The sequence below is a fragment of the Spinacia oleracea genome, chromosome 3 (genome assembly GCF_020520425.1).
Source record: "Spinacia oleracea cultivar Varoflay chromosome 3, BTI_SOV_V1, whole genome shotgun sequence".
Lineage (NCBI taxonomy): Eukaryota > Viridiplantae > Streptophyta > Magnoliopsida > Caryophyllales > Amaranthaceae > Spinacia > Spinacia oleracea.
Window position 1 is genome coordinate 94,328,973 of NC_079489.1, and position 72,089 is coordinate 94,401,061.

General features: G+C 36.7%; 2 protein-coding genes, 2 long non-coding RNA genes and 1 pseudogene across 5 annotated transcripts; 3 read left to right on the forward strand and 2 right to left on the reverse strand.

Moving 5' to 3' along the window:
- The first annotated feature begins 10,822 nt into the window (after nt 1-10,822).
- On the forward strand, nt 10,823-19,013 carry LOC110776192 (acyl-acyl carrier protein thioesterase TE3, chloroplastic). Of its 2 annotated transcripts, XM_021980747.2 has the most exons (5): nt 10,824-11,169; nt 11,823-11,923; nt 17,746-17,855; nt 18,333-18,428; nt 18,584-19,013. In XM_021980747.2, the coding sequence occupies exons 1-5, from the start codon at nt 10,952-10,954 to the stop codon at nt 18,701-18,703; spliced, it is 645 nt and encodes a 214-aa protein (XP_021836439.2). In that variant the 5' UTR covers nt 10,824-10,951; the 3' UTR covers nt 18,704-19,013. The 2 variants fall into 2 exon arrangements, with proteins under 2 accessions (XP_021836440.2, XP_021836439.2); XM_021980748.2 differs by lacking the exon at nt 18,333-18,428 and having other exon boundaries at nt 10,823-11,169.
- Nucleotides 19,014-33,045: 14,032 nt separating this feature from the next.
- Nucleotides 33,046-38,423, forward strand: LOC110776194 (uncharacterized). Its single transcript, XR_008930744.1, has 5 exons — nt 33,046-33,717; nt 33,804-33,932; nt 36,049-38,047; nt 38,126-38,256; nt 38,378-38,423. It is a non-coding gene; the product is annotated as an uncharacterized lncRNA (long non-coding RNA).
- A 534-nt stretch (nt 38,424-38,957) lies between these two features.
- Nucleotides 38,958-54,330, reverse strand: LOC110776191 (uncharacterized; annotated as a pseudogene).
- Nucleotides 54,331-59,989: 5,659 nt separating this feature from the next.
- On the reverse strand, nt 59,990-62,246 carry LOC130469884 (uncharacterized). Its single transcript, XM_056839401.1, has 6 exons — nt 61,944-62,246; nt 61,615-61,845; nt 61,193-61,489; nt 60,675-61,115; nt 60,282-60,557; nt 59,990-60,194 (listed from the first exon to the last, which is right to left on the reverse strand). The coding sequence occupies exons 1-6, from the start codon at nt 62,244-62,246 to the stop codon at nt 60,042-60,044; spliced, it is 1,701 nt and encodes a 566-aa protein (XP_056695379.1). The 3' UTR covers nt 59,990-60,041.
- Nucleotides 62,247-62,912: 666 nt separating this feature from the next.
- On the forward strand, nt 62,913-64,555 carry LOC130470441 (uncharacterized). The gene is made up of 2 exons (XR_008930745.1): nt 62,913-63,172; nt 64,220-64,555. It is a non-coding gene; the product is annotated as an uncharacterized lncRNA (long non-coding RNA).
- The last annotated feature ends 7,534 nt before the right edge of the window (nt 64,556-72,089 follow it).

The window sequence follows — 72,089 nt, forward strand, 5'->3', positions numbered from 1 at the left end:
ATAGGAATGTCATTTCCGATAAGCAATATGTCGTCGACATATAATACTAGGAAAGCAATTTTGCTCCCACTGACCTTCTTGTATACACAAGATTCGTCTGCGTTCTTGATGAAACCAAAGTCACTGACTGCTTCATCAAAACGTATATTCCAGCTCCTGGATGCCTGCTTCAATCCGTAGATTGACTTCTTTAGCTTGCATACCTTTTTAGCATTCTTTGGATCCTCAAAACCTTCAGGCTGTGTCATAAACACAGTTTCTGTTAAAACGCCGTTTAAGAAAGCAGTTTTGACATCCATCTGCCATATTTCGTAATCGTAATATGCAGCGATTGCTAACATTATCCGAATAGACTTTAGCATTGCAACTGGTGAAAAGGTTTCATCGTAATCCACACCGTGGACTTGCCTGTAACCTTTTGCAACCAATCTAGCTTTGAAAACTTCAAGTTTCCCATCCTTGTCCTTTTTCAGTTTGAAAACCCATTTGCTTCCAATGGCTTGGTAGCCATCTGGCAAATCGACCAAATCCCATACTTGGTTTTCAGACATGGAGTCTAATTCAGATTGCATGGCTTCTTGCCACTGCTTGGAGCTAGGGCTCGTCATAGCTTGCTTGTAAGTCGCAGGTTCATCACTTTCAAGTAATAGAACGTCATAGCTCTCGTTCGTCAAAATACCTAAGTACCTTTCCGGTTGAGATCTATATCTTTGCGATCTACGCGGGGTAACATTTCTAGATTGACCATGATTCTCACCAGATTCTTCTAAAGATCTCTGAGTTTCATCCTGAATGTCATCTTGAGCATTCTCTAGAGTTTGTTGTTCGACTCGAATTTCTTCGAGGTCTACTTTTCTCCCACTTGTCATTTTGGAAATGTGATCCTTCTCCAAAAAGACACCATCTCGAGCAACAAATACTTTGTTCTCAGATGTATTGTAGAAGTAATACCCCTTTGTTTCCTTTGGATAGCCCACAAGGATACATTTGTCAGATTTTGGATGAAGTTTGTCTGAAATTAATCGTTTGACGTATACTTCACATCCCCAAATCTTAAGAAAAGACACATTTGGAGGCTTTCCAAACCATAATTCGTATGGAGTCTTTTCGACAGCTTTAGACGGAGCTCTATTTATAGTGAGTGCAGCTGTATTTAGTGCATGTCCCCAAAATTCTAATGGAAGTTCGGCCTGACCCATCATTGACCTGACCATGTCTAGCAAGGTTCTGTTCCTCCGTTCTGACACACCGTTCCATTGTGGTGTTCCAGGAGGAGTCAATTCTGATAGAATTCCACATTCTTTCAGATGGTCATCAAATTCATAGCTCAGATATTCACCGCCTCTATCAGACCGCAGTGCCTTAATCTTCTTGCCTAATTGATTCTCTACTTCACTCTGAAATTCCTTGAATTTGTCAAAGGATTCAGACTTATGCTTCATTAGGTAGACATAACCATACCTACTGAAGTCATCAGTGAAAGTGATAAAGTAGCTGAAACCACCTCTAGCATTTGTACTCATTGGTCCACATACATCTGTATGGATTAAACCCAATAGTTCATTTGCTCTTTCTCCGACTTTAGAGAAAGGTTGCTTTGTCATTTTGCCAAGTAAACATGATTCGCATTTACCATAATCCTCTAAGTCAAATGGTTCTAGAATTCCTTCTCTTTGAAGTCTTTCTAAGCGTTTCAAGTTTATATGGCCTAATCGACAATGCCACAGATAGGTGAGATCTGAATCATCCTTTTTGGCCTTTTTGGTATTTATGTTATATACTTGTTTGTCGTGATCTAATAAATAAAGTCCATTGACTAATCTAGCAGATCCATAAAACATCTCTTTAAAATAAAACGAACAACTGTTGTCTTTTATTATAAAGGAAAATCCCTTAGCATCTAAGCAAGAAACTGAAATGATGTTTTTAGTAAGACTTGGAACATGGAAACATTCTTCCAGTTCCAAAACTAGCCCGGAGGGCAACGACAAATAGTAAGTTCCTACAGCTAATGCAGCAATCCGTGCTCCATTTCCCACTCGTAGGTCGACTTCACCCTTGCTTAACTTTCTACTTCTTCTTAGTCCCTGTGGATTGGAACATAAGTGTGAGCCACAACCAGTATCTAATACCCAAGAAGTTGAATTAGCAAGTATACAGTCTATAACGAAAATACCTGAAGATGGAACGACTGTTCCGTTCTTCTGATCTTCCTTTAGCTTTGGACATTCTCTTTTGTAATGGCCTATTCCATCACAATAAAGACAGCTTGATGTGGACTTGTCCTGCTTTGATTTAGCATTGCCCTTGGACTTTCCACTTTTCTTGAATGGTCTCTTTCTAGCCTTGAGTAAATCTTTGGCTTCACAGTCCAGTACTATTTCAGCCTTTCTGACAAGGTGAATAAATTCTGCAACTGTTTCTTCTCTTGGTTCACTTAGGTATTGTTGCTTGAAGCGACCAAACCCACTGTGTAGTGAATTGAGCAAGACAGAGACTGCCATCCTTTCGCTTATTGGTGTTCCTAGTAGACTTAGGCGATCAAAATATGAACACATAAGATCCACATGGAACCTCAGTGGGACGCCTACCCTCTGTTTAGTGCGAAGGAGCTGAACATGTGTTTCTTGGACCTCCATCCTATAACACCTGTTGGGAGAACTAACCTTTAGCCCAGACATTGATTCAATCAACTCATGGACGTTCAGGTCCCTGTCCTCCGTACTTCCACGACAGATATCCCTCAGATTCTTGATGAGCGTAAAAGGTTCATAAGCTACAAACCTTCTAGCCCAATCATCAGGGATATTGTTCAGCATGAGACTCATAACCTTTTTGAGATCCGCATCCCAGGCGTAAAATCTCTCAGGGGTCATGTCTCTGGCATAGTAGCTTGGCATGGGATGTGATAGTACATACTCAAGTCCATTGAGTTTGACTATTTCAACTAGCTTAGCTTCCCATTCAAGAAAATTTGTCAGGTTCAGCTTTACCATAAGCTCAGAACCCATGATGATGTTTTGATTGTTGTTTGCCATATTAAAAACTACAATTGAAAAGAATAAACAAATAAATAACCATTCACAGTTTCTCTTAATAAACTTAAATTCTAGCATACATGCATAATTCAATGTTTATTAAGCATTTTATTCAAGTTATGTGTTCCGGCAGGTGTGAATAAAATGATTCCAAGATCCTAAAATCATTGAAGAACTAAGCACAGTTTGTCGACTTAATCCTAGAACATCTTAGGTAAGCAAAAGCCTTTTGCTAATAGTCTAGAAACTATTCTTGGTTGATAGGTACGTCTAAGAACTTATTAGGTAAACCTATCGAATTTGCCACGACATAAAAGGACTCCTTACTTATATCGTTGAGTTTCACCAAAACTAACATGTACTCACAATTATTTGTGTACCTTGCCCCTTTAGGACCAATAAGTAACACCTCGCTGAGCGAAAACTATTACTAGATTGATGTAAAGGATATCCAAGCAAGTGTATATTTTGGCATGGCACCTTTTAACTCAATTTTTAAGTTTGGAACTTAAGGCTCTTACTATGTTGGTTAGATTTTAAGTGAACTAAAATCCTTAATCATGCAACATAATCAAGCTTTTGATCTCATGCATTTTAAGACATATTTAAAACAATAAATAACTTAAAAACATGCATAAGATATTTGTGATCTAGTATGGCCCGACTTCATCTTGAAGCTTTGACTTCAAAGTCCGTCTTGAAAATCTCCGTGGGAGGCACCATTTTCTTCAAATAGGATAAGCTATAACTAATTACAACTATTTGATGGTACGCAGACCATTTTGAATTGAAAAATAACTTTGGTGCTTTAGACCAATTACATTCAAATTAATGGTACGCAGACCATATTTTCTATCCTATTTGGGCCATACTAGTCACTTCATAACCTGCAAAACAGTACATATACAATATATACCATTCACCCATTCATTATCATGAATGGCCCACATAGCTGGTTAGTAAAACACATTATGCATCACGTAAACATTTGCAGCAATTAATCAAGGGCACCAATAATCTACCAATTATTCAGTCCTTATTAATTCTAATCGAGTTGTTTTAACCTTAAGGATTTGTAGACCTAATCAAGAGTTTATGACTAAAAAGCGCTCCCACTCAAACCAATAAATTCATATGCTTTACTAATTTTAAACATAAAATTGTATTTCTAGTCTAACCGGAAACATACAAATTTAATTAAAATTTAAAGCTCATATAAATTTATAATTGAATCCAAGAATTTAATTTAATTTCAGTCGCATTTAAATTAATTCATGATTTTAATTTTAGTAAAATAATTAGAATAAATTCCATTTATTATAATTATAATATTCAAAATTAAAATCCAAGAAATTAATTCAAATTATTAATTTTAAAATTAATTAAAATTACGTGAACTGAAATTTTCAAATTAAACATTCAAAACGATCTAATCGTAACGCAAACACCCTATGCGTTGCACGCCCATGGGCCGCACGCACACAGCCATTGCTGGCCATGTGCGCGCAGCCCATGCGCTCGTCGCATAGCTGCTGCTGTCCTATCGCAAGCCTCCGCACAGCGCCCCATCGCACGCGAGCTATCGCTCGCAGTGCGCGCGCGAGATCGCTCGCTGGGCGCGCTGGCTCGCTCGCTGTGCGCGCGAGTCATCGCTCGCTGGGGCGCGACATCGCTCGCTGGGCGAGCGACATCGCGCGCTGCGCGCACGAGCAGTGCTGGGCGCAGCGCTCGTGGCACGCGAGCTTGCGCTCGCTGCGCGCGAGGCTGCGCGCACTTGTGCGAGGCAGCGCGCGTTGTGGCGCAGCTCGCTTGCTGCCCACACGCGACTGCCTTGGCTCGCCCTTCGCCCATGCCCATTCGTTCATTGCTCGTGGCACACGACACAAGGCAGGGCAACTGCCTTGTGCTCGTGCACTACGCCCTTGCTCATTGCATTCGTGCCGCACGGGCGACGAGCTCCCTTGCTCGTCGTCGCATGCCCGCATTATACAACACCCCTTAAGGGTAACACGAAGCGTCCATTGCTTCGTGCGTGCAAGTTATTTGAACGAATCGCATAAAATTTAAAATTTATATTTAAAATTAATGACAAATTAATAAATATTATTAATTTCATAATTTTAGGGCGAAAAAATCGAAAATTTATTATCCAATTGATTTCCGATTGATATGGATTCAAGTCTAGGTCATAAAAATTTAAAATTTATCGTAAATTTACAATTTTTATGGTGGTTTTTAATCATAGGTTTCTAATTAAATTACAATTAATTATGAAAATCAAATTAATTCTAAATTATTCTAATTTTCAACAAATTAATCATAATTACAAATTAGATTGCATAATTAACAAGACTAGGCATTCAAACTTGTTAAACATATGCAGTAGGTCAATCAAAAATTCAAGATTTATCAACAGGAATCGCAAATATTTAATTTAACATCTTAAATTTACGAAATTTTGCATTCGAAAAACTAAAACCTTCGAAAAGTCATAGTTAGGCTTCGAATTTGAGAATTCTGGGTTCGGCAGAAAAATACTATTTTTGTCAAAATTTTAGAATGCCTTTTACATGCGGAATTGACACAAAAATCACTCAATTCGGATGAGTAATGAAGAAACTGCCGAAAAACTGCGTACATATAATTAAATAAACGCAATTTGCAATTAATTAACAATTACGAAAATTAATCACCCCTTTTAATTCTTGCAAATTTGTAATATTTAACCATGTTCATGCAATTTAGATTATGAAAATAATAAGGGGCTCGTGATACCACTGTTAGGTTATGATACATATGACACTACATAGATCATGCGGAAACAACCATTAACCCAGGACAACATATTATTTACACATAATCATATAGCATAATTTAGATGCATACTCTTTGTTGCGTGCCCTCCCTAGCTGCGCCCGAACCGAACAAGAACAAGTCTTTTAGGACTCCAAGTGTCGTCCCTCCGTAGATAGTCCACAGCACGTCCGGATCCGCCTTAAGATTGACCAACTAGAATCGCCCTTAAGGTACTAGAAAATTTCGGCACTTTTGAGCAAGATGTGTGTTTTAATTTTCTCTCAAAAAAAACTCACTTTTGAATACTTTGAAACTTGTATATAAATTATGACCCCTAGGCCTTTATTTATAGAGTTATGGAAAAGGAATCGTAATCCTAGTAGGATACGAATTAATTGAAATTAGAATCCTACATGAATTCTATTTAATTAATTTATCCAATTAGGAATAGAAATTTAATCATACACTGACTCTTGTAGATTCAGGAATCACGCATGAGCACAAACTCACACACACACGGCAGCCACAAGGGCTGCCCATGCGCGTGCGAGCAGCAGCCCGCGCAGCACGGCCCACGCAGCCGTGGCCCTTGGCGCGCGCTGGGCCTGCCTTGCGGTAGGCCTGGGCGCTGCCTTGGCTGGGCTTGTGGCGCGCATGCTTGCTGGGCGATGGCCCCGGCTTCGTGCTGGGCCTTCGTCCGGCAAGCCTCGTCCGATGCTAATTCGTACGATACGCTTCCGATTAAATTTCCATTTCCGGAATCTATTTCCGATACGAACAATATTTAACATTTCCGATTCCGGAATTAATTTCCGTTTCGAACAAATATTTAATATTTCCGTTTCCGGAATTATTTTCCGATTCCGGCAATATTTCCGATTCTGACAATATTTCCGTTTCCGGTAATATTTCCGATTCTGGTAATATTTCCATTTCCAATAGTATTTTCCGATACGTACCATGTTTCCGTTTCCGGCAACATCTACGACTTGGATAATATTCATATTTCCGATACGATCCATATTTCCGTTTCCGGCAATATCATCGTTTCCGGAGTATTCATTTCTTGCCCGTGACGATCTTAGCTCCCACTGAAACCAAGATCCGTCGGTTCCGAATATTCATAGATGGAGTATTTAATGCCATTAAATACTTGATCCGTTTACGTACTATTTGTGTGACCCTACGGGTTCAGTCAAGAGTAAGCTGTGGATTAATATCATTAATTCCACTTGAACTGAAGCGGCCTCTAGCTAGGCATTCAGCTCACTTGATCTCACTGAATTATTAACTTGTTAATTAATACTGAACCGCATTTATTAGACTTAACATAGAATGCATACTTGGACCAAGGGCATTATTTCCTTCACTATTAACATGAGGGTTGTGCCCTTGCACGACAAATCTTAATTCATTTCAAATAAAATATTCCCAACTGAACCCTACATGTGCGGTGGCATACGTGAGTTAACCCTTCACATGTGGTAAAATAAATAGTACAACGTGGTACGAATAATTGGCTCAAAAGTATGCTAGACATCCCGTACAATAGCATAACAATAAATAATTCATCCCTTGCATGTGAAACAAACCATCCACGCATAGATATTCAACAACATGATTGACAATGAAATCCATACTCATAATAATCCCAACATGCTTGTTCAACCAATAAATCAAATAATAATCCACATGATCGTTCACCAAAACAAATATGAATCCACCAAGTTCACATAAATATAATTCACATCAATAAAAATCATGTAATGTCCCTTGACAAATAAGTGTGGTCGCCCTAGACTTGTACGTACCTTGAATACCTAAGCGTAGGGGCCACTTTGCAAAACGATCACTTACTTAGAAATCACCTCCTATCATCAAAATAATAAAACTTTAATTATTTCCATGTTCATTAAATTTCCAGCAACTTTATAAAATATAAAACCTTGCTAAATAATTAGAATTCAATCTTTCTTTAATAAAATAATCGTCTCAATTCGTAAAACTAATCCCTAGTATGAAAACATACTTTTTCCACCCTTAAAATCAATAAAAATTGACACTTTAGACCTTTTTATAAATCTGAAAATATAATTGATTATCATAATTAAATTAATCACCTAATTATGCTAATCAATTGACCCATTAGGTCTAGGCTAAAACCCTAACTTGAATTCCCAATAAAACCAATTTAACATCACAAAAATCAATCCTTTATTAACTAAACAAATCTGAAAATTCATACTTTAGTAATTAAAATACGCCTCATGAATCAAAACATATAAATCCTTAAAATACGGTGTTCACAACCGATTCCCAACATTCTAATTATTCAAAAAAATAATAATAAAATAATTTAAAATACGGAATTGAAATAGAATAGGTAAGGAAGAAGAGAATTATACCAATCCGGCCTATAGCACGGAACAACCACGAAAATTGTACTATACAAATATATTTATAATTATTATAAAAATACGAGGTATTACAGCGAGTCCTTACATAATGTGAAAATTCCATCTGGATATTCGTCGAACATTCGAAACCTTGTGTCATTGAAATATTTGAAATTAGTTGGATTGAAGTCTCATAATTGTCATACTTTAATGCAAGAGATATTGTCGATTGCAATTAGGTCAATTTTACCATAACAAGTATGGAAAGCTATAATCAGACTTTGTTTATTTTTCAAAGCTATATGTTCGCGGGTACTTGATCCTGGTAAATTAGACTCTTTGGAATCACAACTCATTGTCACATTGTGTCAACTTGAGATGTATTTTCCACCCTCCTATTTCGACATCATGGTGCATATTCTTGTTCATTTGGTACATGTATCCGTTTGAGCGCAATATGGGTGATTTGAAAGGTTATGTGAGGAATCGATCTTGTCCAGAAGGCAACATAGTTGAGGGATATCTAACTGATGAGGTCCTTAGATATTGCATCGAGCATTTGGAAGAGTTAGAAACACTTGGACTTCCAAAGCCTTGTCACAATGAGGACAGAGTACAAGGTTTTGGTACAGTTGGTCGTAAAGTGTTGAACTTAAGTCGTGAAACAGTTGATCAAGCTTACCTCTATATCTTACAACAAATTGATGAGGTGCAACCATATTTGGCATGGAAGAGGTGAAATAATTTTGAGAGACGAACACAATCAATCTTTCATCAGATGGTTCAAACAGAAAGTGGCTCGTGATTTAAAACAAACACCAAATAATGTAAGTGAAGACATTGAATGGTTAGTGTTTGGACCAGATGCAAATGTTGTATCCTATGAAGGTTATGATATAAATGGATATTGTTTTAACACTAAGAGGAGGGATGCTAGTAGTACTACGCAGAATAGTGTTGTTTCTTTAGTGGCATAAGCTCTACATTTTTCTAGTACCAAGGACAATTGTCCACAACATGCAAAGATGAAATATTATGGCATGATTGAGGATATATTTGAACTTGATTTCGTTCAGTTTAGGGTGCCTGTATTTAAGTGTAACTGGGAGGATATAGGCAAAGGTGTGAACATAGATGACATGGGATACACGGTCGTTAACTAGTAGTAGCAGTAGCAGCAGCAGTAACAACAGCAGCAACAGTAGCAGTAGCAGTAGCAGTAGCAGCAGCAGCAGCAGCAGCAGCAGCAGCAGGAGCAGTAGTAGTAGCAGCAGTAGCAGTAGCAGTAGCAGTAGCAGTAGCAGCAGCAGCAGCAGCAGCAGCAGCAGTAGCAGTAGCAGTAGCAGTAGCAGTAGCAGCAACAACAGTAGTAGCATAGCAGTAGCAGCAGCAGTAGCACCATCACAGTAGCGGTAGAAGCAGTAGCATTAGTAGTAGCAGTAGCAGTAGTAGCAGCATTAGTAGTAGTAGTACTAGTAGTAGTAGTAGTAGTAGTAGTAGTAGTAGTAGTAGTTGTTGTTGTACATATGAACATGCTGATCAGAAAACTGAACCCAGTATGAAACCAATACCAAAACCGATTATAGGCCGAGTCAAGTTGGGAGTGACCGAGTGAGACACGTGCAATGGCATAAGAGAGTGTTAGAGATCATGGTATTGGCATGTGGATTATTCTTGCGTGGAACTGGTCCACAATAATATTAGGGTGGACACAAAATCAATAGTTTTTTTGTAGCATCCTTTTTACAATAATAGTGACCTTTATTGTATACTTTGAAAGTTGCTTAATTTGTACTTTAAAAATATCAACAAACAATATCTCTATTCCCCGTTCAAATAGACTGGAGTTTTATGAAAAACCTCAAAAGCCCCTCATATAATAACTATAATAAATTAAAAACAAAAATTTTTAGACATAGTAACACTAAAGCGAATTGTGACTTAAAACTTACATTATTCAAACACAATAAGTATCAATAAACATTGATTTGATAGTTTTTTCATTATAATAAAATAAATTGGGAATAAGTTGTTGACTTTATTTTAACACATCGTACATAATAAATTTAGTGGGTACCAAATCCATTATTAAGAACTAGATTAGATCCCGTGCACGCACGGATATTTAAAAATTATTATTGACCATCTTTTTTATAAAAATTTAAATTGAATTATTTATCCCTTAAATCTATTGCGTAATTAATAATCTCGAATGTACTCATTTTATCATATTTTAACATACTATGTATTATATATTTTATATGTTTAATATGATGATTGACTAAAATATTTGATTTATTTAATATGCTAATTTGACCAAAATATCGAGTAAGAATATTTTCTATTATTGACATGACAATTTGACTAAAATTTTATCAAACTTTTAATAATGGCATATTCCATAATACTATATTTTTTTCCATATACAAACATTTATACAAAAGGAGAGAAAATAAAAAAAGAATAAAATAAATATGTCTTTTTAGGAAAGAGTTTTTGACGGGAAATTTTTCACCATGAAATGACACGTGTCATTCCTGATGTCTCTTTTAGTATATAGTAATAGATATACTAATAGATAGATAGATTGGTGTTGGCATGTATGCTTCATGGAATCATGGTAGTTGAATTCCTCGACAGGTAGCAGCGCCCAACGGTCTAGCAATAAAGCTTGAAGCTACCATATATAATCACGAAAATTAAGCAACAATCAATTCAATAATGCTGCCGGCACCTACTACCTTCACGGCCGTGAATGTGACGCCGACATACTTCTCACCGGTGAAGGCTACTCACCTCCGTAATCTCCGCCCACTTCCATCGATACTTCAGCAGTTGGACTTGAACCGACGACGATGGCCCCTCTTCCATAATCGGAGGTCAATTCTTCCTGCCTGCGCTACTAATGCGCCTTTATTTGATCTCAAAACTGGCAAAGGGTAATTTAATTCCTTATTTTCAAGTTTTTTTTCATAGTTTCTCGCAAGTTAAGCTTCTTAGTTGAGTAATTACGAGTCTGGAATTTCAATTCTGTTGTGGGGAATTGTTTTTTATCTCTTTTATTTATAATTCATATGATTTTTCTGCATACTTGGGCAAATTTTGTAGAAAATTAGAAGTAAGCAAGTCTAATTTGGGGTTATGCCATTGTAACAATTTTGTAGAAAATGATGGGCAATATGAGTTTTATACTCTAACCATTTCGCTCTGGTTGTTAACTTGTTATACTTGAATAACACACTGTTAAAGAAGTGATTCATACAACCTCAGATCGTATTTGAGACTGATTCATAAGAAGATAAAAAGCTTGATCATGTGGCATCTTGTTAGAACTGTCTCAATATGTACTTGATAAATGGAAACTATATCTGAAATAAGTAATAAGTTCCCGATAATGAAATAAGGTGAAGAGTACAAAGCCTTAGAAGCATATTATAGTGGAGTTGTGCATATATTGCGGTCGAGTAAAGATTGGCATTTAGGACTTTCAATTTGAAGCATCCTGAAAATGAAATATACACAATCCAGATGAAATGGATCACAAAAGCTTATTATTAATCTAATTGTTGAGATTATCCTGTTTTATTTTCAGAATGGATGGGTTTTTCGAGATTGAATTGAAAGTACGTGACTATGAACTGGATCAATTTGGCGTTGTGAACAATGCCATCTATGCAAGTTATTGTGAACATGGTAGGTACTGAATCCACTTCACACTTTAAATAATCAGACTATATGATTTGCCTTAAATATTCTCTTTGCAAGACTCAACATCATTTTTATTGTTATTTTATCCCTTGCGATGATGCTCCGTTTCTTAAGTGTCTATGGTCCTTTACCTATTGCTTTTCTTTGTAATTGCTCTAAATGTGTGACCATTGTCTGCTATACATCAATACGAACAATTTTTCTTCAAGTTGGTGATTATTTATGCTCTAAAACAGCTAACATAAAACTTTGAAAAAGAAACTAAAGGAAGAAGACAAAAAATCATGCGGTTGTCTTCACCCAAAACACAAAGCAAGGAAGGGAATAAGAGACAATTTTTTTTTTAGGGAATAAGAGACATTACCACCCACGATTATCTGTAACACACAGAAGATATTGGTTGATGACCTTACCATTCATTATCATCATATTCTCTTGGAGACATTTATTCATGCAGTCAATATATATTTAAAAAATACTTAATTATATGCCATTTTCATAGGCAAGTAACTATATTAGGAAAAAATCTAGGAACAATGTGTAATAGTCTTATATAATACGTTGCACATCTAAATGTACAAAAGAATAAACTATCTCTGAAGTTGGAATTTCTTTACTTTAACTAAAATTTAAGATGTTTAATTTGGAGTATCATGCAACAATCCTTCCCTTGATCAAGAGGCCGAGCTTTAGTTTATTTTGAAGCTTTGTAAGGAAGTAAACTTAGGAGGGTTAGTTAACACATCATCAAGTCGTTTCACTTCTACAAAAAATTTGTGCTTCATATAATTGTTTTACATGGACTTGGCTCTACCTCCCACATGGATATGAGTGCGTAGAGGAACATGTTCAGGGTTTTGTTGTGACTGGTGGAAGAGGTCCAATAGGTGTAATAATTTTACCTCTTTTCTCCTCTATTTGCCATATCTAGCCTATAAGGATAGTGTGAAAGGGTTCTCGTATTGGAAACTACCAAATTGCACCCAATAAGTATTGAGATTCTAGGAATTTGTGTCTCGGTATGGGTGCTCTGGTAACATTTTTCCCAGTGTTTTTCCTGCTTACATTGGTGTCAGTTTATGGGCAAGCAATCATGTGTCCTTGTGTCCTACCCTTGCAATTCTGCGATTCTTACAATTCATGAGTAAATGGACTCTAGCATGAATGTCCACATGTCACACTCTATTTTCTCCAAAAAATAAATTAAATGTTTTTAGGGAATGTTATGTTCGGCATTCTATCAGTGATCGCGAAAGATGATCATAAAAAATAGAAAAGTATTTGATTGATCCGTCCCTGGTATATAAAAGAGCAAACTAAAGCCCAAAATCACTTACTATATGTTGCTTCCCAAGGTAAATTCAATTTGATGAACAGACCTCGGGATCAAATCTTAAGATCCTGTTGTATTTGCAGAATTATAAATTAAGAGATTACTCACATTTGAAATAACACAACACTAAGATCATAAATGTTTATATTACCGTAGTAGCTAACTACTAAAAGATACAACTATACAAGTCTATAGCTCTTTGATTTTGGAGAAAAGAGAAATTAAAAATTTGTCAGAGCAATTGGAGATTATTGGAGTAATTAGGGAAGAACAAATTGGAACAATTAAGAAAATTGAATGCAAGATGACTCAAAATTTGGGAGGTGGGAAAGTCCGGCAGTGTGCATGAAAAATTTAAAACCCACAGTAAACTAGGAGATTATGTTGTATTGATTTAGAATTAGAGTTTACAAGAGTATTGAGCAAAGCCTCTATCTAATTCTCACTCACAAGCACAAGGGTATAAAATGAAGAACTTCTCATAAACCCTAGATTTTTCTTTCTAATTTGTAGATACGTCAATAAATGCTACGAATAGAGTTGAGGATTGAACATGTTGAAGCTCACAATAAAATAGTAGCAGCCCGCCCGACAGTTCGGGCGAACATAAACCAGGTTCGGTCAGACCACCCTCTTTGCAGTAGCTATTGACTCTTTTTCCTTTATTTAGGTTCAGTCGAATCACCAATAGGTTCGACCAAACTTCTGACAGGTTCCGCCGAACCTCCATCAGGGCAGGTTCGACAGAACTTCTCTGCTTCTGGACAGCTCGTCGTCAAAACGACCTTATGATCAGGCGTTGAGAAGCTATTGAGACAAGATTTCACCTCCAACTAATGAGTAGATCACGAGGTATGTCTATTTTAAGTTGACCCTTTACTTGGAACCTCTCCTTAATTAATAGAGTCACCAATTCAAACAAAATAAACCATAAGCCATCGTTATTGATGGACCAACATACAACACAAAGAACACAAAGAAACTAGACTAGGCAATATAAAAGGTACAAGGTTCCTACGATGTCCATACAAATAGAATCAATGTGAAATCACCAATCATCAATACCAAGGTTCCCATCATTTTCATTTCCTGTTTCTTCTTTGGTTTAGTTTCCCTTTTCTGGTCCATTGTCATTCAGTTCTAGATTTTATTTATGTGAAGTAATAGGAAAACGAGAAGGGAAGAAAATAACAAACTTTCAATTTTATCTAATTGTGCGTAAGTGTTTTTCTCCATTTCGTATGCTTGTGGCAAAATAACTTCCTTCTCTATTTAGAAAATTTAATCATGTTCTATCAAGTGGGAGAACAGGTTCGTTTTACCCATATCATATCCTTTATCATTTTTGGTGGTAGGTTCTTAGCTTGTCATTTATCCACCATAGGAAGAGCTTTCGCACGTTCCTGGCTACTTTAGACATGTTTAGTTGTTTACCCTGCCAAATTCTGAATATCCAAGAAAATCATCTGAAATTCTTCCCTCTTACGTGCTAAAACAAAGTTGCCAAATGTCCATTTATTAGATGCAAACATGGAAAATAGTTGACCTTTCTGCTCTTTTAATTAATTTGATGTTATGTAAGAAGTTTGAAATTGTGTGACACCTGGTCCACAAGCTCCCTTCCATTTTCAATTCTTACGTCAAACAGTGGGGAATCATTTTAGGGTTTCTATCAGTTGTTATCTTGCCTTTGCAATCATCACACTATTTTTTATCTTTACATCTAAATCCTCTTACATAATTACATTGATACTTTGTCCTCCAATGATACTGTTTTGGAAGATTGGACATTCGAGTAAATTCTATTTCTTATCAAAAGAAGTAATACGAAGTAAAGTAATTCTAGCATTTGGTGTTTGGTCAATGTGGTGAGAAGCATATGGTGTAAAACATAACCTTTTCCTTTTCTCTACTGCTTTGTAGTTTGCAGCACTACTGTTGACAACTTCCATTACATAGCTTCTCCAAACTTTTTTCTAGATCAGCGTCTAGTGTCCCAAGCCCTTTTCCTGCTGTTTAGTCATATGTATCGATAGCTAAAAAAGAAGTCTCTCACCTATTTTTGTCACCTCGATTGAGCGTCTTTGTCTATTACTATGTACATCCAATAAACTGGTACAACCCTTTCTCTCCGTAGCCTCTTAACTCCTAAAGCATGGCACTATTTTAGTCACTTCTTTGTTTTAAAAAGTTTACCCTGATGTCTTTGAAACTTGGTGGTCTAAGTGACTAAATCTAACGTGGAAGTTGCAAATTTTTCAACCATGATCGCAAGAAAAGGAGTAACATTTGCCAGTTTTAAACAGAATACGACTCATGTTAAAAGAAAAGGCAATCTGTTGGCAAACTTCCTATCTTTTTTCTGAATAAATTTCTGGTAGTGTTTACACTCATTGCCTCAATTTGGTTACAGAAGAATCCACGTTGGCCCTCCTCCGCTCCTCCTCCGGTTGTTATTATTTCACACTTCCTCCGTTTTTTATCACTTCCTCCGTTCTTTATTATTTGCAGTGTTTGAGCTATTACACTTTTCGTACATTCTCCTTCACCATATTTTGTGGATTGTATATAAGAAAAAATAGACTTGTGGGATCTTGTTAGATTCGTCTCAATATATAATGTCAATATATCAACTTTTAATAATTTTTAATTAAAAACGATTTAAGATATTAAATTGTCAAAGTTATGCGTTGGTAAGCCTGAAACACCAGATGGTGGCAACCGTGAAAGTAGTAAAGAACAAAAGAAGAATTTTGGTATCATCTTCCTCACCAATATCATTAAGGGTTCTCCTTCTCCTTCCAGATCAAGCTGTGTTGGCATGCAAAAGTGATTTCAAAATTTGTGTTGCATCATCTGGAGATTGTAAAGGTTCAGCAATTTTGCGAGTCTTATGCTTCCACAGTATTTTCCTGCACAACACCACAATGTTTGCATCTTCTTTTGGGGGGAATATGATACATCTTAGTGCCATGCTATCTATTTTGGTCTATTCTGCTACCACAAGCTTTTTTCTTTTTTCATTTTTACAAAGCTTGAGAAACATTGAAAATTTTCCATGTTCAACAACTTCTAGACCTACACAGCGGAAGGGTAAAGGAGTTCAGCTTTCAACAAATCGACCTCACCTATAAGATATTATTTAATTCAGAAAGAAAATTCAGAACAAAATTAGGAGGGATTGGTATTACTTGCTTAATTATGTGGTTTAGTTATCTAATTCCAACATGTATTGACTGTATTGATCCTGACTAATAAAACTCAGTACCGAAGCTGCAAAAGTGCTAATTAGTGAATGCTAAAGGGAACAAATACTTACCTAGAATTAGCCAAAAGCAGCATGGACTGAATCATTTACTTAAATTCAGCTTGGTGTCTTCATTTTCACATGTAAAATGTGTATAGGGTAGAATAGTGGAAAGTACTTGCTTATTGCAGCAACAATTACATGAAATACCTTTGCTAATGAAGAAGAATAAATATAAGAGATAGTGAGATACAGACAAAAACACAGATTGTCAACATTAGAGGGTGCAAGTGAGGCAATTTTTCGTGCTTAGGTTCAATGGCTGATCGAACAATTCATGGGCCTGTGCCAATTTGTTCTGATGGGAGTTTGTAATAGAATGTCCATTTTATGGCATGCAGTAGGGTCAATAAAATTGATGTAGGATCAGGATTCAGGATTTCATTGATTTTGACAATGCTCTCTTTGTTTCAACATGGGTAATTTTTGAGTTTGACACAAGTTGTTTGGTCATATCTGGATTTTAGAGCTGTATGATCCTATTCCTATGTTCTGTAACAGTATTCTAACTACTTTTGTTCTTAGCCAAGTTTATGTGTCCTGGTGTACACTAATGTTGGAATGTCCAGCAGTAAGCCTGGACTCTCAAGGTGGAAGTGAAGAATTTATGTATCATCTGGCTTCTAACTTCCCCACCAAGAAAGAATTTGTTACTCTATAATAGGGAGTAAAATTAAAAGAAATCAGAATTTTGGGTTAGGCATTCTTCTTGAGCCTGAATGTCATGAAACATTGCAATTGGTGAAGTAATAGTATTCATAGCACAAACATTTATGAGTTTGTGTAGGAGTCGGTTGCTTATTGAAAAGCTTGCATGTCTTTGTGATAAAGAGAAATGACTTGGTGCCAATATCCATTTCAACAAGGTTTTTTAGACAACATGAAGATCCCATGTGTTATAAATTGGAGAGTGTAAGATCTAGAAAATGGGACATTTGGCTGTGATACAATGACATAGTTCAATATGGAATGAATGTTTAAATACTAGTACGTAGTGTATGATAGCAAAGTGAGATGTTTTGTCAAACATGTGTAAAATTTGTAAAAAAAGATCATATAAAAAAAAAAAAAAGCAAACAAACCAAATGTCCATTACATGTGGTCATGTTAGTGTTGTTCTTGGTTTCGATTTGTTATTTTTCCATATCTTACTTAAACTTTATGCAGCGCGTCACGAGCTTTTAGAAACCATTGGCCTGAGTGCTAACGCTGTTGCCCGCAGTGGTGATGCACTTGCATTGTCAGAGTTTTCTATCAAATTCCTTGCACCTCTTAGGGTATGTTTTCCACTTGTCTTGAACAGTTGCCTAAAGTGTTTCGTTATTCGTTGTGTATTTGTCTATGCATTGTTCTTGTTTAGTTATTTTTGTCATGAATTCTGTCTGTGATGCACTCCTAACTTCTAAGCAAAAACTGCTTGCAAATTTTCTTAAGACATGGAAAGACAAAATGTTATGATCAGGCCTTGAATAATAAAAATAGCATTGTGCCTAGTTTTAATTGGCAACATCGTTAGAAATAGATACAGACAATCTTGATAGGATTTGTTCTTATCCAAAGTCGTTATTTCAAAACTTGTTTTTATGTGCATAGGAAAAGATATAGGCATATAAGGACAAAATCATGTATTTTTCTCATTAATTACTGTCATATTTGTAGAAAATTTATAGTAATTGAGCTTAGAGATTTTAGTATTGATATCTTCAAGTATCTGGTTGGTTATGTAATATATATGGTCATTCCATGTAAAGCAGAGCGGAGACAAATTTGTTGTGAAGGCGAGGGTCTCAGACACCTCGGCTGTTCGCTTGTTCTTTGAGCATTTCATATACAAGTTGCCAAATCAAGAGGTTTGTTTTGTGTGTTGTCAGTTGCCAGTTGCCAGTTGCCAGTTGCCAGTTGCCAGTTGCCAGTTGCCAGTTGCCACTGCTTTATTACTGCATAGTGTTATTAATCCTCCCCTTGTTTTGCTTATACTGAAAGAGACATGTCATTTGTTTGACAGCCTATCATTGAAGCTAAGGGAACTGCCGTTTGGCTTGACAAAAATTACCGCCCTGTCCGTATACCTCCAGAGGCGAAATTCAAGTTAACTCAGTTTTTGAGGAATGGGACATCAAGTTGATTGTATAAAACCTCCTACTTTCATAGTTCCATTAAATAGGTAGAAAAGACCGTTAGTGTCTCTTCATCCCCCAAATGGTCGGTCTGTTGTTGGTTTCTGATTAATGGACTGGTTTTCTACTGTAGAGTTTAATTCCTTTGCTGATGGTCTGTCTGTTGTTGGTTTCTGATTAATGGATTGGTTTTCTGTTTTAGAGTTCTATTTCTTTGCTGATGGTTAGCTGTGATTTCCCATGGACTTTCCATTCAGTTATCTTGTATTCCTATTTATTCACCTAACTTTACTAGAGTTCGTGTTTCATTTTCTCTTACTACTTCGTAATTAACATGTGTTGCAATTTGACCGACAAATTATTTTAGGAGGGCGTGTTGATTTTATTAAAACAGTAGCTTTTCGGTAAGACCGCCTTACGGCGCGTGTAGGAAAGACCGGGTGAACAAACCACGCGCGCGTGGACTCACGCGCTATATAAAAAGAAAATATTTCTCTCTCCTCTCATTTTCTGCAAACACGGACTTATTCTTTGCTTCTCTCATCCTTCTCTCTGAAACCCTAATCTCTGGCTTCTCCTCAAAATCTCCTCCACCAAGAAGATCGAATCTCCAAACCACCTACACCATGGCCGTCAACTGGAGCAGCCGAAACGCCGTCGATCTCTCTCCTCTCTTCTCAGTGTTCTAAGCTTCCTTTCTCGACGGAGAAGACAACCATCACCACCATCATACTCGTCGTTGCCGCCTACCTTTCTCCCTCTTCGAATAGTCAAACTCACCGGTGATCTCCATCGTCCAAGTATCTGAATAAGTATTTTAATTTGGATTATGATTTTGTAATTTAGGTTTTTGATTTAGGTTATTTTAATAATTTGTATTTTGGATAGATCGTGTTCTTGGATCTACCAATTGTGCTGAATTTAGGTTTTTTATTTCCCTCTGATTCGTTGCGGTGGTTGTGGTTTTTAATTTTGTTGAATTTAGTCTCGCCACCCATCACCGGTGGATTCGCTGATGGTGAATTAGGCGGCGGCAAGGAAGTCGGAGGGAGGAATGGAGTCACAAGCCTCTAGTAGATGTAGTTTAGAAATTTGAAGTACTCCTGTAGTTTTTTTGTATAAATTTTTGTTTTAGTTATAAATTTTTTATATTCAGTTATGAAATTAAAGTGCTTTAGTTATCTTTTTGCATTTTATTTTTGGTTATAAGCAACAAATTATCAATGTCTTTTGATTTCAGATTTCTGAATATGTGAGATTTGATTTAATAGATGAAGTTATACATTTATATTCAAAAAATCTTAAATAAAACTTCGAAAATATTAACTAACTAAAACTCAAAACAATTTAACTAAAACGCAAAACAAAGAAACTAATACCGCTGAAACCTTGACTAAAGCTCAAAAAAATTTAACTAATACTTTTTTAAAAAAAAACTAAAAATATGTAACTAGAACTCTTTTTTTTTTTTTTTTTTGAAATCCTAACTAAAACGTCAAAAACCATAACTAAAACTTGAAAAATCCTAACTAAAAACTCAGAAAATCGTAATTGGTTTCATTGCTTTAACTAAATCGTTCCATTGCTTAATCAATTGGTTCTATTGCTTTAACTAAATCGTTTCATTATTTAACTAATTGAATTTCAAACTTAACTAATTGGTTCAATTGTTTAACTAATTGAATTTCAGGATTAACTAATTGGTTTCATTGCTTTAACTAAATCGTTTCATTGCTTAACTAATTGGTTTTATTGCTTAACTAATTGGTTTTATTGCTTAACTAATTGGTTCAATTGCTTAACTAATTGAATTTCAGGATTAACTAATTGTTTTCATTGCTTTAACTAAATCGTTTCGTTGCTTAACTAATTGGTTTTATTGCTTAATTAACTAATTGAATTTCAAACTTAACTAATTGGTTCGATTGCTTAACTAATTGAATTTCAGGCTTAACTATTTGGTTTCTTTGCTTTAACTAAATCGTTCCATTGCTTAACCAATTGGTTTCATTGCTTAACTAATATGTTACATTACTTGACTAATTGAATTTCATGTTTAACTAATTAGTTTCGTGCTTAACTGATTGATTTCATTGCTTCACTAATTAGTTTCATTGCATAACTAATTGATTCAATTGTGTAACTAATGGTTTCATTGATTAATTAATTGAATTTAAAACTTAACTAATTGGTCCAATTGGTTAACTAATTGAATTTCTTGCTTAACTAATTGGTTTCATTGCTTAACTAATAGGTTACATTGTTTGACTTATTGAATTTCAAGGTTCACTAATTAGTTACATTGCTTAACTAATTGGTTTCATTGCTTCACTAATTAGTTCCATTGCTTAACTAAGTGGTTATGTTGCTTAACTAATTGAATTTCAAGCCCAACTAAATGGTTTCATTGCTTAACTAAATGGTTTCATTGCTTAACTAATTGGTTTTATTTCTTAACTAATTAAATTCCAGAGTTAACAAATATACTTATTGATTTCGTTGCTTAACTATGAGTGTCGTTGCCTAACTAATTGGTTTCAGTGCTTAACTAATTGGTTTCATTGCGTAACTAAATAATCATATTGCTTAACTTATTAATGCCATTGCTTAACTACTTGGTTTTATTGCTTAACTAATTGATTTTATTGTTTAACTAATTAATTTTATTGTTTAACTAATTATTTCAAGTGTTTAACTAATTCAATTTCAGGCTCTCTATTGGTTAACTAATTGGTTCTATTGCGTAATTAATTAATTCAATTATTTAACTAATTTCTTTGCATTTTGTAACTTAAATAAAGCCCTGAAATTGATTGTCTGAACCTCAAAAATACATAAATAAAACTCAAAAGTTATAACTAAAACCAAGAAAGTCATAACTAAAAGTACAAAAATCTTAACTAAAACTCAGAAAACCAACAAAATATTTATTAACTAAAATAAAATTATTCTAAACTAATTTTTTTTAAACTTTAACTAAAAGGAAATACAGCATGACTAAAACAAAGTTATCTAAAACAATAAATAACTAAAACGATTTATTTCTTAACTAAATACAACAAAAAATATACCTAAAACAATAACCGAGATAACCGTAACTAAACCATTTAATTTATTAACTAAATACAACTAAAATATAACTAAAACAATAGAATTCTTGACTAAAACGAAAATAAATCTGACAACACCACCAACCAAAACTAAAACCTAGATCGCTGCCTCACTTAGCAGAGCTGCAATCGGAGATACGAGGAGCGACATTTTCGAAGTTGGCGTTGCCAGAGAGAATGTCATCGCGAACACATTGCAGATTCTAGGATGCAGGAAGCCTTTAACTTGCTGATTTGTAGACATTTTCTTAGATTTCTTGAGCTGCTATTGACGATGATGATTGCGCTTCTCTTTCTATCTGTTTCTATCTCCTCCGCCTTGATCGTCGTCGTTCGAACCAATTTCAGCTACATCAATCAAATTCAATTTCTAAGTAATTAACATTTTATCGGATAAAATGAGCAAGGAAAATCAAGAGAAGAGAGAAAATCCTTGAGAGAACAACAGACCTCTGGTCCTTTCTTTCACATCCCGTCGGCCATCGTCGCTTTCGAACACCTACGGCAGGAGCACCACCAAAACTTGTCGTTGCTCAACGCCGCTTGCCTTGCCGATTCACCGATCTAGCTCTTTTTCGCGTCCGCATCCACCACAACGACGAATAACATGCCACCATGCCACCACAAGCCACCACTAAGCCATCGCCGAATCTTCAGCGCCGCCATACCAGGCATCGGAGGAGAGAGGAGGCGGCGGTTTGGAAGAGATCGGCGTAGCAAATCGTGACCTACCTATCCGTGGTTGTGCCTCACAGCCGGGAAATTAGGGTTTGAGGAGAGAGAAAGAAGAAGGTTGTTTAGGAGAGAGAGAGGGGGAGGCAGACACTCGTTGGGGAGAGAGAGAAACGAATGGGTTTTCAAATGTGGTGAAAAGCAGCTTCTTTATTAGATCCGAAAATTAAAACCCATGACCCGTACCCGCGTGTGTTAACCCGCGAAAATTTGAAACCCAATTCAATAATAAGGTGGTATTTCCTGTAAGACCGTCTTTTATAAAAGTTTGTATTATTAAAAAAAGAATACAAAATTCTAGGCCTTAGGCATTAGGGTTGGTAACCCTATGGTGTGGACTGTGGTGGTTGATATAGAAGATGACATAACGTTAGTATTTTTAACAATAAAAAAAAGTTAAAGTTTTTGTTTTTCGTCACTGTGCATTTATGGCCATTGAAAATATGTGATGGAAAATTAAACACATACTTCGCGGCTCCATTACATAAATTGCGTAGTAATCGAATTGTTGCTTGTTATGACAATCGCAATTTTTAATACGATAATATCATAATATCAATAACTTAGCGACAACAAACGGCATGGAGTAACATTTAAAGTATTAAGAATTTAATACGAAGTATATGCATAAGTTAATTACTCCCTTCGTCCCGAAATACTCGAAACGTTTTCTTTAGTCTCGGATTACTTGCAACGTTTCTGAAAATGGAAACTTTTATTAATTATTATAGCAATTTCTCACTTACCCAAGGATCCACATACATCCCTATTTCCTAAAAAACATTAAAAAGTTCCACTACCCCCACCCCCTATGAGAACGAATAGACGGCATGCTGTGAGCTATTTGCTTACACATAACAAGGGCATTTTCGTAATTTCGCACCAACAAACAAACAAACCAGGAATAAGACAAAATGAATATGACAAACAGAAAAGGATAAAAGTAATAAATGAAAGAGAGGAAAATAACAGAAAAGGAGGAGAGAGAAAGTGGCATAAGGTATCATTTGTTTATTATTATTATTATTATTATCTGATATGATTCGATCTAATTTTTCGATCTAAGTTGCTTGGTGGTCCAGTCAGTACGGATTCCTCTTTTTGTAAGGAGTTGGTTTCGCAGCGTGTGTCGAAGACTGTTGTGTTGATGGATGTTGTGGCTAAGCTTAATGATCCCCAGTGTGAGTTGTTGCTTCTTCGTGCGTGTACTGGAGTCTCTAAACTCTACTTTGCTATGCGCACTTGTCCGCCTCATCTTTTCGAAGCGGCCCAATTATCCTTTGATGTGGCTCTTCGGGCTTCTTTAGAGCGTATCGTGACTGCTTCGGGACCTGGGTTCGGTGACTGGCAATGGCGTCTTGCCACCTTGCCTTATTCTTATGGAGGATTGGGTGTTTATTCAGCTGGTGATGTTCGGTATTATGCTTTTCTTGCATCCCGTTTGCAGTCTTCTGGTTTGCAGGATTCGCTTCTTCGGCTTTCAGGTGTTGATGGTCGGGGACCGGCCTTTGATGATGCTCTTGGTCTTTTCAATAGGACCGTGGATACCGACCTTATGAGTAGCCCTAGTGAGATCGCTGCCCCCACACTCATGAAGAAATTGGCAGACATATATTTCACGAAGGTTACGGATGATGCGGTATCCGCCTACTCCTTATCTTCACGTCATGTTGCCTTATGGAAATCACAGCAGGGGGATCACTCCTCAGCTTGGTTGCGGGCAGTCCCCATCTCAGGTTTGGGCCAGACTATGAACGGTAAGACTTATCGTTCGGTTCTTTACTATCGGTTGGGTATTCCTTTGTTCTCTGATTCGGCGTCGTGTTCTGCTTGCTCTCGGGTTTTTGATGGGGACATTTATGGGGATCATGCCGTGTCTTGTGCTGGGATCGTGGGTATCAAACATCGGCATAATGTTGTTCGTGATACCCTTTTGGATATTTGCTATCGGTCGGGGATTTCTGCTCGCAAGGAGGTTGATGTTGGGCTGACTAGTGAGGGTGATGGAGCTCTTCGTCCTGCAGATATATTGCTTTATTCATGGGATGGCGGTCTAGATGTGTGTGTTGACTTGACTGGGTCTTCTCCTATGACGCAATCTGGGTTGTCAGGCTTCGTTCCGGGTCGGGTTGTGGCGGTTGCAGCGCAGCGGAAGCTGGATAAGTATGCGGCACGTTGTAGGGCTTTGGGTTACGGTTTCTTTCCTTTTTTTTTCTCTTCTTTTGGGGAATTAGAGAAAGGGGCAGTTTCTTTGCTGAAGCGGGTCCAGGCGTACTCCAGGGCTCAAGACATTGGGGCGCGGGCTGCTGCCCACATTTTCAGCAGGATCGGGTTCGCCATAGATAGAGGAGTGGGGGCCCAGATTGTATCTCGGCTCCCCTCCAACTTCTTGTAGTCCACTTGATCTTTGTAGCTTGTTAAGCATGTAACGTTTTGGTGTTTTCTTATAATAATAATAATAATAATAATAATAATAATAATAATAATAATAATAATAATTATTATTATTATTATTATTATTATTATTATTATTATTATTATTATTATTTTTTTTTATTTTTTATTATTATGATTTTTTTTATCAAATGCTAACAAAGTTAATCAAAGTACAAAAAATTAGTGGGAAGCCGAGATACAATCTGGGCCCCTGCTCCTCTATCTATAACAAAGCCTATCCTAGTGAAAATATGAGCAGCAACACGAGCTCCAATGTCTTGAGTCTTAGAGAACTTATGAATCGCTTCAGCAACGCAATAACATCCTTATCTAGTTCCCCCAGAGAAGAAAATGAGAAATGAAGAAGTCCATAACCAATTGTCCAACAACTTGCTTCGTACTCGACCCACTTTCGACTAGCCGCATCAGTCACAACCCGTCCCGGAACAAAGCCGGAGAACCCAGATTGTGTCAAAGGAGAAAATCCCGTCAAGTCAACACACACATCACGATCCCGATCCCAAGAGTAGACTAACACATATGCAGATCGGAGAGCTCCGTCGTTCCCTCAACACAGACCAATATAAACCTCTTTCCGTGCCGAAATCCCAGAACGATAACAAACATCAAAAAGTGTATCCCAGACAACATTATGCTGATATTTAATACCCACAATACCAGCACAGGACACCGCATGATTACCGAAGGTATTCCCCGCAAAAATCCTGGAGCAAGCTAGCAGAATATGGTGACGAAACAGATAACAAAGGAAAACCCAACCGGTAACACAACACACATTGGTAAGCCTTATCATTCATCATGCGTCCCAAACAAGATATGGGGACCGCCTGAATCCAAGTAGAGGTGTGATCTCCCTACTGCGACTTCCACAATGCCGATAGTCGAGGAGATAAAGAGAAGGTGGATTTTGCAGAAGAAGTAACCTTTGTGAAATATATATCTGATAATTTCTTCATGAGTTTAGGGGCAGCGACATCAATAGGATTATTCAAAATGTCAGACTCCACAGTTCTATTAAATAAACTCAACGCATCTACAAAGGCTAGACCATGACCTACAATGCCAGCATAACGAAGAAGCTTTGTCTGCAAACCAGCAGATTGTAACTGAGAAGCAAGAAAAGCATAATGACGAACATCACCTACGGAATAAACACCAAGCCCTCCAAACGCAAAAGGTAAGGTGGCAAGTCGCCATTGCCATTCGCCAAACCCAGGCCCCGAAGCAGTAAGAATACGCTCTAAAGAGCCTCATCGAATATGCGCTGAGCCGCCTCAAAAATACAAGGAGGACAAGTATGAAAAGAAAAGTAGAGTTTAGAAACTCCGGTACATGCCCTAAGTTACAACTCACACTAAGGATAATCAAGCTTAACAACCTTATCCATAAGCACATTGGTCTTGGTCACCCTCTGCATCACAAGCTCACCATTGAAAACGGAACAGGAACTGGGAAGACCACCAAGAAACTTAACACTACCCAAAGGTCGAGAAATATTAGGGGGTAAGACACCCACAAGCCTGCTTCGAGGGTCTTTTATAGGCTAGAAAATTTTAGTTTTGTCCACGTTGAGATGCAACCTGAGACACAGACCTTCCTCCATAATCAACTGCAGAACCTTCCCCACCACCAAGGTGTCACCAATAATAGTGCCGTCATTCAAGTACCATGCCTGAAGACATGCATCAAAAGCGTCTCTGATTTTACACACCAGGGGTTGTAAAATCAAAGCAAAACGTAGAGGACCGAGGGGATCACCCTGTTGCACCCCCTGAGACGACCATAAGGTGTGCTCAACATAATACAATCTGGCAAGAGTAGAGTAGCAGAATTCAACCTATCGCGAAATGGCCGGACAATGATGTCGAACTTCACGTAACATGGCCGTTCAATCAACTAAATTAAAGGCATTTTGAAAATCCACCAACAACATTGAAAGACCTACCTCAGAACCCCGATCTTCAATCAACCGATTCACATCATGAAGAATTGCCTCACCACCTGTAGAAACCCCAACACCAAATTGAAGACCATAAAAATAACTTACCAAAGACGGACCAACCATAACAACACCGACCTTCGAAACCAGATGCCGCCAAACAGTACCCACAACAATAGGACGAATACCACCATCAGGCATGACATAAGGTATTAGGGGAGCACTAGCAATATACTCTCCCAAACCCATAGGATATTTTCCAGCTAAAAAGAGATTAACCACCCCAGAAATAAAGTCAACTTACTCATCTGAAACAGCCACAACACCACCACTCAAGCAATCCATAAGGTGGTGAGCTCGCAAATCGCCCCTCCCACAAGATGTGCCACCTAGAAAACTCCTAATACATTCCAAAACGACAGCAGAAGTATCGATGAGATGATGGTGATCAACAGGTATACCAGGCAATGGAGCCGGAAAAGAAGGATGTTTCGACTGTAAATCCGCAAGAGTGGCCTCATTATAAGGAGAAATCCCAGAAGAAGAAAGAACCCGGACTGCGGCGGTGTAATGGCCATCACAAATTTTCCTACGATACTGCTTGATATTACGCTTTGCCAAGTCAAGATCCTCGTCAGCATCCAACAAAGTTGGTGAACTAGGTGCCAAAATTTCCTGCAAAAGCAACATATGACCACCCGGCTCACTCCAAGTACGAATAGCACTGGCAATGCTCTCCTCCTACCGTTGCCTCTTAACGTCAGATGAGCACTCACAATTACTCCTCGTACTAAAAGTTTTAAGGATACATAGAGGCAACATGAGAAGATTAACCCAGCAAGAGATGTCATCAGGCTTGCAAATCACCTTATCAAGCGCGCCTTTCGAAACCCGGAAAAAACCCAAACAACATTTAGGTGGGATGGATTTCATAGTGCGAAGTCGTTTTGAAAGCCATATGTCAGGAAGAGTAACGGTAAAACCACAATCTTGTTCCTTGCACCATAGAATCTACATGAACGGTTACATCAGAAGTTAGTTGCGTTTAGAAAGATCATAGAGCACAAACCGAAAAACACCATCCCCAACATCGGTTGGGGCCACAAAATTAGAACCTTGGCCATGAAGACATTTAGAACGAAGAGAATGTGTCTTAAAACAATCCCCACAAAGCCAAATCCCCATACAACAGAAGGTTAACTCAACCTCAGTATAAATAACCAAGTTAGTGGTCAATCAGCTCTACAATGACGTTCACAAAGATGAATGATCAAAGAGCTCTTAGTAAGCCCATTCCCCCGCCATCTTGTAACCATTGACCCACAAAATGACAATGAAAACGCACCACATCGGTAGGCATTATAGAGCAAAAATAGGAACTCTATGCAACATAACACACACGACACACAACTCCACAATGAACCACAAAACATACGCAACATAATACACAATGTCACCTTTGAACAAAGGGAAGTGAAGTTATAACAACTTGAAACTTATCAATTCTTGATAATAATGATATGCCAACGCAACAACAACATCGCATCACACCACCGTGGAAGCTAGCACCGAAGCAGCACCACAAAAGAAACGAAACCGCAACACAACAGTACTACTGCCGGACCGCCGGCGAGTCAAGACCCCACAAATAACACCTGAAAAAGACGCCTGAAAAGCACCCTCACAAGCCCGTACTTGTCGCCGAAAACTGATCAAAAAATGCCCCGATAGCCGCTTGACACTTTCCCCGAAACTGATCAAAACCGCTCCTAATTACGCCGCCAAACACCCCAAAAACAGACCAAATACCCTCGCCTGAACCCTCGCCTGGGAATCGCACCTGCAACAGATCAAAAACGCACTCCAAGCCGCCTGAGAAACACACAAAACCAGACCAAAAACGCAGCAGAAACTGGACCGAAACCTACCCCAAAATAACTCATACAACCGCCTGAAACTGCAACGCCACCATGAGACCGTGTCCTAACCTACCGTCGTCGTGAAAGCCGCCGGAATAAGGACGTGGAACACCCTAATTTCCCATAATGCGATGCAACCGCCTGAAACTGCACCCCCACCGTGAGACCTTCTCCTAACCTACCGCCGTCGTGAAAGCCGCCGGAATAAGGACGCGGAACACCCTACTTGCCCATAATACGAACCCTAATCGCCCCTTTTGAGTGAAATTCTATTATTATTATTATTATTATTATTATTATTATTATTATTATTATTATCATTATTATTATTATTATTATTATTATGATCATGATCATTATTATCATTATTATTATTATTATCATTATTATTATTATTATGCTTATTATTATTATTATTATTATTATTATTATTATTATTATGGGAAAACACCAAAACGTTACAAGCTTAACAAGCTACAAAGATCAAATGAACTACAAGAAGTTGGAGGGGAGCCGAGATACAATCTGGGCCCCCACTCCTCTAGCTATGGCGAACCCGATCCTGCTGAAAATGTGGGCAGCTGCCCGTGCCCCAATGTCTTGAGCCCTGGAGTACGTCTGGACCCGCTTCAGCAAAGAAACAACCCCTTTCTCTAATTCCCCAAAAGAAGAGAAGGAAAAAGGAAAAAACCGTAACCCAAAGCCCTACAACGTGCCGCATACTTATCCTGCTTCCGCTGCGCTGCAACCGCCACAACGTGCCGCATACTTATTATTATTATTATTATTATTATTATGCTAACCAAGTCAATCAACGTATAAAAAATTAGTGGAAAGCCGAGAAAAATTATTATTATTATTATTATTATTATTATTAGTATTATTATTATTATTATTATTATAAATCAAATGCTAACAAAGTCAATCATTTTACAAATAATTAGTGGGAAGCCGAGATACAATCTGGGCCCTCACTCCTCTAGCTATAGCAAAGCCTATCCTGGTAAAAATATGAGCAGCAGCACGAGCCCTAATGCACTGAGTCCTAGAGAACTTCTGAACCTGCTTCAGCAACACAACAACATCCTTATTCAGCTCCCCCCAAAAGGTGAAAGAGAACGGAAGAACGCCATAACCAATTGTCCGACAACGTGCTTCGTACTTGACCCGCTTCCGTATAGCCGCACCCTTATTGTTATCCTTATTATTATTATTACTATTGCATCAAATGCTAACAAAGTCAACCAAAGTAAAAAAACTAGTGGGGAGCCGAGATACAATCTGGCCCAAACTCCTTTAGCTATAGCAAAGCTTATCTCTGTGAAGATATGAGCAACAGCACGAGCCCTAATTTCTTGAGTCTGAGAGAACTTCTGAACTCGCTTCAGCAACGCAACAACATCCTTATCCAGTTCCCCCAGAGAAGAAAAATAGAAAAGATGAAAACCATACCCAATTGCCAAGCTGCTTGTTTCGTACTTGACCCGCTTTCGATTAGCCGCGTCAGTCATAACCCGTCCCGGAACAAAGCCAAACAACCCAAATTGTGTCAAAGGAGAAGATCTTAACAAGTTAACACACACATCATGACCCCGATCCCAAGAACAGAATTACACGTCTGTAGGTCGGAGGGCTCCGTCCTTCCCTCCAGATAGTCCAATATCAACCCCTTTCCTTGCCGAGATCCCAGACTAATAACAAACATCAACAAGGATATCCTGAACAACATTATGTCGATGTTTAATACCCATAATACCGGCATACGACACCGCTTAGTCACCGAAGATATCCATGCCAAAACTCCTGGAGCAAGCAGAACACGGTGTCGAATAGAGAACAAAGGAACACCCAACCGGTAACACAACACACATCGTTAAGTCTTAGCATTTATCGTCTTTCCCAAACCCAATATGGGGACCGCCCGAATCCAAGAAGAGGTGTGATCTCCCTGATGTGATGTCCACAACGCCGATTGTCGAGGAGATAAATAAAAGGTGGATTCTGCAGATGCAATAACCTTTGTGAAATATATGTCTGCCAATTTCTTCATGAGTTTAAGGGCAGCAACCTCAATAGAATTACTCAAAATGTCAGACTCCACATTTCTATTAAATAGGCTCAACGCATCCTCAAAGGCTCGACCAAGACCAACAATGACAGCATGCCGTAAAAGCTTTGTATGCAAACCAGCAGACTGCAACCGAGAAGCAAGAAAAGCACAATGACGAATAACACCTGCGGAATAAACACCCATCCCTCCAAACGCAAAAGGTAAAGTGGCAAGTCGCTACTATCATTCGCTAAACCCGGGCCCTGAAGTAGTAACAATACGCTCCAAGGAAGATCGAAGAGCCCCATCGAATGTGCGCTGAGCCGCCTCAAAAATACAAGGAGGACAAGTAAGCAAAGCAAAGTAGAGTTTAGAAACTATGGTACATGGCCTTAGTAACAAAAACTCTAACTGAGGATCATCAAACATAGAAACCTTAGCCATAAGAAAAATAGTCTTGGTCATCCTCTGCATTACAAACTAACCATTAAAAACGGAGCTGGAACTGGCGGGACCACTAAGAAACTTAACACCATGCAAAGGTCGAGCAATATTAGGGGGGAAGACACCCACAAGCCTGTTTCGAGGGTCTTTAATAGGACAGAAAACTTCAGTTTTGTCCACGTTGAGGTGCAACCGGAAACAAGGCCCTTCCTCCATAATCCACTACAGAACCTTCCCCACCACCAAGGTGTACCCAATAACATTACCATGATCCAAATACCAAGCCTGAAGAGAAACATCAAAATTGTCTCTAATATTACACACCAGGGGTTGTAAAACCAAAGCAAAAAGCAGAGGACCAAGGGGATCACCCTGCTGCACCCCTTGAGACGACCATAAGGTGTTATTGGAGTAGAGTAACAGAATTCAACTCATCGCGAAATGGCCGGACAACGAAGAAAAACTTCACGTAACATTACCGCTCGATCAACTAAATTGAAGGCATTCCAAAAATCCACTAACAACATTGGAAGAGCCACATCAGATCTAAGATCCTCAATAACCGATTCACAACATGAAGAATTTCCTCACCACCTGCAGAAACCCCAACACCAACTTGAAGACCATCAAAATAACTTCCCAAAGATTGGCCAACCATAACAACACCGACCTTCAAAGCCAGACGCCGCCAAACAGTACCCACATCTATAGGACGAATACCACCACCAGGCTTGACAAGTGGTGTGAGAGGAGCACTGGTGATATACTCTCCCAAATCCATAGGACATTTTCCACCTAGAAAGATATTAACCACCCCAGAAATAGAGTCAACCAACTCATTTGAAACAGCCACAACAGCACCACTCAAGCAATCCATAAGGTCTTGAGCTCACAAACCGTCCCTCCCATGTGATGTGCCACGTGGAAAACTCCTAATCCGGTCTTAAACAACAGAAAAAGTAGCGATGAGATGATGGTGATCAACAAGTATATCAAGCAAGGTCGGAGCTGGAAAAGAAGGGTGTTTTAACTGTACGTAAATCCGCAAGAGTAGCCTCATTATAAGGTGCAACGCCTATAAGTACCAATATTATTATTTTTTTATTATTATTGTTATTATTATTATTTATTATTATTTTATTATTATTATTATAAGAAAATAAATCGTTTACACAAAGTTGGATGGGAGCTTAGCAACTAACTAAGCCCCGACACCTTTAATCAAGGCAAAACACAACTTTTGAAAAAGAAATGATCGAATGTTAGCATTTGCCTCATTATTCTTAGTAGCCCGTGTGACCCTAGATCAAGCAAAAGAGGATGCAAATATTTCTAAATCAATAAGCAAGTGCACGCTAATAGATGTCCAAAGGTCGAGTGAAAGATTCACATGCAAAGCTTCGAGAACTATGAATTTTACACCCCTCTTCCCCCCACAACCATTCTTACCGCGTCCCCTCTCAATATTCAAATCCACCCTCAAGGATAGCTTCTCATGACACCACGAAGGTGCCGAAAAAGAATAGAATTTCAAGAGAGAAAAGAACGCTTCATGACAATCTTGGCATGACTAACTCTCTCCATAGGCTTGACTTATTCCTCCCTCCACCGACAATGACTCAACTCTCTAAGGTGAAAGGATGTGTAGGGTGTAATGTTAGGCTAGGGTAAAGGGTGTGGAAAAAATTGGGATTTGGAGCTAAAACCTAAAGTGAAGCATCAAAATGAACTTAACTCAAGAAAATAGGACCAAAATCAAACTATACCACTTATTTGGGGTTCCCCCAAGCTTATTCAACAAACAAAACCAAACTAAACATCTTTTTCACTTTTCTCTTTTTTGTGTTTCAAGTGAAACTTTTCTATCTGCCTTATTTTTCTCTATTTTTGAGTTGCTTCACTATTTTAATTTCTATATATCACATATCAATTTTTTGGTTTGCTTCACTATTTTAACTTCTGTCATATATTGCTAATTCAAGTTTTTCCATGTCAATTTCTAATCCACTCAACTCAAAGCCACCAAATTTGACTTTTTTGTTTGCCTCAATTTTTTGGGTAACTTTTTGGGTTGCTTCACTATTTTAATTGGTTTGCTTCACTATTTTAATTTCTGTCATACATTACTAATTCAAGTTTTTCCATGTCAATTTCTAATGTCATCATCTGCCTTTAAGTTTTCCATGTTATACTGCATTCTTAATACAAAAAGAAAATTGAATGGGTCTTTTTAGTTTCTTTGTTTCGGTGTATACTGCTTACAGAGTATTTGCTATTTCATTTATTTTAGTTTTCGATTGTAGATAATCGGTTGTTGGGACGATAATTAGAAAAGTGGTGAACTTCTTCTTCTATGTTGTTACTACTCTAGGTATTATCTATTTCTTTCTAATTTTTCTGCGGTATTTCTCTTGAATTACTTTGTACTTTTCTGATTGCATAGTTTTAAATTTGCAGTTTTTGATTGTCAATAGTTCGTTGTTGGGACGATAGTTGAAGCAACTGGTGCTTGAAGCGAGTATACAGAGCAAGCATGAGGCTGATATGCGAAGAGAGAGAGCATTATCTTACGCATTCACTCATCAGGTATTATATTTGTATTTAACATATATCACTCTCTGTCTGTCTCGCTGTTTGGATGTTAACTTTTCTCTTAATAATAAACTTTGTGTGGGAAGATTAATTTGTAGGAACTGGTGCTTTTGTGCAGAAACTAGAAAGCCCTCCACATTAAATATTAAAAATTAAGGAAATTACATTGATGCATAGACTTGTGGATATTAATGTTGTTTTGTTTAAAATTTGCGCTTAGCTAAAAGCATGTTGAATTGCAATTTCTTGCTTGAGGCCTTATTCTACTTTCTTTTCCTTTGTAATTTTTTTGGTTGTTGTTCAGTTGTGGGAGAACCACACGATGGATTAGCATTAGGAAGCAGTAGGAAGTAAGCGATTATAATGCATCACTCTTTGCAAGATATTTTCGCTTGGTAATCTTTTTGGTGATATTGTGGAAATAGAAAGCTGGCCCTCAACTTCTTCCACATGGGATATATTGTAAATATAACTCAAAGCGTAATCTTTCTAATTGATTAATGTTGTATATAATACAAGATATTCTACTCTAACTCAACTCTAATATCATAACTCTACATATATTAGGATACTATTAGTATTAGTAGTATGGTACTACTATAACTCTATCTTTTTTTCTTTTTTTAAGGGTACTATAACTCTATCTTAACATATAGTATATATATATATATACAATGTGTTGGGGTTAGAAGCGCAAGCGGAAGCAAATGAAGAGATTGAGAAAATAGACAAGATAAAGAAAAAGAGATACACACAAACTAACGTGGGAAAAACCTTCAAAAGAGGTAAACAACCCACAAACGACGAACACTAATTATCCAATATATAAAAAGGGTACCACAAACGACAAACACTAATTATCCAATATATAAAGGGGGGGTATGAGAGTACAACCCCGAAGGGTACAAGATTATGGTATGACTCTCGAAGTTATATTATGGAGTATGGTGATGTGTTGTGTATTTATTTGATATTGTGTGTTAGTGATACAAAAGAGAGTATAATGGGTATTTATACTACAAGGGATAGCCTTGTCCTTGGAGCCCAAGTATTACAACCTTGGAGGCCAAGGGTCTTTAAGCCTTGGAGACCAAGTATTACATACTTGGAGGCCAAGGGTCTTCAAGCCTTGGAGACCAAGTAAATAATTAAATATTACTTGTAGTAATTAAAATTTGTGACATATACACAACACAATGGCATTATCAGGAAATTTGGTGGCATTGTTTTTCGTTCTTATGTCATAAAGCAAAAACGATGAAAGATTATATTTTCTATTTTGTTGGGATTGTTGCTTGGATTCAGATTTGATTATGAGCTGGAATTAGGTTTGGTTGGTCAGAGTTGGAATTTAGAATATATGTTTATCATGGACTGTAGCATATGATATGCTTGTCTAAGACTACAGGGAAGTCCTTACAACCATCAATTCCTTTTCCAAAAATAAACAATCAATTCAAGTATAGGAATCGTATTGAAGTTTTACATCGATCGATTCGAGTCCTTAACTGTGGGTTGTTTGCAGTTCAAGTATATTTAGTAGGAAGTATTACTAAAGGTTCCATTCCAATCCAATTTCTCCAGCCCAATCTTATATGAAACCAATTAACACCAACCCATGTACGATGCAGTAATGTCAGTGTTAACATTAGAGAAAGACTAGAGGCAAAAAAAAAATAGAAAGATATCATAAGCAAGAAATATGAACTATTTTAGTTGCGCTTTTAATTAGAAATTGTAGCTTTTATCATTGTTTCATAGCCACTCTATTTGCCATGTACTATGTACTACTTATTTTATAATAATAATCAACATCAATAGAGTCAATCTGTCATGTACTACTTATTTTTGTAATCAATATCAATATAGAGTCGATCCATCATGTAGTACTTAATTTATCATATAGGATATCAATATAAAGTTTCCTTATTTTCTGATTTGACGATCGTAACCAGGAAGGGATTCTAACATTTTAATATCCCGTGCTAATGAACCCTTAATTAGTGCTTTTTATGGACTCTAACTATAAAAATGTCATCACTGATTTTGAGATTGATGAAAGTATACCTGTTTTTTAACATGTTACTACTTTATGTATATTTGCAAATAGTTGGACTGGCAAATGCAATGATGAAACACTACAAGAGTATGGACGGATTGGAGGATGTTGTTGACATTGTCGGTACCTGTAAATATCTCTACATGTGCCTCTATATTGGTCGCTGCTTGTGGTGCCAAAGTAGCCCAGGTTGTAGCTCTGTCTTTGTTTCCCAATTGGTGTGTTGTGTGTGGGGCGGCGGGGTTTTAATGTCAAATTGAATCTGAATATCCGCTAATTATGTACAAATTACAGGGGCTTGTCTAATCCGCAGTGTGTTCATGGTATTGAATGTCAGTTGGCTCACCTAATTTTACAGGCTTAGATGAATGTGAGAGGAAAAGGTGGTTGGAGCTTACAGGGCGAGATACAAAATTCTCAATACCTGAGGAAGCAAGTGATTTTGGTTCTTGGAGGAATCTTCCACCAATGGAGTTTGAGCTAGAACTCCCTAATGTTTTGACAAAGGGTACTCAAAGAAAGGTGATTCCTGATACATGACTGAATTTTCAACTCAGACATTGAGGAATGGTCTCAGGAACGGGGTGGATCTCTCTCATGTTGCTAAGAAACAAAAGAAAGACTTTTACTCTAATGGTTGCATTGACAATGGCTTTCTACAAATTAACTCACATTCTACAATATGGTCTAATGAGCTTAGCGGTGTGATGAAGAATGTCTATGTTCCTGTCACAGCTGCAAAAAGTATATACAATGATGAAAAGGGGTTCTTGATTATTGTTAGCCTACTCTTTGCTGATCCTCAAAGGATGAGAGTTACATGAAATGGTAAAAGTAGCTTGTGTTAGCACAGCTTGCTCACCCCTGTGTGTGACTTTTGGATGGTTAAGAATGTACATATTGAACAATGCACATTATCAATTATAATATAGGATTATTGTTAGCATTGTTCAATATGTACATTTGTTTTGTTTCTTGACAAGGTTGACTTTTGGGATAGTTAAGAACTAGTATGATACCCGTGCGATGCACGACTTACGAAATCTTATTATTAAACTTGCACTACTCTTGAACAATTAGGATTTATTAACAAACTCGTCGTGATATAAAATTTATAGTCATAAACTTAGTACATAACACATACCTTATACGGTAAATAAAATGAAATCTAATAACAAAGAAGCTAAATGTCTTTTTGGACAGAAAATGATACTTCGTACAACACATTTATTATTCCGTATCATATTGGATCACCTTCATATAATATATACGTAGTAGAATAATTTCATAATGTTAAAATAAGAAGTGGAGATATAATCAAATAAATAAAAGTGAAAATATATTGAATATTAAAATAAACAAAGTGGAAATATATTGAATATAAAAATAAAAAAAGTCAACCATGTTTTACCAATTAGTCATTGTTATTATTACCAAGTAATATAACTTACCGTATTATCATTTCATTATTTTATTTTTTAAAAAAAAAGAAAAATAAAGAAGGGAAAGTGGATACTTTGTTTACCACCGACAACTTTGTTTATACTACTTAATCAACTACCATTATTGTAATAATAATAATAATCCCGTCAAAAATAAAATAAAATAATAATAATGTCTTAAAAATTAGAAAGTGGCTACTACTTGTAGCCCCAACATCGGCTCCTCGGCTCCTCCGCCCTTAACTTTCTAGATGCATCCTATCTTCTACAACTCCATAAGTTATCAATATCCATCCACAAACCATGATTTCATCATTTTGCAAGAATTTTTATTGCTTAAACCTAGATTTCATCATTTTAATATCCATATCATCCCAGCTTCACAAAATAATCGATGCCGAAGTTAGACCCAAATCAATTCAAATAGGAGAGAGAGTGTAGCTTAAATCAATCGACAATGGCGGTAATAGCTGGGTCTATTTTCGACACGGAGAAGTTAAAAGTGAATTGTCCTTCCTACTTTAAAATCGGTGCATGCAGACATGGCGACCAATGTTCCAGGCTTCACACAAAATAATCGATGCTGAATTTGATTGAAGATCAGTGAAGTAATTCTTGATCAAATCAATTATTTAATTGTTCTTTACTTTCAATATGTTAATTGTTGATTGAAATTGTTGTTTTAGGGGGAGATCTTGTCCGTTTTTTCTTGTTGCCGTGAAAAGTAAGCCGTGCGCAGTCGTAGCCAGTCAGCCAACCAGCCAGCCAGGTGACCAAGTTGCTCACATCAATCTCAAAGTCCAAGGGTCAGGGTCAGGTAATTTCCAAACAATTCTTTATTTGCATGATGGAGTTGCTAAATTTAAAAGAAATAACGTGAATTTTGTGTAAATAGTTAAATTTGAATTTTGAAATGTTGAGTTTGAAGTTTTGCACAGGTCCAAGAACTTGCGTATTCGATCTATATATTTTACTTATTTGAAATACGCATATTGCTAATTATGTTTATGGTCTAGTTTTTTGAAATACCGCTAGTTTGAATTATTTTTGAAATACCCATAAATAATTGTATGTGTATATCAATGTAGTACCTATTTATGTTTATCAGTTTGTATGTATCGTAAAAAGCAATAGACAATAATTTAGTAAATAAGACAATGAATGCTAAATTTGCTAGATAATTTTAAGTCTTGCAATCTATTATCTTTATCGCAATGGTAAAAGAAACTGTCAAAAATAAAAATGTCATGGTCTTTAACAAAACATAATATTAGAACAACCCACTTTCATAACCAAAAAAAATAAAAAATAAAGAGTTATCCATTGTTATCACTCCTTTGGGAACGTTCTTGACTTCTTGTAATTGCAAGAAAAGATACTTCATTTGATTCAAGCCATTGAGTAATGCACTACACATGTGAACATAAATGTAAATATTTGTGATATTATGGTCGTATCAATATATTTAGCAGAGAATGAAACAACCGTAAACATAATTATGAATGAAGCAATACCTTGTCATGGTAAATTTTGAAAGACTTCTTTGTATACTACGTTGTTTGTAGTATTATAAACCTGATTGTCCTTGTCACATATTAGAACCTTCAAACCTTTCTTGCTTGTAACTCGCGAGATTGCAACATAAAGTTGTCCATGGCTAAAAACGGGCTTAGGTAGATACAAACCAACATGTGAAAGCGATTGTCCTTGGCTTTTATTTATTGTCATAGAGAAACAAACTACCTACGGAAATTGCCTTCGTTGAAACTTGATCGGCAAATTGTTGTCAGTATCCGATGGACTCAAGACCATTCTTGGTATGAATACTTTATGTCCAATGTTACTACCTGAAATGATTTTAGCTTCAACAATATAGTTTCCTAGCTGAGTTATCACCAACCTGGTACCATTGCATAAGCTAGATGACTGATTAATATTTCTGAGAAGCATAACAGGAACACCAACTTTCAATCTTATCCGATGATTAGGTAAGCCAGAACATCTAATGGAATTAAGGAACTCAACTGGATACATGTCTTCCATTCCCATAATTGCGTCTGCCTGATCAACGGTGTCAGAACTTAGGTACTCTTTCTCTTCTCCTGGCATTAAGGATAGCAAGTAATCATTTATAGCTTCTACATTATCATGATTCGGGGCAAGAGTTGCTCTTTCCTGAAAGTACTTTGGATCCCATAAATTCTGAAGAATAGATGGATAAGTACTATCTACAATAGCTTTCACTGGATTGATTGCTTCCTTTATCAGGTTGTCATCATGAATTTCTATGGTACCTTCACCATCATTTGGCTCTCCGACCTTACCATCTCCAATTTTCAATATCCACTCTGAAAATTCTCTTATTTCATTATTGTTTGAATCTGATTGTCCAACTTGAAGCCTCATGTTTCTTGTCAACTTTAAGACCTCACAAAAGTTCCACAGATAAGATGAGTTGATTGTGGAAAAAACAATATCTTGTCTACTTCCCTTCGGAATAACCGGAAGGATTTGTCGGAAATCTCCTCCAAAGACGATTACCTTACCCCCAAAGGGTTTATCTGAGGGTCTTAGAACATCCCTTAAGCTTCTGTCTAGAGCTTCAAAGCAGAACTTATTAATCATAGGAGCTTCATCCCAAATGATAAGACTTGTCTTCATTAAAAGCTCAGCCAAATCACTGCCCGGTTTTATATTACATGTTGAGTCTTCTGTTACACTCAAAGGAATTTTAAACCTAGAATGGGCCGTTCTCCCTCTCGGAAGGAGAAGTGATGCAATTCCACTTGAAGCAACGGGTAGCACAATTTCTCCTTTAGACCTTATAGCAGCACAAAGAGTTCTCCAAATAAAATTTTTTCCTGTGCCTCCATATCCATATATGAAAAAAACACCCCCTTCACATCTTTCCACCGCACCCATGATTTTGTTGTACACTTCTTTTTGTTCATCGGTGAGACTTGAGAAAAGCTTTTCATGCTCTTGATGTAATGCTGCTTTATCATATTGCAATTCATCTTGGATCAACTTGTTTCTCCCCTCTGACATGATCATGACATGATCATATCATCTGGAAACGGTATCATCGGAAAATTTCTAAGTGTGTTGCCATTACTTCTCAAAAAAAATTCGATTTCAGATAGAGTGTAATTCTTTAGTTGGTCATCTGATAACTCCAAGTCTGCACAAAGTGTAAAGTATACATATTAAGACAAAAATAGTATATAGATGGTTTACAAAAAAAAGTCAAAAATAGTATATAAAAATTCTATATAGATATTTGATGGTCTTATTATATGTATTATTTGTATTTTATATAAACATAGTATACAGATTAATACAAAAATAGTAGTATACAAATAAGACTTGTGTCTTAATAATTAAAATAGTATTTATGTTACGTGACCATACTCTTTATAAGCTAGATTTGTATATAATATATTTTCTTTGGTAAAATAGTATTTATTTTATCTAATTATACTTTTTTTAGTTTCTACTAAAACGGGTGCTATGTATTCTATAACTTCAGATAAATAAAATAATATATACATTAGAATTTTTAGTTACCGTCAATCTGAATTGTCCGCCTTTGTCTGTGAAGAATATCGTCCGATAGTAAGTGCCATGTCGCATTCCATACAAATTCTGGCCTTGATAAACTATCTGACAACAATAATATCGCAAAAAGATTTCTTAAATAGTGTGCACTACCCCAAAAACTTGCTTCGGTGATGCCATCAATGTACTCTTTGTCATCATCCAACAATCCTCTTGCGTAGCAAGCTTCCTTAAAAGAAGGGTATACAACACCATTTACCGTTATAATATCTTCGTAACATGTTGGACCTTTGACATGATTCAATAAAATTCTCAAATAGTATTTTTCACCGCAACTTGGGGGCACATGATAGATTCTTCCAATAGAAAAAAAAAGTTGTCTATCTTGCCATTTACCTTCTTTCCACACAAATTGTGTTGGAAACTCGACATAAGTTTTTCTAGCTTTTGCACTTGTCTTGTTAAACTCCATCCATGCCAAGAATTGAGATTTCTCAACGTTAGGCTTATTCAAGACTGCATCTATGTAATCATCATCTTTAAACACAACATTTTGCTAACCGGGAAGATGAAAAGTCAATCTTTGAACAGATGGAGTTCTATATTGCAAGTCAAACCCAAAAATTCTCCATACTTCCTCACATGGCGAAATATACCTGCGTAAATATTGTAAAGTGGAATAAAAGATATAATTGAACCACATGAATTTTAGTAATTATGCACTGCAACCACCAATTTACATAAGTACATGTATACAAATATAAACATACCTGCAATCATAGTATGCTTGAATTTCATCTATATTATCCGGATTCTCTTCAGACCCTTTGGACATGGCAGCAGTGGTTCGATCGTTTCCCTTATTTATATATTTAAATAAGTACTTAATCGACCTGTGTTGATTGCACCATTCAATGTTGATATGGGCGCCATATTTTAAGAGTAATGCAGGATTATATGGAACAACAAATCTATTGTCTAGCTTTACTCCATTCTTTTCGATAAACCTTCCATTATCCCGTCTTCTATATTTAGGATACCCTTCATTATCAACACTTGTTTCTTTTAAATATTCCTTAGGGAAATGTTTTGAACACTTCCTCATTTTCATACATGGCGAGCTTTTATTTAATTCACCGCACGGGCCATGCATCATGCAATCTCCCACAAGTTTATGCAACTCAGGATTAGTTGTTGCATCAGGAATTTCGGCGTGAATGATTTTATCAATTTCTTCACCGTTAGAAATTTTGTCTTCAGGATGCAAAATAAGAAGAATGTGAGCATGAGGCAATCCACGCTTTTGGAACTCCGCTGTGTAGACCACTGCAAACAAATAATTTAGTGGAGTGATTTAAAAATAAAAAAACGAAAGGTATATTTCATGCAAGAATTAAAAGATTCAAACATATTAAAGAATAAGAGGACATATCAGAGAATAAGAGGACAGTAAGGAGAATATTTAAATGGACCTACATGCGTTAACTCTGAAGGGGAATATCTTTTGTTCCTTGAGATAACTTATTAGTCGATCTAGCTTCATTTTAAAAACTCTACAAACGATATCTGGTCTATCCTCTGGCCTTAGACCTCTCTTTTCAACAAATCTTGTGATTTCAGGCCACTTTGGATTACAAGTAAAAGTGATAAATAAATCCGGATATCCATACCACTTGCATATAGCCATGGCATCTTAATAGTTTTGCATCATATAACGTGGTCCGCCTGTAAATGATGAAGGTAAGACTATTCTCTTCCCCGTAGTGGAAGGATCTGTGTCTCCTCTCATAACTGCATCTGCGAGATTCTTATACAATTCCGCTCTTAGCTTTTTCTGATTTGTTCGAACAAAACAAAGTCTCTCTGCCTCGATCATTGTATAAACATCAACCAAAAATTGTTGAAATAACTTTTTCGACGATAATAATGTGGCAGCTTCATTGAGTCTGTCTTGAATGCGGAATGCAAAATACTCTCTAATACTTACTCTACCCCTTTTTCTAGAAGAAGCTCCATTAGTGTCCCTTGTTGGAATATCAACCCTAAAACCATCCTCACCATATGGAAATAACAATGGGTATTGCATAGCAAGGTATGATGGGTGTAGCTCAGATTGTTTTTCAACAATAATATCTATATCCCCTGAGCTTCCTACATCACCAACAATAAGCGTTGCCACTTCAGATGCACTTGGGAGATTGTATTGAAGGAAATAGTGCCATTGGTCTAAGTATGCATATAATATTAAGTCTAATAAATGCGGTTCAGTATTAATTAACAAGTTAATAATTCAGTGAGATCAAGTGAGCTGAATGCCTAGCTAGAGGCCGCTTTAGTTCAAGTGGAATTAATGACATTAATCCACAGCTTACTCTTGACTGAACCCGTAGGGTCACACAAATAGTACGTAAACGGATCAAGTATTTAATGGCATTAAATACTCCATCTATGTATATTCGGAATCGACGGATCTTGGTTTCAGTGGGAGCTGAGATCGTCACAAGGAAGAAATGAATACTCCGGAAACGATGATATTACCGGAAACGGAAATATGGATCGTATCGGAAATATAAATATTATCCAAGTCGTAAATGTTGCCGGAAACGGAAACATGGTACGTATCGGAAAATATTAATGGAAATGGAAATATTGCCGGAATCGGAAATATTGTCGGAAACGGAAATATTGTCAGAATCGGAAATATTATCGGAATTAGAAAATAATTCCGGAAACGGAAATATTAAATATTTGTTCGAAACGGAAATTAATTCCGGAATCGGAAATATTAAATATTTTTCGTATCGGAAATGAATTCCGGAATCGGGAATTTAATCGGAAGCGTATCGTACGAATTAGCATCGGATGAGGCCTGCCAGACGAAGGCCCAGCACGAAGTCGGGCCATCGCCCAGTAAGCCAGCGCGCCACAACGCACCAGCCAAGGTTGCGCCAGGCCCACCGCAAGGCAGGCCCAGCGCGCGCCAAGGCTGCGGCAGCGTGTGGGCCTCGTGGCAATGGGCTGCGAGTGCTCGCGGGCTGCGCGCGCACGCATGGCGCCCCTCGTGGGCTGCTGTGCGTGCGTGTGTGTGTGTTCATATACGAATCCTAAAGCTATCAGGATTCGATATATGATTAAATTCGTAATCCTAAAAGGATAAATTAATTAAATAAGAGTTCTACTAGGATTCTAGTTTAATTAAATCGTATCCTAGTAGGATTCCAGTTCCTTTTCCATACCTCTATAAATAGGTGCCTAGGGTCATAATTTATAGATACAATTGAAGTATTCTAAAGGTAAGATTTTGAAGAAAAATCAACCATACACTTGCACCTAAATAGCCGAAATTCCTAAGCAACCTTAAGGGCGATTCTAGTTGGTCAAGCTTAAGGCGGATCCGGACGTGCTGTGGACTATCTACGGAGGGACGACACTTGGAGTCCTAAAGACTTGTTTTTGTTCGGTTCGGGCGCAGCTAGGGAGGGCACGCAACAAAGTGTATGCATCTACACTATGCTAAATGATTATGTGTAAATAATATGCTTTCCTGGCTTTATGGTTTTTCCGCATGATTTATGTTTTGTCATATGAATCATAACCTAACAGTGGTATCACGAGCCTCTTATTATTTTCATAATCTAAATTGCATAAACATGGTTAAATTTTACAAATTTGCAAGGAATTAAGAGGGGTGATTAATTTTCGTAATTGTTAATTAATTGCAAATTGCGTTTATTTAATTATATGTACGCAGTTTTTCGGCAGTTTCTTCGTTACTCATCCAAATCGAGTGATTTTTGTGTCAATTCCGCATGTAAAAAGCATTCTAAAATTTTGGCAAAACAAGTATTTTTCGCCGAAACCCGTAATTCCCAAATTTGAAGCCTAACCATGACCTTTCGAAGGTTTTAGTTTTTCGAACGCAAAAGTTTGTAAATTTAAGATGTTAAATTAAATATTTGCGATTCTTGTTGATAAATCTTGAATTTTTGATTGACCTACAGTATATGTTTAACAAGTTTGAATGCCTAGCCTTGTTAATTATACAACCTAATTTGTAATTATGATTAATTTATTGAAATTTGAATAATTTAGAATTAATTTAATTTTCATAATTAATTAATAATTTAATTAGGTACCAATGATTAAAAACCACCATAAAAATTGTTATTTTATGTTAAAATTTTAATTTTTATGACCTAGATTTGAATCCATGTTAATCGGAAATCAATTAATTAATAAATTTTCGATTTTTCGCCCTAAAATTATAAAATTAATATGATTTATTAATTTGTCATTAATTTTGGAAATAAAAGTTTTAAATTTTATGAAATTCGCTCATAAAATTTGCACGCACAAAGCAATGGACGCTGCGTGTTACCCTTAAGGGGTGTTGTATAGTGCGGGCAAGCGACGACGAGCAAGGGAGCTCGTCGCCCATGCGGTACGAATGCAGCGAGCAAAACGAGTAGCACGCGAGCACAAGGCAACAACCCTGCCTTGCGTCGAGTGCTGCGATGATGCATGGGCGGGTGGGCGAAGGAGCAAGGCGAGCGAGCATGGCAGGCGCGCGCGCGCCGGCAGCGAGGGGTGCCTCGCAGCACGAGCGCTGCCTCGCCCAGCCTCGCCAAGCAACTGCTGCGCTACGAAGCAGCGAGCGATGCTGCGCGCAAGCGTGGCTCGGCTTGCTGCGTTTACGCGTGGCAGCTGCTCGTGCCTTGCTGTGCGATCACTCGTGAGGGGCGATGCTGCCTCGTGGACACGACGGGGCATGGGCGCAAGCCCATGGCCTCGTCTTGACCCGATTGATGCGCTTTGAATTTAAATTTTAAATTTTCAGTTCGGAAACGATTTTAATTAATTTTAAAATTCGTAATTTAAATTGTTTTCTTGGATTTTAATTTTGAATATTATAATTATTATAAATTTTATTTATACTAATTATTTTACTAAAATTAAATCTTGAATTAATTTAAATTCGTTTAGTTCAACTGAAATAAATTAAATTAATGGATTGGATTATAAATTTATATGAGCTTTAAATTTTAATTAAATTTGTATGTTTCCGGTTAGACTAGAAATACATTTTTATGTTTAAAATTAGTAAAGCATATGAATTTATTGGTTTAAGTGGGAGCATTTTTAGTCATAAGCTCTTGATTAGGTCTACAAATCCTTTAAGGTTAAACAACTTGATTAGAATTAATATGGACTGACTAATTGGTAGATTTTTGGTGCCCTTAATTAATTGCTGCAAATATTTATGTGATGCATAACGTGTTTTACTAACCAGCTATGTGGGCCATTCATGATAATGAATGGGTGAATGGTATATATTGTATAAGTACTGTTTTGCAGGTTATGGAGTGACTAGTATGGCCCAAATAGGATAGAAAATATGGTATGCATACCATTAACTTGAATGTAATTGGTCTAATGCACCAAATTTGTTTTTCAATTTAAATATGGTCTGCGTACCATCAAATAGTTGTAATTAGTTTAATTATAGCTTATCCTATTTGAAGAAAATGGCGCCTCCCACGGTGAAATTCAAGACAAAGTTACCATTTTCAAGACGGACTTTGAAGTTGAAGCTTCAAGATGAAGTCGGGCCATACTAGATCACATTTATCTTATGCATGCTTTAAGTTATTTATTGCTTTAAATATGTCTTAATTATGCATGAGATTGTGGCTTGATTATGTTGCATGATTAAGGATTTTAGTTCACTTAAAATCTAACCAACATAGTAAGAGCCTTAAGTTCCAAACTTAAAAATTGAGTTAAAAGGTGCCATGCCAAAATAACACTTACTTGGATATCCTTTCTTCATCGATCTTAGTAATAGTTTTCCGCCATAGCGAGGTGTTACTTATCGATACTAAAGGGGTAAGGTACACAAATAATTGTGAGTACATGTTAGTTGTGGTGAAACTCAACGATATAAGTAAGGAGTCCTTTTATGTCGTGGCAAAATCGATAGGTTTACCTAATAAGTTCTTAGACGTACCTATCAACCAAGAGTAGTTTCTAGACTATTAGCAAAAGGCTTTTGCTTACCTAAAATGTTTTAGAATTGAGTCAAAATACATAATGTGCTTAATTCTTCAATGGTTTTAGGGTCTTGGAATCATTTTATTCACACCTGCCGCAACAATAAATTCGAATAAAATGCTAATGACTTGTTCAAATTGCATGATTGCTTTAATTTTCAAGTTATTACTCATGATAAATGTTTAGACTTTGCATGCTTCAATGTATGTTTTAATTATTGTTTATAATTAAATATCTTGCACTGCAGTAAATCCTTTTAGAAAGGTAACAGTAAATTTCCTCGATTGGTAGTAAATCCAAGAACGATTCACGGAAAAGAGAGAAAGTGAGCAATTTAAAATGTACGTTTCTTATAGCGACTTTTATGGTTGTTTTCGAGTATCAAAATTGAATGACAAATCAATTGGTGCTTGTGAATTCAAAATACATTGTAGTTTTGAGATCATAAAGCATTGAGTTTAAACGCTCAGCCTTACCAATGGTTAACAACCTAATATCTTTGTCCATTTAATTCTCGAATGAGTCTAGTCCCTAGACATTCGAATAGATCGATGCTTAGAGAACTTTAGAAGCTTCTAGTAAGATCATCTAGTTGAAACAAAATATTCAACATAAATTAAATGGTAAGAACCTTGTTGGAGTGACATTGGACATGTCTAACAAAGTATAAAAGTCAACACTAAAGAATTCAATTCTTAAGATTATAAGAAGGGTACAAGAAATAGGAAAACAAGGAACAAATGAAAGGAATTTACGATTCCGTTTCTACCTATAAGTTTATGATTAAAGAGAAGTGACCTAGCAATCAAACTTCCTTGGTATCATATACCGCTTGAGGGTCTTACTTCGGTAATAACTCAAACAATGGAAGCTAGGCTACACTAATGGCCTACAAGTGGGAAATGAAGCATGTCAATGCTACATTAGTTGTAGGGTCATCTAGTTTGTTTTAAGTCCTTTCAAAAGCTGGAGCTTAATGGCTATTTTGTTCCATAATCAGCATACCTAAATTTCTGTTTTCAAACATAGAAAGACTCACATTCAAGAAAAACAAAAACAATGTTTGTTTGTTTATTTGAATGAAATGGTCATTTACGGGTTGAGTCAATATGCATGATTAAAACAAATAACTCTTTAACAATAAAAACTTCACTAGGTTCAAATCAATCTCTTGATTTGAGTTCCACTAATCTTTGGCATTGTTGCTTAGACCATATCAACAAGTTAACATTCAAAAGCTCTATTTTGATGGACTTTTGAAAGTTGGTTGATTTCTAGATCATTCAAGACGAGCTAGTCTTACTTGTTGAAAGTAACAAAAGATATGAACTATTGTTAGAACACCTAGACAATAGAGTTCAAAGCTAAAGAAAGATTTTATGACTTCATTATTTCACACAGATTTGAGTGAATATAGGTTTATTTACTCAAAGTGATATAAGTTTGAATCTGTTTGGCTAGTTCAAATATTCAGAAGTATAAAATCCACTTGGCAAGAAATCATAAAGATCTAGGTTAGATCATGTTGATGATTACTTGAGTCAAGAATGATCATCAATGATTGTGTGTAGTAAAATTCACAATCTAGCTCCATAAGATATGGCATATCTAAGTTGAAATGATCGAAGTCGATTAGTACTTGATTCGATCAATGATGGATCATAAAGACTTCTCTTATAATTTCTAAAACAAAATGCTCAACTACCACCAAACGAAACCAAATTCGTCAAAGCTATTGAAAAGTAATTTCAGAATATCTTTTCATAATATATCTACGGAGTTCCTAAACTCAGTGGGAGCTTAGTGTTTGTTATTCAACAAACTAAGGCCCAAGTATAGACATATGTTTTATTGTGATTTATTCAAATGAGACACAAGGGTATTGTTTCTACCACGAATTTTTGAGAACATAAAGTTTGTTTGCTCGAAATGATGTCCTTTTGGAGATTCGTTTCCAAAATGACAAGTGGGAGAAAAATAGACCTCAAAAGTCTTCGAGGCAAACAACAAACATAAACGGACATTCCGGAGGCTTTTCGAAGTTCTTTAGAAAATCCGAACACGTATTCTTTAAGGACTTTAGAAGTGGCTTTTAAAGAATAGACATCTCTTAGAAGACTTTACAAGTGCTTCAAGGAGAACAGAATACTCCAAGGACTTTCAAGTGGCTATTGATATTCTATTTGTTGATGTTCTATACTCAAGTAGGCATAGAGTTAAAGTCACTGGAACTATGATATTCTTCTATTGGATAGTGAAGAAACATAGAGTTCGGGTCAATGAAACTATGAGATTCTTCTATTAGATAGTAAAGAAACCTACAACTTGTAGTCAAACTATTATCATGTAGATTAATAAGTTTGTGACATGTAAGAAAGCTATGACGAAACCTAGATTCCCTAAAATGGTTAGAGGCCATATATAGACTCAAATGTTTAAATGGTTAGAGGCCATAAAACATACTCAATGTTTTGATGACAAAAATTGAAATTTTGTTGATTTGCAAGAATAGTTCCACACCTATTGGTTGCAAGTTTGTTTTAAGGATAAAAACCATCAAACATGAAATTGTGTTCACACACAAAGCTAGATTAGTTGCTAAAGGTTACAAGCAAATTCACGGTGTAGATTGTGTACATATGGAAATTGGATGACAAAACATATTCCTCAATCAAATGTTGGAAGAGAACTATGTACATGGCATGTCATAGGATTTGTGGATCCAAATAATGCTTGAAATGAATGCTAGCTTATGAAATCTAAGTACAGATTTAAGCAAGCAATTGGGAATTGGAATTGTATTTTAGTGAAGCTAATAAGTATTTTAGTTTCATAAAATGTACATGATTCTTATAGATATATAAGAAGTTTAGTGGGAGTACATAAAAACTTAATTGGTCCTATGTGTATCACACACATATCTCTCTATTGTGAAATAACATTCAAATGCTAATGACTTAGGTTTGAAATTATTCATCAATAATGGACCAAGGCGAAACTTAGTACATACTGGGTATTAAGATCTATTTACAAAGATCTTATGATATTGTTTTGGATTAAGTAATGGCATTTACTAAATCAAACACGAAAGACTCCATTGGAGATATTCGACCCATATGAATAAATCTAAGTAAAGAATGTTTGAACTATGTATAAGCATTTACTAAGTTAAACATCAAAGGATCTAGATTAGATTCTTCACCTATATTATATGTCAAAGAATTTAGCTGGATTCAATATCTACTGAAATTGAATGAGCTAAAGTTACATGAATAGAATTCAATTGGGAATTATTCTGGAAAAGAATTTATCATGTATGATATAATATGAGGATCGCCAAAAACGTATCATATGACTTTAGGCATGACGAACATATACCAATCTCTATTGATCTAAGTGAAAATCAACTAGATTGAAATCAAGAAAAACTTATGGTACTTGAAAAGGTACATAGGATTAGTTCTTGATTCAAGGAAATAAAGATATGCTAAATATTGATGCTACACGCATAAACACTGGTAAAGGATCAAGCAAGATCCATTTGGAGTTAACCATTGGCAAGGACGAGCTATAGAGCATCGTGTTTTGAAATGGCAACATGGATTGGAGACAATGAGTTGTTGCGTGGGAAATTAAAATATTAATTTCTATGTTCTGAGATACTGATGGAAAGTCTTCCACATATCTATGAACTGCTTGGATAAGCGAATCCAAACAAAGCATCACTAGCAACCTATACAGTTGAAGTAAAAGTAATTATTGCCTAAGAAGCAATGAAACAGAGTTGTTTATATTAATGAGTTCTTCATTGAACTTGGGAAGATCACATGTATGTTAACTTGATGGTTCTTCATTGCAAAATGCGTAGAACCACTATCGAAGTAAGAAAGACTAGATCACATAATAAACAAACTTAAAAGATCTTATCATCATATCTCGAAGAACATTCAATGAAAAGGATATTAAAATTGGCAAAGCATGATAACTAAACCTATGCAATAATTGAGAAACAACACTCACATAGTGGCACTGGAAAACAAGCATAGCTTTGAATTCCGCGAACTGTTTTAAAGATGGGTTTGAGGCCCATGGTTGTAAAACATTGGGGTTGAACATTTATCATATATAAAATGTATTTTCATATTCCATTTAATCTTGGTTTAGTATTAAATGATGAGTCCCTTCAATTTGACGATGTATTCAAGATAGACTGTCAGGACCAGTCCTGTGACTAAGAAATGTCTATCAAGTGAACTTGAATGTCAAAAGTTGAAAATGGTCCCTGGTCGGGGTTTTCTATAAAATTGGACGCATAGAAAACGTTAGACGACTGGAATGCAAGATGACTAATAGTTCTGTTTCTTGAACTATGTGGACATGGCAATGTCGTAATCATTTGCATAGATACTTACTTTGGGAAGACTAGTATCGGACAGACCTATGAAACTTTACTGTAAGAGATGAAAATCTGTCATAAGTAAATTTCATTAAAATTATTAGACACTCAATCCTCAACACCTGAGTGATTTGAGATTACTTGTTTGAGAACTGGTTGCTTTGACGTTGACCAACCGTCGCACCGTAAAAGGAGGCTATAAAGGCAACGCTCAGGTAATCACCTATCAAACGAAGTCTAATCTCAAGATCACAAGATTGGGATTGTCCTCCCATAAATCGGGATGAGATGCTTAAAAGTTGTACAAGGCCACTCGGAGAGCTAGAAACTATAAAATGCATGGCCGTGCTCGGATGAATCATAGGCTATGATTATCTGTTTATTTGATCAATTGAACTCTGAAACCGAGAAACACCTCTGGACATAATAAGGATGACAACTCTTACCTTATGTTCAAGAGCAAGCATCGAGCGACAAAGGAATTTGGTAAATGCACACTTGTCCCTAAGGACAAGTGGGAGACTAAAGGAAATAGTGCCCTTGGTCCAAGTATGCATGTAATATTAAGTCTAATAAATGCGGTTCAGTATTAATTAACAAGTTAATAATTCAGTGAGATCAAGTGAGCTGAATGCCTAGCTAGAGGCCGCTTCAGTTCAAGTGGAATTAATGATATTAATCCACAGCTTACTCTTGACTGAACCCGTAGGGTCACACAAATAGTACGTAAATGGATCAAGTATTTAATGGCATTAAATACTCCATCTATGGATATTCGGAATCGACGGATCTTGGTTTCAGTGGGAGCTGAGATCGTCACAAGCAAGAAATGAATACTCCGGAAACGATGATATTACCGGAAACGGAAATATGGATCGTATCGGAAATATAAATATTATCCAAGTCGTAAATGTTGCCGGAAACGGAAACATGGTACGTATCGGAAAATATTAATGGAAATGGAAATATTGCCGGAATCGGAAATATTGTCGGAAACGGAAATATTGTCAGAATCGGAAATATTATCGGAATCAGAAAATAATTCCGGAAACAGAAATATTAAATATTTGTTCGAAACGGAAATTAATTCCGGAATTGGAAATATTAAATATTGTTCGTATCGGAAATGAATTCCGGAATCGGGAATTTAATCGGAAGCGTATCGTACGAATTAGCATCGGACGAGACCTGCCAGACGAAGGCCCAGCACGAAGCCGGGCCATCGCCCAGCAAGCCAGCGCGCCACAACGCACCAGCCAAGGCTGCGCCAGGCCCACCGCAAGGCAGGCCCAGCGCGCGCCAAGGCTGCGGCAGCGTGTGGGCCTCGTGGCAATGGGCTGCGAGTGCTAGCAGGCTGCGCGCGCACGCATGGCGCCCCTCGTGGGCTGCTGTGCGTGCGTGTGTGTGTTTGTGTTCATATACGAATCCTAAAGCTATCAGGATTCGATATATGATTAAATTCCTAATCCTAAAAGGATAAATTAATTAAATAAGAGTTCTATTAGGATTCTAGTTTAATTAATTCGTATCCTAGTAGGATTCCAGTTCCTTTTCCATACCTTTATAAATAGGTGCCTAGGGTCATAATTTATAGATACAATTGAAGTATTCTAAAGGTAAGATTTTGAAGAAAAATCAGCCATACATTTGCACCTAAATAGCCCAAATTCCTAAGCAACCTTAAGGGCGATTCTAGTTGGTCAAGCTTAAGGCGGATCCGGACGTGCCGTGGACTATCTACGGAGGGACGACACTTGGAGTCCTAAAGACTTGTTCTTGTTCGGTTCGGGCGCAGCTAGGGAGGGCACGCAACAAAGTGTATGCATCTACACTATGCTAAATGATTATGTGTAAATAATATGCTTTCCTGGCTTTATGGTTTTTCCGCATGATTTATGTTTTGTCATATGAATCATAACCTAACATGTATTTCCTCCCATCAGTTCCCCTTTTCCCAATAAGTCTTAGTTTGACATTTTAAGAATCATTAGATTTAAAACGATCCCTTGCCATTCTGAAAGCTTGAGCAATAGGGTTATGTCGATCAAGCATCCTCTTGAGATCATTAATAAGTTCATCATCAAAATCATCAGGGTTACTGGAAAATTTAATAAAAAGAAAGGTTAGAATCTAATTTTTTTCACATATCATGCAGTATACATATAATTTTAGAAAATAAACATTAGAAATACGTAGTTGGCCTGTGTGTATTCTTCCTATTTGAAACCTCATTTTCTGTGTCATATATGTAGAGTTGTGCAAATTTCGGAGATGATCCCGAAGTTGGCAACAAACTTCCTAACCTGTGATAATTTTGACCATGTAATCTAAAGGTGTAAGGTCCTCTCCCTTGATTGGCTGTTGAATCTATCTTGCCACCCATTGATGTAAATGCGAACATCCCATTATAAGGTCTTATATTATCTAGAAATGCCCTACTTTTAGGGTCCTCATTCTTCAAAAGACCACAAAGTGGCGGTGGTGGCTCTTTTAGTATAGGTAGTAGCACTTTTCCTTGTAAACAACCACTAGTGGAAAAACAATCATTTGCGTCGCTATAATTGCCTCGCTCATTGTAATGTGTGACGCAAAAATACTAATTTAACTTTTAAAATAGGACTTGCGTCGCTGTTTTACTGGCCTATGACGCAAAATTACCAAATACGAGAATTTTTTGTCATCTGCGTCGTTGTTTTGCTAATCTACGATGAAATGTACCTCTTGTTTGCGTCACACCTCATTAACCTGCGACGCACAGCTAGGAATCTAGCTGGATACTGCGCTAGGTTTACGAAACCTCTCCATCACAATTTCTCTGTCTCCCCTCTCTTTCTCTTTCTCTTTCTCTTTCATCTTCCTCTCTCCAGATCTCCATTGTTGAGACATCAACCTTTCTTTATCTCTCCTAGATTTCAAATCTCCTCCCCAAACTTCGTAACTCTCCTCTCTAAATTTATGTTAGTTTGTGAATTTGAGTTTTTTTTATTGAGATTGTTTGAACTTTAAATTGAGGATGCTACTTCTGAGAAAGGGACGGGTGATGACGAAGACGCCGCCGTCGACGAAGATGCTGTTGGTTCTTCTTCTAAGACTACTATGGTCGTCATTGATCACTGGTATACCTCTCTTTCTTTCTCTTTCCTCTCTATAATTTTTTCCTTTGTTTTTAGGGTTTATGTGTTTTCTTGCTGTTAGATTTGTTGTTGGGTAGAAGACAATGGATTTTAATTTTCTGGGTTTCTTTGTGATTTTTTGGGTGATTTTTCCGGCTTTTCTTTAGTCAATTTTGGGCAATAATGTTCGTCATTTTCGACTCTTTTTGCTAGTATTTGCTGCCCTATTTTCTTAAAGATTTATTGATTTTTTGGGCAATTGTGCACGTATGTTGTTTGATTTTGTTGCCATTGTCTGAAGCTCTTTTGTTGGTAACTGATTATGTGAATTTTTTTGCTATCATTAGATATTTCATGGATAGAAGAGAATTGGGTTTAAAGAAAAATTGGTCTGCATTGTTAAATGTAATTCTCTGGTAATTGATTATTTGAATTTTTGGCCATCATCTGCATACTATCGTTTGAAATTATTGATTCATATCTTGATGCATAAAGTACATGGGTGAATTTAGAGTGGTTAGTGTCACTGTACAGTTCGACTTTGCATAGGGCTTTCGTGTAATTTGTGATACTAATCCTTCCCTTAACAGTTTATGAATCTGCTATGAATTTTTGTTTGAAGTCAAGCTTTAACAAATTGAGATGTATTACTAATTGAGTTTGCATCAGGGTACTATTTGTGTTCAATGTTGTTAGTAATATCATTAGGTTTTTTTTGTGTATATAAGATTGTGCTTTTGGCTTTACTATTCTTGGGATGAGGTGTGGGTGAAGGAGATGTTGGCTGAGAACTTCATTGTTGGGTTTTTTACAAGTGGGTTGTTTGATTTTTGATGAATTATGACCAATGCTTTCCATTACAAGTGGGTTGTTTGATTTAATTAAAAGAAATTAACTACATATTTTAATTTTCTACTCTACAGATTCGTTAATTCACTAGTCTTCTGTTTAATGTGTTTATTTGATTAATAGATTTTGCATTTCAAACAAATGAGAGAGAGAGAAATGGCAGAGGTCAACAAGAAGAGACGCTCAAGCCTTAATCCACTCTCTCCGTTCTTCTTATGCCGCCACTCCGACTAATCTCAAGGTTATCTCTTTCGCTCTCTTCACTTCTAATTAACCTTCTTTCTCTATTTTTATTTCCTGACTTTTTCTTTGCAGTGGTTGTTCTACAGATCATCGACCTATACAATGTTTATTCTACTCTACTACTCTAATCACTAGTAGAAAAAACCCTTATTGCAGCGGGCTTTTAGACCCCTGTTGCAGCGTACATCGTATGCTGCAACTGGGGGGCCTGCAACAAGTCTGAACTTGTTGCAGCGTACAAGTTCGCTGCAAAAAGTGATTTGTTGCAGCGGGCTTTTAGATGTACGCTGCAACAAGTGCCAAAAAATTGGCAAAATTTTGGACTTGTTGCAGCGTACATATAAAAGCCCGCTGCAACAGACTCAACTTTTTGCAGCGTACATTTATTTGTACGCTGCAACAAGTCTGAATTACTCAATTTTTTGCAGCGTACATTTATTTGTACGCTGCAACAAGTCTGAATTTTTGCGAAATTTTTTTCCCTTGTTGCAGCGTACAACATATATGTACGCTGCAAAAAAGCACTTTTGGCGGGAAAATTCTAATTTTGTTTAGGGATACCTAGAGTGCCTTGCACCAAATATAGAAACCTGTCAAAACAATAATAGAATAACGCAACCTGTATAACAAATATAAAAACAACAACTGGAGTTTTGTATATATCCCAAAACCAAAAGTGCACATACCGATACATTTAAATATATTTACGTTCCAATTTCAACGTACGCATACATTTTAACATAAAAGATTGTTCTATAACATCTAAACCAACACGATCAAGCGCCCTCAGGTCAATAATAAATACTTGGTGGTAAAAAACTTCGCCCATTGCTCACGAACCACATCAATTTCCTCACTAGCATAAGGCGCAGTCCTCGGAGTATAGACCTTACAAAAACAAAAAATTGATGGAGCATTAGATCGATTAAATGCAAATGAAATGTCACATTTTAACATTCAAGCAACTAATGACAATGTATTAATAGTCTAGAATACGAATCAATTAGTTACTTAATTACCTCATCTAGCCGGCCTTCATAGTCATGTTGTAACGTGACTATCTCTAACATGAACTTCATAACGTAATAGCCACACTCAGTTCCGCCGATTTGTTGAGCACACTGATTAAGAAACATAATACTTTATCTTGCAAGGCCAATAATTAATAAAAACAAAGCAAAAAGCTAATTAAGAAACATGTTATACCTCTATATGAATGGGTTTACACGACTTAAAACTCGTTTTATTCGGACAATGCCCACCATTGCACTTGTACACTTGGTATGCCCTAGAAAATTAACGAAACATGGGTACTCATGAATATGATTTTGGCTTAGGTTTCTTAAAGACTAATGTAATTTGTAAGCAAAAGAACTTACAAACTCAAGATTCCCCATGCATAATCTGTTCGACGTGGATCTCCAGCAGAATCGAAAATATATACATAACCTCTACGTAGGTCCATCACGTATAAATTCCAATGATTTCTGTATAATTTATAAATGATATATTAAATATTTAATAACAATAATAATTAATATTTTATATGAAACTTATATAATATAACACACTTACTCTTGATTATATGGGATTAAAAACCAATTAGTTAGGTTAGGATTACCCATCTTCTCCTTTTCAATTTCAGCTTGGAAAATGTTTTTCAAATACATTGTTGGCGCTCCAGGGTCGGCCTTGATTCTAGTGCTTGACATAATCTCGGGACAAATGAACGAAATCCGAGACATTTCAAATGATTTGGCATGATCGTGCAATAAACACCTACAAAATAAACAAGATTACACTATTAAGATCGATAAAGAGAAAAAACTTCAAAGAAATAATAGTTATATTAACAACAATAAAACATTTAATTACAATATGTAGACTTGGATCGCTGAAATGTTTAAGCACGCCCCGCGAAGGAACTCTCCTATATCAGACGCAGTTATGTATGTTTCTTGATCAAAATCCGAGTGCCAAACTGAGGCCGCCAATGGGATGGTAGTATTATCATATATATCATCAGGCGCCGAAGTCATGATAAACTGCAAGTATTTGCATGACGGGCCAAGACCTTGAATTGCATCGTGTACAAGTCCCGCTTTCTTGCTTTTGGTGGTTGATTCTTGTGTTTTACGATCACAACTACCCACGACCTCTAAGTTGGACTTAGGCTTAGAATTCGACTTCTTTGGATGCGAAAATTCCTATAACAATAGTCAATTAACATTAGTCATGTAATAAGAATCAAATGAGTCCTTAGGTTCTTTAGTTCAAATTTGGGAGCGAAAATGTCATTTTAGCTCAATATATGACCTATAACGACCCAACGAGCCTTAAATGTGCATAAATAGGTTCGAATGAGTTTTAGAAACTTAAAACTATGCATATTAGTCATGTAATAAGAATCAAATGAGTCCTTAGGTTCTTTAGTTCAAATTTGGGAGCGAAAATGTCATTTTAGCTCAATATATGACCTATAACGACCCAACGAGCCTTAAATGTGCATAATTAGGTTCGAATGAGTTTTAGAAACTTAAAACTATGCATATTAGTCGTGTAATAAGAATCAAATGAGTCCTTAGGTTCTTTAGTTCAAAGTTGGGAGCGAAAATGTCATTTTAGCTCAATATATGACCTATAACGACCCAACGAGCCTTAAATGTGCATAAATAGGTTCGAATGAGTTTTAGAAACTTAAAACTATGCATATTAGTCGTGTAATAAGAATCAAATGAGTCCTTAGGTTCTTTAGTTCAAAGTTGGGAGCGGAAATGTCATTTTAGCTCTATATATGACCTATAACGACCCAACGAGCCATAAATGTGCATAAATAGGTTCGAATTAGTTTTAGAAACTTAAAACTATGCATATTAGTCATGTAATAAGAATCAAATGAGTCCTTAGGTTCTTTAGTTCAAAGTTGGGAGCGGAAATGTCATTTTAGCTCAATATATGACCTATAACGACCCAACGAGCCTTAAATGTGCATAAATAGGTTCGAATGAGTTTTAGAAACTTAAAACTATGCATATTAGTCGTGTAATAAGAATCAAATGAGTCCTTAGGTTCTTTAGTTCAAATTTGGGAGCGAAAATGTCATTTTAGCTCAATATATGACCTATAACGACCCAACGAGCCTTAAATGTGCATAATTAGGTTCGAATGAGTTTTAGAAACTTAAAACTATGCATATTAGTCATGTAATAAGATTAAAATGAGTGTTTAGGTTCTTTAGTTCAAAGTTGGGAGCGAAAATGTCATTTTAGCTCAATATATGACCTATAACGACCCAACGAGCCTTAAATGTGCATAATTAGGTTCGAATGAGTTTTAGAAACTTAAAACTATGCATATTAGTCGTGTAATAAGAATCAAATGAGTCCTTAGGTTCTTTAGTTCAAATTTGGGAGCGAAAATGTCATTTTAGCTCAATATATGACCTATAACGACCCAACGAGCCTTAAATGTGCATAAATAAGTTCGAATGAGTTTTAGAAACTTAAAACTATGCATATTAGTCGTGTAATAAGAATCAAATGAGTCCTGAGGTTCTTTAGTTCAAATTTGGGAGCGAAAATGTCATTTTAGCTCAATATATGACCTATAACGACCCAACTAGCCTTAAATGTGCATAAATAGGTTCGAATGAGTTTTAGAAACTTAAAACTATGCATATTAGTCATGTAATAAGAATCAAATGAGTCCTTAGGTTCTTTAGTTCAAATTTGGGAGCGAAAATGTCATTTTAGCTCAATATATGACCTATAACGACCCAACGAGCCTTAAATGTGCATAATTAGGTTCGAATGAGTTTTAGAAACTTAAAACTATGCATATTAGTCGTGTAATAAGAATCAAATGAGTCCTTAGGTTCTTTAGTTCAAAGTTGGGAGCGAAAATGTCATTTTAGCTCAATATATGACCTATAACGACCCAACGAGCCTTAAATGTGCATAAATAGGTTCGAATGAGTTTTAGAAACTTAAAACTATGCATATTAGTCATGTAATAAGAATCAAATGAGTCCTTAGGTTCTTTAGTTCAAATTTGGGAGCGAAAATGTCATTTTAGCTCAATATATGACCTATAACGACCCAACGAGCCTTAAATGTGCATAATTAGGTTCGAATGAGTTTTAGAAACTTAAAACTATGCATATTAGTCATGTAATAATATTAAAATGAGTGTTTAGGTTCTTTAGTTCAAAGTTGGGAGCGAAAATGTCATTTTAGCTCAATATATGACCTATAACGACCCAACGAGCCTTAAATGTGCATAAATAGGTTCGAATGAGTTTTAGAAACTTAAAACTATGCATATTAGTCGTGTAATAAGAATCAAATGAGTCCTTAGGTTCTTTAGTTCAAAGTTGGGAGCGGAAATGTCATTTTAGGTTCGAATGAGTTTTAGAGGGTTTACCTTGGATGGTAAGTCTGTTGTCTTCTTTTGGGCCGCTAACACCGTTGTCTTTTTCTTGGAGCTACCATCCCTCTCTTTAGAAACATTAGACTTGGACTTCTTTTTAGGAGGTGAAATACAATCCTTTAAAATTCAACAAAAACAAGAGTAGGTAAGATGTCGAATGTGCTTGCGTGAACATATACATTCTAAACAATAAAACATATATACCTCGCCGTCTTCGAAAATCACTAAGTGTATGGGCCATTGCACAAAACTACCCAGAGCACCGCCTAAGTTAGTGAAACCATCTCCCGTAGGTACCGGAAGAATATCATCAACATGTCCGTCGTAAACAAAATCAACTTGGACTTTATAGTGACCAGGCTTCATCGATGTAAAATGTTGGGGCAATGCACCATCTGAGGGTTGTACCATACCATCCGCCACGACAATGTTGTTGCCTGAAACTTTCTCCTCAAGGGCAAGACGACATGGAGTCCTTTCCTTCATAAACAAAGGTTTCAATGCAACTTTGTAAGTGATACAGATTATTAAGTAAATGTCAACTAAAAACATAAAAGGATCAAGCAACTATGTTAAAAAAGAGTGACTACGTCGTACCTTTAGCTCGCGTGGTTGCGGCACTAAGATGTGACGAGTGGTTCTTGTAGCACTAACATCAAGGTCAACTCTGGCAGAATCATTTAAGTGGAGGTCATCAGGTATCGGGGTAGAAATGGAGTTTAGTTGTCCTGTTTTTAACAAGGTGCTTAGTTGCTTTTGGAGGGCCTCTGCCACCCTTTTCTCTACCCTTTTCTCTAATTCACCTTCAAACTCCTTTTTCACAGAAGCTCTGATTGATTCGTAATTTTCTGATGAAGCTTCACCATGGTCACTTCTACTATGTCGAATACACGGACCGAAAGCCTTTTTGATACCAACCATGCCACCTGTTCCCTTGACACGCCCACGATGATCTTTTTTCCCTATAGCTTTAGTGAGGGCATCCTCACCCTGTTCGAAAGAAAGATTTCCTTTTTCCTCTTCTGCAATGTACTCTAACTGCCAATTAGGAAAGTAAAATTACTTTATATTCTCTAATCAAAGCAAGTAAATATTAATTAATTATCGCTACTTACAGCTTTTGTTGCGATTTCAACAACTTCTGTATCGTTCGGGTCAATTTCCCACTTTCCCTCTTTATTTTGTACTTGATGGGCCAAAATCCACTCCTTTGATCTGTATTTTCTAACTCTATTAACATTTGAGGTCACTGATGAGTTCACCGAGGAGCTACTCGAGATAGGTAAAGCTGCATCTGGTGGAAGTCGTCCATCCTTTATCCAATCTAGTCGCTTTCTATTATAACCCTTTTGGCCGGTGCGATGTGGGTTCTTGTTGCATGATGCACTTTTCCTCGCCTTTTCACTACGAAGCTGTCAAAGACAACATAAAAAGATGGAAATAAATGTTTTTTCTGATAACTTTTTGTCCTAGAACCAATGTCAGTTTGCTACATGAAAAACTCTTTAAGGACAAGTTAAAGAAATATTATCATTACCAATGACTCTGGCAGGAAATAATGTTTAACAAAAGTCTTCCAATCATCCTCTGTGATATGGTTGTAGACATCCCAAGGCATCTTGTTTGTTTGATTTTTTGGCTTCTTTTCCTTCATAGTTATCCATCGGCGCACCAACTTGCTCTTGAAACAACTAAATCGTTTCGCCACACAAGAATGAAAATATTTCTCCCTCGAATGATTAGAATCATCAGTAATGTGGAACATAAGCTGTTAATAATTAAAAAAAGTTAGATTATAAAAATAGTATTTAAATCAAATTAAATAATCCCTAAAATATACAAATCAAGTTAATATCCAATGCTTACCTTAGTCTCCTCCCAAAACCCCTTCTTGATTTGCTCATCTACCTTTGGATATAATGGGACGTTAATATTAATTCTAGTAGCACAACTCCCAACTTGCTTCCCGTATTCATGAGACCATTGTCCATCGGGGACATTATATACATTATACTCAAGGAACATAGTCTTAGCGACTTTAACACCTTTTGACGGACCACGACCTTTAATGGTCTTTGTAATCGTACTAACATCTTGTGATTCGTCACGCGTTGTGGGAGTCTTGCCACCTTCTGATTCATGCCTAACAACAATTTGGTTTTCATTCATCGTACCTATGTTGTTCCTGCATCAAGTAAAACATACAGAAGAGTGGTTACAAAATGTGCGCGCAGCAGCAAATCAGTGCTCTAGCATACAGAAGGATATCAAATCAGTGCAGATATCACATATCAGATCAGCACTGATCAGTGCAGATCAGATCAGCACTGATCTGCACTGATCAGATCAGCACAGATCAGCACAGATCAGTGCTGATCAGATCTGCACTGATCAGTGCTGATCTGATCTGTGATATCTGCACTGATCTGTTCTGCACTGATCTGTGCTGATCTGATCTGCACTGATCAGTGCAGATCAGATCAGCACAGATCAGTGCTGATCTGATCTGCACTGATCAGTGCAGATCAGATCAGCACAGATCAGTGCTGATTAGATCAGCACAGATCAGTGCAGAACAGATCAGCACAGATCAGTGCAGAACAGATCAGCACAGATCAGTGCTGATCTGATCTGCACTGATCTGTGCTGACCTGATCTGCAATGTTCCCCCCTTGTTGATTTTGTTCGAATTATAACAATATGACTGTTGCATCTGCAGCTTGATCTTCGAATCTGGACTGAAGGAAAGATTGTTGCGATATGCAGCGAGCGCATTGCTTTTTAGTGAAAAGGGTGTTAATCCGTTCTTTGTGTCTTGGAATCGGTAATGGAGCACAAATCTCATATTAGTGGTATTAGTTTCATTCTTATGTATGTCTCTTGTTATGTTAGTTTTGTTCTACAGATTAGAGATATTCATTCATACATTTTAGCTACTGTAAACCTGTGTTAGATTACATAGGTTTAAAATAACTAAAATCTAGTAATGAATGTCTCTGATCTGTTTAACAAACTAACAGCATAAGAGATATGCATAAGAATTAAACTAATATCATTAACATGAGATCATTTTATCCCATATATCTTAATTTTTGGTATGTTGTCTTGAATCTATTAGCTCTGTTGATAGCTTATGTTTTCTATTTCACACTACTATCATATTTCTCTTTTAATCAGTTTTTTTAATCATTATATTGGATCGGTTTAGAGAGAGTTTAAAATGCTATAAAGTATAAATGGAAGATTTCTACGCTGTGTTCCTGCTACAGAAGTTTATTTTTCCTCTTGAAAGCAGAACTATATTCTTTTCTAATACAGTAATAGTAGTGTAATACAGAGTACAGGTCATCATCTGAATTTTTTTAAATTTATTTATCAGAGAGAAGGCTAAAGGTTCTCTAATTGCAGTTTCTCACCTAGATCAGTTACTCCTAATAACTGATTACAGCAACTTTCTCTTTAACTTGTATGACTGTTCAGTCCTTTCATCAGCCAAAAGCCACGTAGTTTAAGGATGCTCAGCTTCTTACTACAAACTCGATTTATTTAGAAGCTTGCAATAAGTTAGCTGATTAGCAAGCATTGAATTTATGAAGTTCAGTGTTCATTGTTTGATACTCTAGCTGGTAAATGATGATCACTGAGTTAAGTTTACAGGCTTGCTGAGTAGCAATAAACTAGATGTATGTCACATAGACACATGCTGAAAGTGCATTCTAGAAAATGTGTGATACAACACAAATTACTTAATCTAAGACCAGCTATAAGAGAAAGAAGTACTCCGCATATTAGAAAGTGGGCCCAATATACTTGAACTTGCGTTATCTTTTTTTCCTTTATATTTATCTTAAGCTTTGAAAAGAAGGCATGCTATAGAGAAGAGACCATTTCTTATGCTTTAGAAGTCACTAATTATGTTTATGATCCTAAAAGTTGACTTTCACTTGTTTTGTATCACACATTTTGACCATGTTTTGAATTTTAAAAGCTCCATTGTGATTAGACCCAAATATTATTGTTTGAAGTTAACACTACTACATTCTTTCTAGATAGATACACTGGGGTTGCTAGTGGAACAACCCCAGTTGACTACCTTTCCTTTTCCTCTCTTTTTCTACTAAGTCTTTCCTTTTCAATGGCAGAATCATTCTTCTACACGGACCCCCAGGTACTGGTAAAACATCATTGTGTAAAGCATTGGCTCAGAAGCTGTCAATTCGGTTCAGCTCCAGGTTTGGATGTGTTATGCAGCTTGAGATGTTTTATCACTCTGAGATATCCACAGTCCCAGTTGATTGAAGTTAATGCTCATTCTTTGTTCAGCAAATGGTTTTCAGAAAGTGGCAAATTGGTATGTGCTGCTCATCAAGCCTGATGTTAGTCCATTTACACATTTTCGCTCCCAGCTATGAACTAACGAACATAAGGACTCATTTTAACCTTTTAAATGATTAATATGATTAATTTTAACTTTCCAAGACTCGATCCGATCTATTTATTCACATTAGAGACTTGTTTGGTCGTTGTGGTTCATATTTATGATAAAATGAGGCATTTTTGCTCCCAACTATGAACTAAAGAACCTAAGAACTCATTTTTAGGCTAATATGACACTTTCGCTCCCAACTTTGAACTAACAAACCTAAACACTCATTTTAATCCTTTTAAATGATTAATATGATTAGTTTTAACTTTCCTAGACTCAATCCAATCAATTTATGCCATTTGAGACTTGTTTGATCGTTATGGTTCATATTTATGCTAAAATAAGACATTTTCGCTCCCAACTTTGAACTAACAAACCTAAACACTCATTTTAATCCTATTACATGACTAATATGCATAGTTTTAAGTTTCTAAAACTCATTCCAACCTATTTATGCACATTTAAGGCTCGTTGGGTCGTTATAGGTCATATATAGAGCTAAAATGGCATTTCCGCTCCCAACTTTGAACTAAAGAACCTAAACACTCATTTTAATCCTATTACATGACTAATATGCATAGTTTTAAGTTTCTAAAACTCATTCCAACCTATTTATGCACATTTAAGGCTCGTTGGGTCGTTATAGGTCATATATAGAGCTAAAATGACATTTTCGCTCCCAACTTTGAACTAAAGAACCTAAACACTCATTTTAATCCTATTACATGACTAATATGCATAGTTTTAAGTTTCTAAAACTCATTCCAACCTATTTATGCACATTTATGGCTCGTTGGGTCGTTATAGGTCATATATAGAGCTAAAATGACATTTTCGCTCCCAACTTTGAACTAAAGAACCTAATGACTCATTTTATTCTTATTACATGACTAATATGCATAGTTTTAAGTTTCTAAAACTCATTCGAACCTATTCATGCACATTTATGGCTCGTTGGGTCGTTATATGTCATATATAGAGCTAAAATGACATTTCCGCTCCCAACTTTGAACTAAAGAACCTAAACACTCATTTTAATCCTTTTAAATGATTAATATGATTAGTTTTAACTTACCTAGACTCAATCCAATCAATTTATGCCATTTGAGACTTGTTTGGTAGTTATGGTTCATATTTATGCTAATTTAGTCAATAAGGTCAATTTAGGTCAATTTATTCAACTAAGGTCAATTTAAGCCCGCTCGTTTTGATTTAGGTCATTCTAGCTCAAGATTAGGAGACATGTTAATTAGCGCTACACTAGGAGAAAACGCACAACTCACCAAAAGTAAATACGTGCTTTATTTTCCGATTCTGAGAACTTCTGAAAAGACACAAATCACCGAAAGCTTCTGAAAATTTCTGACTCGGGGATCTCAAGTCATCTGCACAGAAAGTTAGAAAACTTTGGTCAGGAACAAAAGTAAGATGTGGAAGTACAGTAAGAATTAAAGAAAGCTAGAAAAGTATAATCATGAACACAATGGAAGTATAAAATAAGAATTAAAGATGTGGAAGTACAAACTACACCTTCCTAAATGCTAGAAAAGATACATTTAATCTGATATTCAGTTAGCTAGAATTACCTATTCCCAGAAGCCAACTCATCTTATTCATTTACGGTTTATAACCCAAATTCCTTCCCTATGATCTGTACGCATATGATTAGTATTATTTGCATCTTCCTCCTCCGGTAACGGTTGAACAGCCGTTGGTAACAGGGGTGTTTCATCGTACTTGTCATACTCATCTTCATCCACAACATCATCAATACCCAGAATATTTCTCTTGCCTTGGGCAACTGCACGCCATATAGGATCAACATTGTCTACCACATAGAAAATTTGCTTAGCTTGTGATGCTAGAATGAATGGGTCGTCACTATCACTTAATCGATCAAAGTTAACCAATGTTAAACCAGGAAAAATTTCATCTTGTTTCACCCCATTATGGTTGTTGGCCCACTTGCACCGGAATACAGGGATCGTAAATTTGTTGTAATCAAGCTCCCATATTTCTTCGATAACACCATAATATGATTGTGTCGCATCAACCGGTCTTCTATCCTTGGCGCTTGCATAGACCCTAGATGCTGCAACATGCTTCACTCCACTATTCTGCACCACACTCTTTTCATCTTGTCTTCTAGTGTAGAATGTGAACCCATTGATATCATACCCTTCATAAGACAGAACACATAGTCGAGGACCTCGAGCTAACCACTGGACCATTTCAGAAACATCTAGATTTTTTTTCATTTCCTCGGCTACTTCCTTCTTAAACCAATCAACAAATGTGCGATTATGTTCTTGCATCAACGCTCTTTCCTTCAACTTAGGATTCTTTTGTTGCAATTCTAGAAAATGCTTATCTATGTAAGGATTGACCTCGGTAAGATGCTGCAACACACAAAGATGTGCCTTATTCTTCCTTTCAGATGGAGGCGAGATCACATTTTTACCAATTACCCCATGCCCTTCAAGCCTCCCTGCATGACGAGATTTTGGAAGACCTATTTGCTCAAGCCTTGTTAAGAATTCAGCTACATATTGAGATATCTCTTCCTCAAGGACTCCCCGAATGATACTACCCTCCGGCCTTGCCCGATTCTTTGTTTTGTCCTTTAAATGCCCAAAAAATCTCTCAAAAGGATACATCCATCTTAAGAACACCGGACCACATAACTTGATTTCTCGAACTAAATGGACAATTAAGTGCACCATAATATCAAAGAAAGATGGTGGAAAGTACATTTCAAATCGACACAAAGTTTCAACAATATCATTGTGCAAAGAATCTAATTTCTCCGGATCAATCACTTTAGCACATATAGAATTGAAAAACACACAAAGTTTTGTTATAACATGTCTCACGTGTTTCGGCAATATCCCACGAAGTGCAATTGGCAAAAACACATTAATCATTACATGGAAATCATGAGACTTCATACCAACCAACCTAAGGTCCGAGAGAGATACTAGGCGCTTTACATTCGACGAATATCCCGAGGGAACCTTAATTCCATGTAAGCACTCACAAAACTGCTTCTTCTCCTTTCTTGACATCGTGTAACACGCTGGAGGCAGATAAGTCTTAGTACCACCCGCACCAGATTTTTCAACAGGCCACAAATCTGGTCGAATATTCCTCTTTTTCATATCTTTCCGCACATTCTCATTGTCCTTAGTCTTTCCAGGCATGTTTAGCAAAGTCCCATGATAGCATCGCACACATTTTTCTCAATGTGCATTACATCGAGACAATGCCTAACCGACAAATCTCTCCAGTAGGGAAGATCCCATAATGGAGATACTTTCTTCCACAAAACACCCTTTTTAGACTTTGACTTGTAGCACTTGCCGTATTTGGTTTCAACATTTTTTATTCGTTCATAAACCTGTGATCCTGTCAAAGGCGTACGAGCTACTCTTTCCTCGGTGAACCCATTGAATTCTTTCTTCTTCTTACGATAAGGGTGATATCGACTGAGGTGCTTCCTGAAATCTGGGTAAACATTTTTCTTGAAATTATGCAACCATGTGGGCTTCATGTCCTCTTCACATATAGGGCATGCTTGTTCTCCTTTGGTTTTGTATCCAGACAAGTTTCCATATGCCGGAAAATCATTTATGGTACAAAAAACCATAGCTCGCAATGTAAAGCTTGAATTGGTGTGTGCATCGAACATTGAAACACCTTCATTCCACAATAATTTCAAATCATCTATGAGTGGAGCCAGGTACACATCTATGTCATTTCCAGGTTGCTTAGGCCCCGAGATGAGGAGTGATAACATGATATGCTTCCGCTTCATACACAGCCATGGAGGAAGATTATAAATTGCTAGAAGAACCGGCCATGTGCTATGTTGACTGCTTAGAGTTCCATATGGATTCACACCATCTGCACATAAAGCAAGCCTTAGATTTCTAACCTCCTTACCAAATTCAGGATATTTCTTATCAATATTTCTCCATTGAACAGAATCTGCAGGATGTCGAAGGAGTCCATCTTTCTTCCTCACTTCCGCATGCCACCTTAAGTTTTTTGCTTGTTTCTTCAATGAAAACATACGCTCAAACCTAGGTATGATTGGAAGATACCACAAAGACTTAGCAGGCGGGCCCCTCTTAGCTGAATTTGCCCCTTTGCGTTTGTAACGAGATGCGCCGCATGTTGGACACTCATCCAAATGTTCATGCTCTTTTCTGTAAAGCATACAATCATTTGGGCAAGCATCTATCTTGTCGACCTCTAGGCCTAAGGGACACATCAATTTCCTGGCATAATAGGTAGAGGTGGGGATGTTAGGTTATGATACATATGACATTACATAGATCATGCGGAAACAACCATTAACCCAGGACAACATATTATTTACACATAATCATATAGCATAATTTAGATGCATACTCTTTGTTGCGTGCCCTCCCTAGCTGCGCCCGAACCGAACAAGAACAAGTCTTTAGGACTCCAAGTGTCGTCCCTCCGTAGATAGTCCACAGCACGTCCGGATCCGCCTTAAGATTGACCAACTAGAATCGCCCTTAAGGTACTAGAAAATTTCGGCACTTTTATGAGCAAGATGTGTGTTTTAATTTTCTCTCAAAAAACTCATTTTTGAATACTTTGAAACTCATTATAAATTGTGAGCCCTAGCCTCATATTTATAGGGGTATGGAAAGGGAATCGAAATCCTATTCAGATACAAATTAATTAAACCTAGAATCCTACAAGAACTCTAATTTAATTAATTTATCAAATAGAATTAGGAATTTAATCATTAACCGAACTCTGCATGTTTTAGGAAACGTGCACGAACACAAACACTTGCACACACACGCACGGCAGCCACGATGGGCCCCCATGCGTGCGCGCGAGCAGCAGCCCACGCAGCGCCCGCGTGCGCTGCGCGCTGCGCGTGCTGTGCGCGCTGCGCAGCCTGTTGGGCCTGGCCTTGCGCTGGGCCTGGCGTGGCTGTTTGTGCGGCGCGCTTGGCTTGCTGGGCGATGGCCTGGCTTCGTGCTGGGCCTCGTCCGGCAGGCCTCGTCCGATGCTTATTCGTACGATGCGCTTCCGATTAAATTTTCCGATTCCGGAATTCATTTCCGATACGAACAATATTTAATATTTCCGATTCCGGAATTAATTTCCGTTTCGAACAAATATTTAATATTTCCGTTTCCGGAATTATTTTCCGATTCCGGTAATATTTCCGATTCTGACAATATTTCCGTTTCCGGCAATATTTCCGATTCTGGCAATATTTCCATTTCCGATAATATTTTCCGATACGTACCATGTTTCCGTTTCCGGCAACATCTACGACTTGGATAATATTTATATTTCCGATACGATCCATATTTCCGTTTCCGGCAATATCATCGTTTCCGGAGTATTCATTTCTTGCCTGTGACGATCTTAGCTCCCACTGAAACCAAGATCCGTCGGTTCCGAATATTCATAGATGGAGTATTTAATGCCATTAAATACTTGATCCGTTTACGTACTATTTGTGTGACCCTACGGGTTCAGTCAAGAGTAAGCTGTGGATTAATATCATTAATTCCATTTGACCTGAAGCGGCCTCTAGCTAGGCATTCAGCTCACTTGATCTCACTGAATTATTAACTTGTTAATTAATACTGAACCGCATTTATTAGACTTAACATAGAATGCATACTTGGACCAAGGGCATTATTTCCTTCAGTCTCCCACTTGTCCTTAGGGACAAGTGTGCATTTCCTAATTCCTTTGTCGCTCGATGCTTGCTCTTGAACATAAGGTAAGAGTTGTCATCCTTATTATGTCCAGAGGTGTTCCTCGGTTTCAGAGTTCAACTGATCAAATAAACAGATAATTATAGCCTATGATTCATCCGAGCACGGCCATGCATTTCACAGTTTCTAGCTCTCCGAGTGGCCTTGTACAACTTTTAAGCATCTCATCCCGATTTATGGGAGGACAATCCCAATCTTGCGATCTTGAGATTAGACTTCGTTTGATAGGTGATTACCTGAGCGTTGCCTTTATAGCCTCCTTTTACGGTGCGACGGTTGGTCAACGTCAAAGCAACCAGTTCTCAAACAAGTAATCTCAAATCACTCAGGTATTGAGGATTTAGTGTCTAATAATTTAATGAAATTTACTTATGACAGACTTTCATCTCTTACAGTAAAGTTTCATAGGTCTTGTCCGATACTAGTCTTCCCAAAGTAAGTATCTATGCAAATGATTATGACATTGCCATGTCCACATAGTTCAAGAAACAGAACTACTAGTCATCTTGCATTCTAATCGTCTAACGTTTTCTATGCGTCCAATTTTATAGAAAACTTCGATTAGGGACCATTTTCAACCTTTGACATTCAAGTTCACTTGATAGACATTTCTTAGTCACAGGACTGGTCCTGACAGTCTATCTTGAATATATTGTCAAATTGAAGGGACTCATCATTTAATACTAAACCAAGATTTAAATGGAATATGAAAACACATTTCATATATGATAAATGTTCAACCCCAATGTTTTACAACCATGGGCCTCTAACCCATCTTTAAAACATTTCATGGAATTCAAAGCTATGTTTGATTTCCAGTGCTACAACGTGAGTGTTGCTTCTCACTTGTTGCATAGGTTTAGTTATCATGCTTTGCCAATCTTAATATCCTTTTCATCGAATGTTCTTCGAGATATGATGATAAGATCTTTTGAGTTTGTTTATTATGTGATCTAGTCTTTCTTACTTCGATAGTGGTTCTACGCATTTTGCAATGAAGAATCATCAAGTTAGCAGACATGTGATCCACCCAAGTTTAATGAAGAACTCATTAATATAAACAACTCTGTTTTATTGCTTCTTAGGAAATAAGTACTTTTACTTCAACTGTTTAGGTTGCTAGTGATGCTTTGTTTGGATTTGCTTATCCAAGCAGTTCACAGATATGTGGAAGACTTTCCAGCTATATCTTAGAACATATTTAATTTCCCACGCAACAACTCATGGTCTTCAATCCATGTTGCCATTTCAAAACACGATGCTCTTTAGCTCGTCCTTGTCAATGGTTAACTCCAAAGGGTCTTGCTTGATCCTTTGCCAGTGTTTATGCGTGTAGCATCAATATTTAGCATATCTTTATTTCCTTGAATCAAGAAGTAATCCTATGTACCTTTTCAGGTACCATAAGTTTTTCTTGATCTCAATCTAATTGGTCTTCACTTAGATCAATAGAGATTGGTATATGTTCGTCATGCCTAAAGTCATACGATACGTTTTTGGCGATCCTCATATTATATCATACATGATAAATTCTTTTGTAGAATAATTCCCAATTGAATTCTATTCATGTAACTTTAGCTCATTCAATTTCAGTAGATACTGAATCCAGCTAAATTCTTTGACATATAACATAGGTGAAGAATCTCATTAGATTCTTTGATGTTAACTTAGTAAATGCTTATACATAGTTCAAACATCCTTTACTTAGATTTATTCACATGGGTCGAATATCTCCATTGGAGACTTTCGTGTTTGATTTAGTAAATGCCATTACTTAATCCAAAATAATATCATAAGATCTTTGTA

What these genes read in the sequence shown, in the direction of transcription:
- LOC110776192 (XM_021980747.2), top strand. Translation starts at nt 10,952, where the DNA reads ATGCTGCCGGCACCTACTACCTTCACGGCCGTGAATGTGACGCCGACA. An exon ending in TGCAAGTTATTGTGAACATG is followed by an intron (nt 11,924 to 17,745) that starts GTAGGTACTGAA and finishes AACTTTATGCAG; the next exon opens with CGCGTCACGAGCTTTTAGAA. An exon ending in AATTCCTTGCACCTCTTAGG is followed by an intron (nt 17,856 to 18,332) that starts GTATGTTTTCCA and finishes CATGTAAAGCAG; the next exon opens with AGCGGAGACAAATTTGTTGT.
- LOC130469884 (XM_056839401.1), bottom strand. Translation starts at nt 62,246, where the DNA reads ATGAATGAAAACCAAATTGTTGTTAGGCATGAATCAGAAGGTGGCAAG. An exon ending in GGTTTTGGGAGGAGACTAAG is followed by an intron (nt 61,846 to 61,943) that starts GTAAGCATTGGA and finishes AATTATTAACAG; the next exon opens with CTTATGTTCCACATTACTGA. An exon ending in ATTTCCTGCCAGAGTCATTG is followed by an intron (nt 61,490 to 61,614) that starts GTAATGATAATA and finishes TGTCTTTGACAG; the next exon opens with CTTCGTAGTGAAAAGGCGAG.